Genomic DNA, 72,089 nt, shown 5'->3' on the forward strand with positions numbered 1-72,089 from the left:
AGAAAGATTTGCATGCACTGTCTCCATTGTATGCAGATCTACCTCATGCATATTCATTGTAGCGAACCTGAAAACCTGGCCTGTTGGTGGCACTAGAGGATTGGAGTTCGCCATCTCTGGTTTAAAACATCTTAAAGTCAGTTATTAGTATAAGCCTCAAGTCAATCATAACTGTGCTCAATGTTTAAGAGTTTAGATGTTTAAAATTAACTAAATCCATGCAGGAAAAGGTCAATGGGTCCCAAAAAGCTTTCTCCCTGTGTTTACCTCCTACCAGCACAATTTAAGCTCTGAAATGGGTCTCTCTTAGATGAAAGTATATTCCCAATGCTCAAGTTCACACCTCATGCTAATTTGTGACATCTCACAGAAAAGTTTGAACTGCACTAAATTTCCAGCATTTGAGTTCAAACACTGTGCCAAATTTTTAAATTCACTGGATAAAGCAAACTTTTTTTCCTTCACACATTCTGCATAAACTAGATTTTATTCCATTAATGCTGCAGACCATTCTTCTTCAGATAAACTTGCAGAAGTGCACTTTTGTAAGCATAATTCGCTACTCTGGGCCACGACAATGTTACTGCTTTAACACAAATCTTGTATACTCTTTTAGAGGTCCCTTTTATAAACATATTAGTAAAGCCCACTTCTCACAAAAGCAAACTTTGTATGAGTCCCACCAGGTTACCATCAGCAACATTTTCAAGTATTTCTACGAATCTTAAATTTTTCCTTCCAGATCTGTTCTCAACATCCTTAATCTTATTTTTGCTTTCAACAGCAGCTTTTTCAAGTGCATTAACCTTCTCTTTTAATCCCCTGGGATAAACGCTGTGGATCCATAAAGGCTAGAAGATGGGAATGAAGAGAAGAGCCATGGAGGTGGCTTGCTGGAATGGAGACTACTACCTGGTGATTACTACCCTTACTCAAAAGCCTTCACACGGTTAATGCAACTCCAACAGTGCTCTCTGCATTCAGACAACCACCAACAAGGACTGAACTACACAGTCTGGGTAAATAAATAAGTGTGGGGGTAAGCTTGCTTATTACGGCGGTTACTACCCTAAACCAATTAAGCCTGATACTTCACTTTGAATGCATATACAGCATTGCCCTCTGCTTCAACGGCAGGGAGAAATGTGGAAAAGAGGATTTACATTCAGACAACTTCCAACAAGGCATGGATCTGTGCAGTCTGGGTAAACATGCATCGGGGTAACTTGCTTGATGCTGCGGTTACTACCCGAAACCATAAAGCCTTATGTCTACCTTTGATGCAACTCCAACATTACTGTCTGCATCAATGGCAGGAGGTGGCAGGAAATTTGAATCAAACAGTTACCAACAAGGGCCCTGAACTTGGTGGTTATTGAAACAGATAAGTATGGAAAAATAAGTGTGGGAGCTTGCTGGGCAGACTGGATGGACCGATTGGTCTTTTTCTGTTGTCATTTCTATGTTTCAAGAGAGGAAGTTCAGACTTCAATCCCATCAATAAGCTTATCCCTTTCAATAATCAAATTATTAACTGAGGGGTTGTGATAAGTTATCTTTTTTAATCTGCTCACCACTGCAGCTACAAAGGAGCATGGGAGGCCTGCAATTAATGCTTTGTTATAGACCCCATCCTTCAGATCATTGCTGTTGGCCATTTCAGATTTAGAAGATTTCACCTGGTCTTTTTTTCAATGATATTGTCACTACGTCCTCATCTTTATTTAAAAATATACTTGTCCATATATTAAGGGAGATCTCACATAATTGTTGCAGTGCTCAAATGCTGAATTGGGAGGAAAAAAAAAAAGAGCTGTTTCAAGTGAGTGGCACCTGGAGCTTATCGGCAACACATCCTTTCAAGCTTACATCTCATCACATGACCCCGATACCCCTATTCTTTTGCACAACCTTGAATACCTTCCCTTATCCACGCCTTTGCTAAAAAGGCTTCAGTGGTTTGATGTTATCTAAAGAGATCTAGGTATATGACAGGCTTATTATGTCAATCTGTTTGTGGCCACCAGTTGGCACGTAGAATAGTGGAAGGCACACTGTGCATAAATAATAGACTGCCTGCAAAGCATTGCTGTACAGGCACGCACCCCCAAGCAGGCAAAGGCACAGGCTGATATTGACCAAAGAACCAAAGTAATGCTGGGTAACATTCACTAATATACTTTGTCTGCAGAGCCCTCTCTCTCTCACACTCCCACAATCAAGGACAGGCAGGAATAAGCACACAAATAGAAGCTCGCACATGCATCCATACAGAGGCTCCCCCAAACACACACACAGGCTGTTACATAGACCAGACTAGCCAAGCAGCGCTGGACATTTTTCGCTAGTTAACATATAAGGCAGCTTGCACAAATACCATCAGTACCAACTAATTTGCAGTAGCTGAAGTTGTGATATCTCAAGAAAGCACTTTTATAAGGACTAGTACATTGAAGCATATGAGAGGGTAAAATTGCGGCAGGCACTAGTTTGGAAGCAGGATGGATAGTTATATTCAAATCTTTAGGACTCAAAAGACAATTGACCCAAATCCAGTCCTCGAGCTCCCCCAGACAGGTCTAGATTTCAGGGCAATGTTCCTTCTAATTTTTGAAAGGCTACATGCGCAAAACATTTCTGGTTTGCAACTTTTTATGAGCTGAGTAATGTGTGCGCACAATGAGCCAATTTAATGCAAATATCAGGGTTTTCTGTGCGCACAGCCTATATGCACAGTTTAGAAGGAACAGTGTTTACGGGTAACGAAAGCATGAAAATTAACTAGTTTGAAATCAAATGTATGCACATTTCTCCTGGATATTCAATGACTAGGTTTAAAAGCTCAACAAAAAACAATATCGTTTGGAGGAACTCAAGATTTTTGAATCACCGTTCTAAGATCTAAAATACAAAAGCAATGCTGTTCCACATCAGAGACTACAGCATAGCACAGACTCTCGAGATTGTTTTAATTGTAATGTGATAATACAACAGCAATCCTACTGCTATACAGAAAATAAAGACATCTATTTTAATGGAAAATTTTCATGGCTATTTTATAGCCAAAATAAAAATATGGATTTAAGGAGGAATGTGAATTACAAATATCACAATACTAGAAATAGTATGCTGATGAAATACATTGTAAGCTCTTTTTCCATTTTGGAAACTAAATACAGTCCACTGCTTTCTCTAGGGGATGCTGCATCAAAGAATTATACACCATATAATGAAACTGAGTGAATCCTGGAGCTTTACTGCAGGCAGCACCTGTGAGAAGAGAGAGCGGAAAGAATGAGTAAAAAACTGTCAAACATATACAAGATTAATATGTCTTTTGGTTCATTCAATTACCTCAAGACTATTTCTAATTCTGCTACAATAATGCAGACATTTTATCAACAACGTGGAGGACTTCTCAGCCTCCCCATCTTAACCTAAAATTAACTGCTGTCTGAAAAATCTGTGCAGCCTAACATGATTGTTTGGTTTTAATTATAACACCAAAGTTGGTGATTTAAGTTTAAAAAAAAAAAAAAAAGCATCTTCAAACAGACTAATGATTTCCTGTAATTCAAAAATAAAGAATTGTGAAACGTAAAAGATCGATGGATTGACATAATCAGTCTAATAAGCTCTATTGATCAGTAAATAGCGCCTTTGACTTGTTTTAATTTCACTAATGCTACAGGCCTTGGCAATGACTGATCCCAGACTGCTTTGAACTACACTGAAGACAAGCAGGAGTCTCTTCATAAACATTTTGAAGAAATCCAATGGGGTTTTTCTCATTTAAACTAAACCTTCTTTAATATTTATTTAAAGCAATAGGCCCCAGGGAAGCAAAAGCTTGGTGGAACAGAAAAGCAAGCAGTAAGGTTAAAAGTATCACTGGTGACAATTTAAAAATGTTGTTACATATACCTAACTGAAGGGAAGCAGGCAAATTAGCTTCTTTGGGGGTTTGGGGGGGGGTCAATATAATTTCTGATTTAATGGTGGAGACGTGAAAAAGATGCCATCTCCATGTGTTCCTAGATTTGACCTGTGGTGATTTGTGTCAGATTTGTAGTGGTATCTCAGCCAATCAAGACACTGATATTTACTTAGTCCATTTATAATAAGGAACGATCCACAATAAGTATTGGTGCTTTAAAACTGTGACTGGTGTGCCAGCACTGTGGGAAGTAAAATGAAGTTCATTTCCTGACATCCCACTATCTTATTCCATATTTATGTCCAATTCCTGATTTTAATGGAAAGTTTAATTGTATTTCAAATGCTAGTTCAGGCGTGTTTGACTGGTTTATGACCTCATTTAACAGGGGTGGAAAAAAATAGAAAAGCAAGGGCAACATTTGATTTCTCCTTGAAACTTTTTATTATCTTTTTTTTGTGGGGGGGGGGGAGGAGAAGGGTTCCTCCTTTGTATGTCCTGGATGGGGGGGCAGGTAAGGTTATGGGTTTTGTTTTGTTTTGGGGAGGGGGCATCTTCTCTCTTTCTGTGGAGGCAGGGAGCAGCCTGGTGCTGTAACAGCTCCCTTCAGTGTCAGGCCAGCCATGAAAATTCCCCTCGAGCCTGGGCACACAACAGCTCCAGCTCCCTTATTTATTTGAGCATTTTATATACCGAAACTTGCGTAAATAACTTCAAGCCGGGTTACAGAGTTCTTTAAAAGACAATACATAAATAAGCAAAGCATTCTTCAAACTTAAAACATAATATATGATGCCCAGAAAAGTTATAATCTCAGACCAGATGGACAAGCTTGTTTTGGACATGAGTCCACTATAGTGGCAACAGCTGAATGTAGGCTAGCCACAGGCATCAATTTTAAAGCGCTCGGGGGTTTTGGTGGCTTGGATTTTTCCTCTCTTGCTTAGATATGTTTGACATCAAAATAGCTCTAAAAATATGCTGTTTTTTTAAACTGAATGTTATCATACATTTAAGACTCATAATGTCTATTGTTATGAGTATGCGAATAGGAAAAACCAAGAGTGTTGGAGTAGAAGTTCTTTAATGAAAAATCCAGGGCCTTTTACAGCAGGGATTATAAGGTTTTGCAGAAATTTTATTTTAAGTAAAGCACAATCAGTGAAGCTCTTTTAGAAGAAACTACATACATTTTTTAGTTGATAAAAATATTGAAGGATTAAGGATGTATGACCCCCTCATGCCATGCAATGAACAGCATACTCCAAACAAGGGTGAGCAAAATGGGGAAATGTGTATTTTCATATTCATCACTCTGATCTATCCTGTAAAATTCTTGAATTGGATAAAGATATGCAAACAGCCTCTAGTATCTTCCCATGTCATAATAAGGATATTAGGCTAGTTTGGAAGGTATTTGGCTCTGTCCCATGGAGATTTATTCCCAAGTACAACTGTCATGCCTTTCTAAATTTTGCAACCTGGAGGCCTTTATGTTATACATAAGGGTCTCTATGGATAGGGTATAGTACCTATAGTATTTGAATGTAATCCCCTTGGAAGTGCTAAAAGGTGGAATATAAATAAATGTCAAATGTCTGTTACAATCAATTAATCCATAAAGTTATACAGGCCAAGAAGATTCATTTGTAAAAAACTGAATTTCATATTTTCAATTTGGCTACATATTATTCAGTTGTTAAACTGGTAGATCCCATGGAAATATGCCTTGAGCTGAGAAAATATTAGTTGGTTACAATGTTGAAGGTATTGTTTCCTGGGAATAAAATGTATACATCTTGGGACAATAGTCTGTTCTGAGTGATATGTTTTCAAATAAATATATTTCAAGTTATAATGCAGATGAATAGAGAAAAAAAATTACCATAGCTGCCAGTTGTGTTGGCACAGATGACAGCACCAAAGAACTCCGGCTCATACTTCTGGATTCGAGAAATTACTTTCTGGCAAGCTGTAGTTGGATCAGCTCCTGCTCTCATATATTCCACTGCTTGGTAGCTGATTAAGAAATGATCAAAAACCATCATCCTACCCCTCTGGTTATAATAAAAGCTGCCAGCTGGATACACTCCTAGCTCAGTGACTAAAGCCTTCTGAGATTCAATTAATGAACAAAGCAACACTTACAAAGCATACTCGTGCCAAATCACAAATACAAGAAGAAATAGACTGAGCCCATTAGTATTTGTTTTACATACAAAGAAATCTGGACTGGCACCGGGGGTTACTGAATGAAACTACAGAGAATCAAGGGTACCTAACGTCTCAGATGCCTGAAGCCAAAGTCTAGGACAATACTGCCCACTATAGGTTAGTTTTGGAAACTAAGGGACAATTATTTTCTATTTTAGTTCTGAAATTTATACAAAGATAAATCTTTCCTATCAACTTTCTACAGTCAGAATATTAAATGTAAATATTGTGCTGTTCAATTTCTCCCCTTCCATCCCTAGTTTATTTTCCTTGTTTTTTGTAACTTTCCCTCTTGCTTTTTCTGATTCACTGTATTTAAAGTTCAAGGTTCTTATTGAAAATATTGTTTTTTACGTTACGTTATGCTTTACACTCCTTGTTATTTGTAAACCGGGTTGATGTGATGCCTATCATGAAACTCGGTATAACAAAAACAATAAATAAATAAATAAATAAATACTCTACTTGTTGTTCAGTTTTTGCTTGAAAATACATATTACTTTCTGTATTAGCTCCCTGGCCCTCCAAAACTGAAATTCATGCTTTATTTACTAATTAATTTTCAATTTCTTATAGTAACTTTGAACCATGCTTAAGTTTCAGGCATAGATAGGACCAAAAACCAAAAAAGTGATATAAGTCTGCAGTCAGTTTGTTAGCCTGCAACTTCAAAAATAGGGAGAAAACATAGCATTAAATGTACAAGGAACAACTTATGCAAAAAGTACTATGGCAGCTTTGCTCAGAAGTGCTCATCTTAGGAGATGAGAAGTAGTCAATGTTTATGGATACTTCAATCCTGTAATAACAAGTTTAGAGGTGCAGTACAGTTATATACTATGGTGAACAGACCTATACCATGCACACAGTAACTAAATGGCATGCAAGAATAATTCTACTGGCACTTGGGTGATGTAGAGAGTAACTGAAAATAATAATGTAATGTTACCTACATTAATGTTCAGCAATTCAAAAAGCCTTTGTTTTGACCCCCCCTTCTTTGAACCAAGCTTTCGGCTGTGTGCAAAATTTAGGCACTGCTGGTCAATTGTATGTTTCAATGAATCTGCAAGCAAAGCGAAACGGACACAACCTCTACATGATGCAAAGTTAAACACAACATTCTTTTTTTCACTTGCTAGACCGGTCCATTATGCTTGGGATTTCTCTGTTCCTCAGCTGTTGGAAAAAGAGGGCATATCCTTTTCATGACCTCACTTCTGGTAATAGATGGGGACTGGCAATGATAGCAAGGTAGATCAAAGAGACCATCGCTTCAGCTTACACGCTGAACAGAAAGGCAAGTGCCAGAGACACCGCATGCCCATTCTACTCTGGTACCGGCATCTACCTGGGCAAAAGCATCACCTGCAGGACAGCCACTTTGTCATCCCTGCATTCATTTTCCAAGCACTACAGGCCGGACGTACAACTAGAGAAAGTGGCCTTTGGAACAGGTGTCCTTAAAGCAACCCCATATTCCTCTTGCCCAGCCTAAGGGGGAGCTTTTGTATTTCCCAAGAGTAATGAACTGGTTTAGCAAGCAAAAAAGAAGATAACATTTTTCTTTTGAGGCCTTCTAGACTAGTCCAAGCCCTGTGCAGGAATACAGGTGCTACCAGCAGAGGCACACAAGGTGATAATTCTCTGTCCTTCTCCCTTTCCACCCCCCCCAAGGGAGAGTGATCTTGAAGGACCAAAACAAAATGGAGGAAGATGTATAGAATAGAGAAGTGGACAATAAGAAGGCAAAAGAAGTAGGGGTCCTTGTCTGGTTGCTTTGGCAGGAGGCTACTGGCAAGGGCCTATGACCACTCCCCTTTTATAACCGGAAGTGAGATCATGAAGAGGGTGCCTTTTATCTACACAGATGAGAAACAGGGAAATCCCCAGGATAATGGACTGGTCTAGCAGGACCCATGGAAAGAAAATTATCAGGTAAAAAACAAACGTTACCTATTTCAGCAATGTTTAATACAAAATTAATATTTGCTGATTTGAACAAATTGAAAATACAAAACTGAATATGGAATGTGCAACTGTTTGACCATTCTAGTTGATTATTACTTTAAAAAAATTGAAGACTTATTAGCCTTCAATTAGTTAAATGATGAGAATTCCATGGTTTAACAAATATTCTCTCTTTGATTGTTATGTCTGCTTTCAATAAGCACGTATTCCTCTAAGCAGCTGAAATAATTCACTCTTAGAAAGCAGAGGAAGGCTACAAAAATCTCTCTAAAGGCTTCCAGCTATCAAATTCAACTGTCAAACATTGTTAAAAAATGCAAGTTCCATGGGAACTGTTGAGTTCATGGCAAGATCAAGAAAATCTGATAGAACTGCCCAAAAACTGCGGTTGCCCGCTTACAATCTCTAGTAAATTGAGGAGTTTGGGGGTGGATATAGATTCCAGTTTTATCATGGAAGTTTATGGGTTACAAGTATCAAGGCGAACATATTTACAATTAAAAACAGTTTGCCAATTGAAATCACTTTTTAACTTTATGACACTCCAAACAGTAGTATCATCTATGTTTATGAGTTCAGTGGATTACTGTAATGTACTATTATTAGGAACTTCAAAGTCCAAGATCAAGAAACTGAAAGTTTTACAAAATAGTGCTGCTCGAGAGTAGATATGAGAGCGCTAGACCTTTGCTGGTATTACTATATTGGCTGCCAGTAGCCGAAAGCATACAGTTTAAGCTATCAACAATGATATTTAAGTGTATGTGACGTAATCGGCCAAAATACCTAAATGGCACATTAAAATGGTATGTTCCAAGGTGGCTGCTTAGGTCATCTCAGGGTCATCAACTGGAATTGTCAATTGCATTAGAAATCAACATATTGCCAGAAGGGTTTTCTCAGTGATGGCATTGGATTTTTGGAATAAGTTACCTATTTCCATAAGGGCTGAATTAAATTTCCAGAAATTTTGTAAGCTTATAAAAGCTTTTTTGTTTCCAGATAGTGAAGGGTCTAACCAGTCATTACAGACGGGATGCTCTAGTAATAAAGGATAATGGTGGCAGAATCAGATTAAAGTGTATGCAGGTGGCATTTACATGACATGTATACATTATTAAATACATCCTATGTGATGTTTGTCATATGTTTTAACTGTATATGTTAATTCTTGTAAATCACCTTGATAGCTCTGGCTGATTTGAGTGGTATATAAAATTTTAAATAAATAAAAAGTTTAGTTGCTATTGGAGTACTTGTTCATAGGTCCACATTACAGCATTGCTTATAGATCAGTAGTCTGCATGGGAATTGTTGGAAGACAACCCTTCCTATGACCTCATCAAAAAGTCATTGTCTAAAGTTCACAAAACAAAACCTTGATAAGCCTGAATCTTTTTGAAACAAAGTGTTCTGGTGTAACAAAAATTAAATTGAATTGTTTAACCGCAACCACAAAAGATACATCTGGATAACAAAGGATGAAGTATTTGAAGAAAAGAACATCTTGCCAACTGTTAAGCACTGGCATTGCTCTCTTATACTTTAGGATTGTGTGGCAGCCAGTGGTGCAAAAATATTGTGCAGGTATATATTTTATGGAAAAGCAGTATATTGCATCTACAAACAAACAATCAAGAATGGATTAAACTAAATATCAACATAATCCATAAGAAAATGCCATACTGGGTCAGACCAAGGGTCCATCAAGCCCAGCATCCTGTTTCCAACAGTGGCCAATCCAGGCCATAAGAACCTGGCAAGTACCCAAAAGCTAATGTCCCCAGTCAGTGAATACATTGATTGGATATTTCAGAAAGACAATTCAAAATATACTTCAAAATCAAAAAGAAGAAATTCTACTTGTCTTCAATGGTGGTTGGTCCAACTGGACTCTAAAGTGGCTATAAAGACTGGATTGGCATGGTTACTAAATCTGCATTTTATACATTAAAATTGTTAAGACGATTAAAGTATTATATTTCCCCATTAGATTTTAGGTCTGTAATTCAAGCATTGGTTATGAACAAACTTGATTATTGTAGTAGGTTATTATTTAGATTTTCCTGAGCCCTTATTAAGAATACTTTAACTGGTCCAGAATGCAGCCGCACATATAAATTACTGGGGCAAAAGTTAAGGATCATATATCCCTTAAGTTAAAGGAACTGAGCTGGTTACAAATAAAGTTTTGAATAGTTTAAAATTCTTGCTATAGGGCACAGGTGGTTTAACAACTTGTTGAATAAATATGTTTCAAGGAGATCCTTCAAAGCAATGTAATCTTACTGGTCCATGCATACAGGCATCAAGCGACAAGAGTCAGATCCTTTTCATATGCTGGCCCAATACTTTGGAATGTTCTCCCTAATTATTTGAAGGCAGAGTTTGATTATTGCAAGTTTACAAAACAGCTGAAGGCTTTAATGTTGGGGGGCATGGCAATGACGTCACTGAGTGAACTCTCCGAAGTCCGTCTCCCTAGGATTCAGCAGTAAAATTGCAAATTTTATCATCACCGTGGTGTTTTTGCCAACAAATAACTATTTGCTTCTATGAAGGTTTTAATGGACAATTTTGTGGTGAAAAAAATCGGAGATGGCTGGCAGATTGAAGCGATTGGGCATGGATAAGTGCACCAACGTGGAGGAAAAGATGGCGCTGGAAATAGGGCCTGTAGCTGAGGGCCTCCCCGAAATTCTATTGCGAGAGCTCACAAAAGTGGTTTCGGTGGCAGTATCTGAGCAATTGATGAAAATACAGTTTTCGGTCGATGAACTCCAGGATCAGGAAGAGGCCTATAATTCCAGACTTTCAGGAGTTAAACACCCGTATAACGGCGTATGACAAGCGTTTGGACACGGTAGATAGAGCTATTCTTACCTTGCAAGAAAAAAATAAAATCGCTAGAAGAAAAGCTTGATGAATTGGAAAACAGAAGCAGCCATAATAATTTGCGGATCTTAGGGATCCCTGAAACAGTATCAGGTGATGCCCTATTAAAATTTTGTGAAAGCTGGCTTCCAGAAGCATTGAAGGCTTTAATGTTTGGACAATCTTTCATCTAAATGTTTTTTATCATGCTATTGTTTTAAGGAATTGTTAATTTCTGTGTTTTATGTTTGTTTATGTTTATATGTTTTAATGTAATATTTTATGAATGTTATGATTGTAATTCATATTGAACAAATCTATTTGGAAGCGGCAGAATACAAAAATGCATAAATAAAAGGAAGGTTTTGGAATGGCCTTCATAGTCCCTAGATTTGGATATCATTGAAAATCTGTGGGGAAATCGCAAACATGCAGTACATGCGAGGAGAACTAAGAATATTTCTGAGCTAGAAGAGATCTGCAAAGAATGGGAAAAAATTCCAAAAGTAAGAATAAAAGAACTTATCTTGCTACAGGAAACATCTGGATGCTGTTATTTCTGCAAAAGGTGGTGTTACAACATGCTGACTTAAAAGGGTGCACAAACCTTTGCAAGTGCCATATTCAACATTATTTTGTTTTGAATCTGTAAAAAAAAAACAAAACAACAAAAAACTGCAAAGAAATAGTAATTATGTATTTAAATTTTCAGAAAGATGTGCTTTGTATCATGTGGATGCCATGGCAGCTTCTACTTATACAATTTGATCAGGGTGCCTAAACTTTTCATACAAAGGTATTTTCACTTCCACGCACATCTGTAGACAAAACCTCAGCTTGGAACTAAGAGTCAGGCACATCTATTTATTTATTTATTTAAATTCTTTTAATATACCGATGCTCAAGACCAGGTCTTATCCTACAATGAACTAGGGGGAAAAAACCAGTTAACAATCTAGAACTGAATATGGACTCCTCAAACACTGCATGATTTTAAGTAATCCCAAAGTGCTTCATCTGTAACTGAACAATAATCTGATTGCTAAAAGGTAAGAATTCTGGTTGGGCAATAAACCCCTTTATATTCATAAAGGATTGAAATCCTTTTCCCGTCAATAGCAGGGCTGAATTAGCCATGCTGTCATGGGAACTGTCAATCAGGCCCAGGAGGCGGAGCTTCCAAAGCAATGTCAGAGCTTTGCTCTGAGGCTGCATGTGGTTTCACGCGCTTGGATCAACTCTCCTCAGTTTGTTTTATCCACGCGCGGAATCTCACGCGGAGCACCAGACCTCCTCAGTTTGTCAAAAAAAAATAATAATAAAAAGACGATGAAGGACAGGAAGGACCCTCGTCCCTCAGGCTTTAAACCTTGTGCCTGTGGTAAGGTAATGTCCCAAACGGATGGACACAAGTGCTATCAGTGTCTGGGCCCAGACCACCCGATAGCCACCTACTCCCACTGTGGGAAAATGTCTCCACGGGTGCATCTGCAGTGAGCCGACAAGATTGAGGCCCTCAAACTAGGCCGGAGTGGCTCATACACCCCTCCCTCCAAAGCATGATCATCGCCGGGACCGGCCTCAAAGGCACCTCCCCAGCAGCATCAAGCAGCTTCTGTTTAGCCTTCTACCTCCAGGCCTGGAGGCCATCCCAGACGTCCAGAGGCAGGGACTCTACTCGGGACTGAGTACGGAATCAGAAGGAGTTGTCCGCATCGATGAAGCGGCCATCAATTGAGCCCGGGGCTCAAAGGCCTTTGACGCAGAGTGCTACGGTGCAGGCCGTGTCTACCCCCTCGATCGATGCGCCACAGACTACGCCGTCTGCACAATCGCGTCCACCAGCGCATGCATCGGCGCTGGAAGAGCCAAAATCTCGCCGTGAGTTGACGCATCGATCGATGCCAACTGCATCGACGCACAAACAGGCCTACTGAGTCGGCCTCAAAAAAGACCACGACGCAATCAGCGCAGGTAACGACGCACACCATCATCTCTGCAACACCACAGCCATAAGTACCTTCTGTGATCTCTAAGACGAGGAAGGCGGCTATGGATCAACATTCTATTGCCCCTCAACCTTGGAAGCGACATCACACATCCATTGGAGAAGGATTTCGGCCCTTAGATTTCTCGCCGGACTCCAGTGAAGACCTAGTTCCGGTGCCGACTCCGCATTCTCCCTCCTCGTCCTCATCTCTCAAGGTCTACTCGGACATGTCGATCTCAAAAAAACGATCTAGAAGAAACGGTTTACAAGAACCGCTTTCAAAGAAAAGGAAGGCATTGGACTCCCCGCACACCCTGGATACTAATATGCTATCAGACACAGGAGGCGTTTTCCACTTTATCTACTGCTCTGGCGGGGTTTTTTTTTAAATCATGCAAGCCACCTACAAGTTGCCGGTCAGTTCTCCAAGTACAGCACCGTCATCTCCGCAACGATTGGGGCAGGTCTCACCAACGCCTTCACCACCGCCTCCGGTTAACGTTCCCATCCCCACTACAGTACCAACACCTCAGGACTTTCCTTCCCATCCCACGTCACCTACGGGTCATACTACAACTCCCAACTCATCGACGGGATATCCCTCTGAGCCAGAAGAGCAACCTGCTGAACCGTACTCTCCGCCTGAGGACCTTACTTATCCAAAATTCTTGGAAAAATGGGAAAGGTACTCAATCTCGATATACAAAAGATACCAGATCCTAGAGCTGACACCCTAGGATTGCTCAAAATCTTCGACCTTCCCACAGAACCAACAGCATTATCAGCACATAAGGTTCTAGATTCGGTTCTCGAACGTTCTTGGAAGTCACCCTTCACGCTACCAGCAGTCTCTCGGAAAATGGACCTTAAGTTTAAGATGCAAAAGTACTACACGCCTACTCAACTGCCCCACGCCTCCATGGTGGTGGAATCTGCCATGGCGCGGGCCAAAAAATAAAAAATTCACTTGTCCACTCCCCCGGGGTGAGACTTGAAATCTTTGGACAACTTTGCTAAGGGAACCTGTCAAGCCTCAATGTTAGCTGCCCGGATAGGCCATCATTAATTCTATATCATTCAGTATATATATGAATGTGTACAGTGCCTTAAACAGGATTCAGAATCACACACCCCTGCAGTTCCGATCTTGATGCAAGACGTCGAAGAAGCCATATGGCATTTACTGCGTACCGTGTACGAGGGTTTTGAGGCCTCCTCCAGGGTTTTGGCGGCGGCTATTGCGGCGCGCAGAGTCGCATGTCTTTGCGCTAGCTCCATCAGACCAGATGTCCATGACAAACTGGCCAATTTACCCCGCAAAGAAGACAATCTCTTCGGGTCACAATTTCAGGAGACAATCGCGCAACTCAAAGAACAGTCGGTAACGGTACAATCTCTCACCTCTTCACATTCCTACCCCGCGTCAAGGGACTACTATACCCCGAACAGAAGTCAATCCTTCCAGCGACGCCCGTACCATTCGTATACCCTCTGATGCCACCATATCAGCCTCCTTCACGGCAACAAACACAGGCATCCCAAAACCGCAAAGGCTGTCAACGACCTCAGTGTCCAGCAACACAACAACCCGCTACCGCACCTTTTTAGACTTCGCTCCGCCACCATCACACCAAGTACTGGCAGGAGACAACTCAACTTCAGCAGTAGGAGAGAATAACATCAGATCAGTGAGTTCTGGACATTGTCTGTTCCAGATATCGAATCCCTTTCCTGAGCTCACTGCCCCTTCCCCACCTTACATCCAGGGGGCCCAGATCCAACCTCGTGCAGTTTCAAAACGAAGTGTCTGCCTTACTTCATCAACAGACGATTCAATGCCTCCTTCCATCCAACCACGGCATGGGGTTCTACTCCCCATACATCCTCATTCCAAAGAAGTCCGGGGATCTGCGTCCTATCTTGGATCTACGAGACCTCAACAAATTCATTGACAAGGAAAAATTCAAGATGATATCCCTCAAGTCCATACTGCCCCTGATTCCACCCACAGCTTGGATGTGTTCTATAGATTTCAAGGATGCGTACACTCATATTCCAATGCATCCTTCCTCCTGGCAATATCTATCCTTTCTAGTTCACGGCCAGCACTTTCAATACAAAGTATTTCCCTTCGGTCTCTCGACAGCACCCAGATTATTCACCAAGTGCATGGTAGTGGTGGTGGCGTTCCTCCGTCAGCGGGGAATTATAGTTTTTCCTTACCTGGACGATTGGCTCCTGATAGCGTCCAACCCACAGACGCTCCTACAAAACCTACACGATACAATTGGTTACCTAAGTCAGTTGGGCCTCAACATCAACTTCCAAAAATCCAATCTGCAACCTACCCAAAGAATTCAGTTCATAGGAGCATCTTAGACACAACACAGCACCGAGTTTTCCTGGCACCCGACAGGAGAATCATGATGCGTCACCTCTTCAGACGCCTCCACCGCACACGGACTCCTTCGGCTCTTCAAATTCTCACAGTGCTGGGACACATGGCAGCGGCCATTCATGCAGTAGCCGCTACCAGACTGCACATGCGCCACATCCAATGGGATCTCAAATGCCAATGGCGACAACATTCCCAACCCCTGAGGACGACAGTATCCCTAACACCTGCCATGTCCAGGGAACTCGACTGGTAGCTGCGCGCACGGACGATTAAAAGCGCTCCATTCTTGCTGTTACCTCACAATACAGTACTCACCACAGATGCCTCCCGCAAAGGCTGGGGGGGGGGGGAGGGCACATCTCAACCACCTGCAGACACAAGGCCTGTGGACACACCAGGAACAATCGTATCACATCAACCTCCTAGAACTTCGAGGGATACGCTACGCTTTACGGACCTTTGTCTCCCACCTTTGGGGGCATCGGGTAATGGTCTACACGGACAACCAGGTAGCCATGATTTACATCAACAAACAAGGCGGCTCGGGCTCATGGGTCCTCTGCAGGGAAGCCCTCACCGTTCTGCTATGAACCAGCCGACACTCAATTCAGTTGCAAGCTACCTACCTACCTGGTGGGCAAACATTAAATGTTGGTATCGTTTCCATCGATGATATCTTTTTCATATGGATAGGATCAGATAAACAACTACAGAATTTTCTTCAGTGGATCAACACGGTAGATAAACATTTGGAATTTACAGCTCAAACATCATGTAAGCATGTCACATTTTTGGATGTAGCAGTAACTCTAATAAAATGGACAATTTTACACCACCGTACACCGTAAGCCAACAGACAGAACAACCTAATGAAATTTCCCAGCCATCATGCACGTAGCTTTAAAATGGGCTTACCAGTAAGCCAGTTTTTTTTTGTTTTTTTTTTTATATAGAGTAAGATGAATATGCTCTACAGAAAAAGAGTTTGAGATCCAGGCGGATATATTGAAAAATAGATTTCAAGTAAGAGGATATTCCCAGAAAGCTATACAGCAGGCATACAAGAGAGCCAAATACACAGGCCGATACAGTAAGGAGCAGTAGGAAGAGCTGCGTTAGTGCCGGGCGCACCCGCTGTTGCCGCACGCACAGTCCAGCTCACCTACCGCTCGATACTGTATGTAAATAGCTTGCAAATGCAAGCTGCGTCCAAGAAGCGTCCTTGAAGCGTTAGGCTCGCACAACCCATTTTACTGTATAGAGCGCTAAACAGTATCCTGGGTGCGCTGGCCTAACGCTTCACGGACACGCTGGTATCTGTCATTTCAAATGACATTTGAAATGACAGGTACCAGGAAGTGGAGCGGCCCAATTGCATGCACAGGGGCCGCTTTCGCCCGTGCAGGCATCCATCTTCGCGGGCAGCTGGAGGCAGGGGAGCCGCGGTCCGTCTCCGGAGGGGGGCTGCAAGAAAAATAAGTCGCTTCGTTGCTTTACACTGCCAGTCCTGAGCATAGGATTGAGGGGAGAGAGGACTGGCAATCCCCTCTCTCTCTCTCTCGCAACTTTTTTTTTTTCGCTTTTTCCCGCTTTCGTTGCTTCGGGAGGAGGGGAGAGGACTGGGGCTGCCCCGGAGACCAGCACCCATGGACGCGGCCAGGGCAGGTGAGCGGGGGCTGGGGGAAAGTTTGCCGCCTACCCTTACCCCTGCCTCTAACGCAGGGGTAAGGGTAGGCGGTAAGTTAGCAGGTTAAATGCGCGGCAAAACGGTAGGGTAAAAAAGCGATAGTCGGGGCGCGCGTTACTGTATGGGAGGGAATAACTAATTCGATCGTTTACATCTAATATACATGCCGCGGACGGAAGGGGTTAACCGGTGATTTAAAGAGGCGGTAAGAGTAGGTTAAAGGGGATAGTGTATCGCGGGTTGGACTAACGCGGCCGAAAAGTGAGTAGAAAGTGGGTTAGGAGCAGGGTAACCGCGGGCACACTTTACTGTATTGACCTGACAGTGACCGGCAACAGTTACTCCAATATAAACCCAAAAAGGAAGAATCTAGATTGGTGTGCGTATTCCAGCAATCTACCGCGGTAGGAGTTATAATTTCTGCCATAAAAAAACATTGGCATGTTTTAACACTCCATGATGTATTTAAAGAATTTCCCTTATTTGCCACCACACGGGGTAAAGACATCAGAGACAAATTAGTGCATGCTCAACTAGAACACAGTGTTCCCCCAGGGGAAATCACAGGTCATCAGGTTTGCAGACATTGTAGTTGGTGTAAACAAGCTATTAAGGAGAAGGAATGGGTGGATCCCATCACCAACTATAGAGTTTGGAGAAAATCGAACACTGACTAACTCCAGTAATGTCATTTATGCAGTAATATGTCCCTGCCCAAAGACCTACATAGGACGCACCACTCGTCCAGGTTGAGTAAGGTTGGGGGAACATAAATCCCAGTTTAACACTGTCAAAATGATGGCACCAATGGTCCAACACTTGAAAGATACAGGACATGCAATTGCAGACATGTGGTGGACCATATTGGAACAAGTCAGTGTCTCCTCGCGTGATGGAGACTTAAGCATCAAATTGAATTATCGTGAAGCCTTTTGGATTTATACTTTGAACACTTCTCATCCAATAAGCATGAATGAAGAACTCAACTTGACTACAGTGATATAATTCCAGCGAACAGTTCAGCACAGAGCACAGTGTATTTATTCACTCTTGGAACAGTTTCATTGAAGGCATTCAAGATGAAGGGAAGCCAGAGTCGTGTCAATAGGTCCGACAATCTGTAGCGGTGAATTGACGAGTGAAGCCATAGGGGGCGTGTTTAACCGATCTGTCATGGAAGTTCTTTTAGAATGGAGACACTATGAGGCGGACATACCGATAAGCAAGGGTGATACACTGAAGACATGTTCAACAAATCTACGTCAGCGTATTGATGATTGGCTCACTCATGTTTTAGTGCCCAGGATTGGTGAATTTAACAAACCATGGTCACATATATAACAGGATTGGTTACATACTGGGTCAGATGACATTCATGGCGTAGGTTTGAATACGGGAGAGTCGGAGAGATTAAAATTGGGATACGTTTCTGAAAAATGACCAGTGTAGTTACAACCCATCTGTTGCAGTTTTGTTTTACAGAGATTAATTCCTCTGAAGAAAGACAGTCTGAAACATGTACATGTCGGGTTTTCCACAAAATATCTGGGATCAATAGAAGGATTTAAGGTATCCATACTTTGTACAATGTCTGATTTGAAAAAAGAAGGTAACATTTAAAAATTTTGAACAGCGTTAGAAACGATTAAAAAAGGTAACATCCTCAAAACTTCACACAAAAAATTTTACATCAAGAATGTTGCCTAATGATGTCACATACCATTATCGGGACTTTAAAATAAAAATTCATAACAATATACATAAAGTTTAAGAAAAAGATAATTAAAAATTAAAAATTCACAGTGATTGAACAGTATTGTTCCACATTTGATTAGTTAATGTTTATAGATCACTGTTAGGTGGTGTAGATATTCTTAAGTCTTTAGTTAGCCAGCTAAATTCTTGTGAAAACTGACCTCTATAAATCTGTGTCTATATCAATTAAAATCTGCAAAGGGGAATTGTTCAGCACTAAGAGAACAAAACTACAGGTCAAACATTATTAGGCTATACAGCAAACTTCTGTTATAAAGGCAACACACATTGGGCAAGGTTCAAAATTTAAATAAGAAAAGTGAGATACTGAAGATTTTCTTAATCCCATCTGATAGATCCCATAGGTATTTACATAACTAGCTGCATCCAAGTTTCAAAAGAACATCCAAAGTGTCATACCTGGGTAGAAAACGCATCATGATATCACCATTTCCTGTAGCCGCAGCACCCCCACCAAAGCTATCGACATAAGCTCCTGCTCCAGCTATTGGTGAGTCTCCTACACGACTAAACAAATGATTAATGTTGTAAAAAATTAAAAGTTAACATAGTAAATTATTTTGAGCCAAATTCATAGTAATACAGTGTAAACAGAATCAAACCCTAGATTCATTCAACAGTTAAAAGAAGTTGATAATTAGCTGTGTTCGGCAGAATCAGATTCCCTAAATCCATGTATGTATTTTCATGAAACAAATCTAGAGACAGCGATAAAGTTACTGCTGACATACTCTCTAGAAACAATGAATATCAAAATACAACTCTGAAGCTAGATTTCTGAAAAAAAAGTCTTCGTTCAGTAAATATACCAAGTATTTTCCCAGTACTTTAAAAAAATGTGCAATGGCTGTTCTTATTCCCCATATTATTCAGACAAGCTACATAAATCAATCTATGACAACATTACAAAGCAAGGATGCAAATATAAAATCATTTATAAATATGATTTTTAGAATTAACTCGGGAGTTTGGTTTTATTTGAAAGTGTAAATAGAGAAATCAAAGCACCTACCCATGTATTTTGTGTGTGGCACCATTGGTGGATGTTCCAGCAGCAATGTTTCCAGTTTTATCAATTACAATCATGCCTACAAATTTGAAACCAAAATTCAAATTGATTTAAAAGACAAGTATAAATTAAACACAAAACATTTCAGCAAGAAACAATTGCAAATAGTCCCCATTTACCAATTGTATCATGATTGTGAACATTTAGCATTTTCGGTAGGATATTCTGTTTTCCTTCTTTTAATCCTTTTGCCGGTCTGTATGGTCCACAGAAACTGGATGCATCTGGTATCACATTCTGCAATCAATATGCAATAGCCTTTAATACAGTGTTGCACATAAAGTGAAATAAAATCCACAATCAAGCAACAGCACATGGAACTTGAGAGGAAAACTGCCATAAATCACGAACAGTGGTATTTAATAATTATAAAGGCATCACTGGAAAGTGTGCATGAAAAATTAAAAGCTTACCAGAAGGCATTCTGAACCATGAGGAAGTGGATTTACTTAGCTGTAACGGGGATTCTTAGATGGTGGTTTTCCATTGTAGCTATTGGCCCTAAATTTTTTCTGACAAACTTAGCTGACCCTTCAGATCATTATAAGGCTGCCAACTAGGAGGTAGCTCAGATGTGTACATTTAGGACAAGCCGCTATACTAAGTGGGCATTTGCTGTGGTGGAGCTTTGGGTTTGAAATGTGTTACTTATTAAAGTGTGGGGCGAGTTAAATTACTTGAGGTTCATAAAGATAATAAAGGCACTTATTTTCATTGCAAACTTGAGGCAAAAGCTCTATTGGGGGGGGGATTAAGTTATATCTGGAATTTTTTTAGGAAGGGAAGTAGCCGGGAAGGTAATAAAGAGAGGATCATGAGAGAGTCTGGGTGGCTGCAGCAAGGATTTGTTTGTGTTTTTTGTTGGATTTTTATGTAATATAGTTCTCAGTTTGTATATTGTTTTAATGTATTTAGCTATATATGTGATATTGTACACTGCTTATGTGATATATAAATTTTTTAATTAAATAAATGGAATCCAGGATGAACTTTGACATCAAAGCTTCTAGAAGCTTTGAGCATGCAGCCTTGCCCATTCCCCGCATCCCGTTCAGGATCCCTCAAGTCCATGATAAAGCTAAGAGTTGGAGAAACCAACTGCAAGGGAACGTGGGAAGGTTCTATGAGAACAGACATCCTGCTGTGTTCAACTGTGAAGAAGTGCCATAGGTGCAACACATATAGTCTACTCTAAGCCATAAAATTCAACAATCTCAGCATGACTTGTTCTTATTTTCTCCACGCCGGCTATTAACGTTAAGCCTTTCTTGCAGAAAGGCTTTTGCCAAAGACATATTTAGAAAAATTCCTGTAACTCTAATTGAGGAGACAGGCCCAGGTTTGAATTGGGGTAATTGATAACAAAACTCATTAATTCTGCAGTAACATAGAAACATAGAAATGACGGCAGAAGAAGACCAAATGGCCCATCCAGTCTGCCCAGCAAGCTTCACACATTTTTTCTCTCATACTTATCTGTTTCTCTTAGCTCTTGGTTCTATTTCCCTTCCACCCCCACCTTTAATGTAGAGAGCAGTGATGGAGCTGCATCCAAGTGAAATATCTAGCTTGATTCGTTAGGGGTAGTAATAGCCGGCATGGAGAAAATAAGAACAAGTCATGCTGAGATTGTTGAATTTTATGGCTTAGAGTAGACTATATGTGTTGCACCTATGGCACTTCTTCACAGTTGAACACAGCAGGATGTCTGTTCTCATAGAACCTTCCCACGTTCCCTTGCAGTTGGTTTCTCCAACTCTTAGTACTCTGACATGTGCTCTTTTTCCTTCAACAAGTGCAGTCCTCAATGTCTATGCTTCTGAAACCAATGCCCACTGGCCTGCCTACCTCTTTTGAAAGCTTCTCTGTCCAGGAATGACGACTTGGGAAAATGGTCTCAAAGGGAGCAGTCAGACATTGTGGTCTGCCACCAGCCAAAGCACCCATCTATTATGAGGCATGATAAACCACACCTGGCTGTACAGGGGGGCATAATATAAGTCACAGCTGAGGCATGAAATGAAAAAGCAGCAGCAAATAAATGACTTGAAGGTTAAACAAAAAAACAGCCAGAGCTACCCTGGAGTACCAGAACTGGTGCACCACATGGCCGACAGAAAAAAAACAAAAAAAAAAACCAAAAAACCCAAATAAACCAACCCCCCCCAAAAAAAAAAACAAACAAACAAACAAACAAAAAAACTACCTAAGAACAAGATGAGGAAAAAAAAAAAACCTCACAGGCCCTGCAAGAACAACTCTTGTGGTTCCAGAAACTTTCACCACAGTAGCTAAGAGTAAGAGATAATCACAAAATTATTCATAGTAGTTAAATTACAAGCGAAATTGTGATAAATTGCAGGAGGACCTTGCGAGACTGGAAGATTGGGCATCCAAAAGGCAGATTAAATTTAATGTGGACAAGTGCAAGGTGGTTGCATATAGGGAAAAATAACCCTTGCTGTAGTTACACGATGTTAGGTTCCATATTAGGAGCTACCACCCAGGAAAAAGATCTAGGCATCATAGTGGAGAATACTTTAAAATCGTCGGCTCAGTGTGCTGCAGCAGTCAAAAAAGCAAATAGAATGTTAGGAATTATTAGGAAGGGAATGGTTAATAAAACAGAAAATGTCATAATGCCTCTGCATCACACCATGGTGAGACCGCACCTTGAGTACTGTGTACAATTCTGGTCACCGCATCTCAAAAAAGATATAGTTGCCCTGGAGAAGGTACAGAGAAGGACAACCAAAATGATAAAGGGGCTGGAACAGCTCCCCTATGAGGAAAGGCTAAAGAAGTTAGGACTGTTCAGCTTGGAGAAGAAGAGACGGCTGAGGGGGGATATGAAAGAGGTCTTTAAAATCATGACAGGTCTAGAACGGGTAGATTTGAATCGGTTATTTACTCTTTCGGATAATAGAAGGACTAGGGGGAACTCCATGAAGCTAGCAAGTAGCACATTTAAAACTAAACATTTTTCACTCAATGCACAATTAAGCTCTGGAATTTGTTGCCAGAGGATGTGGTTTGTGCAGTTAGTGTAACTGGATTTAAAAAAGGTTTGGATAAGTTCTTGGAGGAGAAGCCTATTAACTGCTACTAATCAAATTGACATAGGGATTAGCTTCTGTTATTAATGGCATCAGTAGCATGGGATCTACTTAGTGTCTGGGTACTTGCCAAGAACTTGTAGCCTGGATTGGCCACTGTTGGAAACAGGATACTGGGCTTGATGGACCCTTGGTCTGACCCAGTATGGCAATTTCTTATGTTATGTTCTTAACCTACAAGCTTTGCGGAAAAGATAAGGCTTGGGGCCCTAAGTGGGTTGCAGAAGAGTGATCAGGGTTGCATATGCCCATTGTGGCATGTTCAAAGCTTCTAAAAGCTTTGATGTCAAAGTTCTCTCCAGGTTCCATCTGATGTCACCTATGTATGAGGACAGTCATCATACTTGTCCTCTGAGAAAGCATGTTTGCTTACCTGTAAACAGGGTTCTCCATAGATAGTAGGATGAGTTAGTCATGAGTCATCCAAAGGCACTGATATGAAACCAGCTCAGAAAGCTCAGTAAAACCTTCACTGAGCATGCAGGGAATGTCCCACACCTCGTGAGACCCTTATTCTTTTTCAGAGCTTAAAACTTTAGCGAGACTGTTCACTCTCCTGAGAGGTAGACAGGATACAAGAATGACTAATTCATCCTGCTACCAACTAAGAACTCTGTTTACAGGTAAACAAACTTGCTTTCTCTGTCGACAAGCAGTTATGAAATTAGCCATTACACAAGAGAAATCCCAAGCTGAGGTATATACAGTAGAATCACTTATATAAAAGACAACTCTGTCCTTCCAGATGTAGCGTGGTCTACTGCGTAAACAGGCTACATAGAACTGTTTGCCCAAAGTTACTGTCTCATCAGGACATGCTGTCCAGAAAATAATGGAAAGTGAAGTTATGAACATACAATCAACTAACAGTTTTGTAATTTTTTTCAATAGAAAATGGCCCTTAGATGAGCCACTGAAGTTTGCATGCATCTTGCTTGATAAGCCTCAGAGAGTCTTTAATCTGTAAACCAGCCAGCACATAACAGTGCACTATACAGTCCACTAGCAAATTTAGTCCTGGGGGAATTCTGCACTACTGCAGAATTTACTTCCCACACAGAATTTAGTTTTTGTGCAGAATTTCAGAGAAAGGCCCCACGGGCCAAGAGCAAGGAGAGTCCGTCCCATTTGCGGCAAAGATCAGATCCAGGGCAGCAGATGGCCGCGTGCGGAATCCAACCTGCTCATGCCGAAGATCAGATCAGAGGATCAGCTGGCCACAAATGGCGTGACGAAGATCAGCAGGCCCAGCAGCAGAGAAGGTCCAGCATAAGAGGCAAGAAAGCTCATGAGCCTGTGTGAGAGGCAGTGTGCTTGTGAAGGTGCCTGTGTGTGAGCATGAGAGAGAGTCTGGATCCTGTATGAGTGAGTGAGAGATTATGTGTGTATGAGAGGGGGAGCCTATATGAGGGTATGTGTGTGAAACAGAGAGAGGATGCCTGTGTGAGGGGGTGTAAGTGCAGGAGAGAGGAGCCTGGGTGATGGAATGTTTGTGTGTGCGAGAGAGAGAAGGAGCTTTGTGAAGGGGTGTGTGTAAGTGAGAGAGAGAACATGTGTGAAGAGAGGGAGCCTGTATAAGGGTTTGTGAGAGAGTTATAGAGGAATCCTATGTGAGAGGGTGTGGATATGTGTTTGTGTGTGCATGTATGTGTGTGTGTCAGATAGAGGGAGCTTGTGAGGGCCTGAATGAGAAAGGGGACAAATTGTGGGAATGGAGGACTACAGGGGTGGAAATAGAATGGAAGGACTTGAGCATGGAGGAGCAGGGAAGAAATAGTGGAGAACTGATTTTGGGGTCTAAAAGGGCAGAGTGAGAGAGATCTGGCCAGGGGAGTAGGGGGAATTCTGCTCACAATATTTAAAACTCTGCATTTTTGAGTAATAACTTTTCTGTAATGCATTTTAAATTAATTATTTAAAGACTGATATGTATTGTGTTATTTTAACTAATCTAAAATATGCAGAATTTCACTGAATTTTAAATTCTTGTGCGCATAATTTTAAATGTTTTTGCACAGACTTCCAGGAGTACCAACTGGACAGAATTAGTTTGGTAACAATTCTTCCCAATTTACTGGGAACAAAGGAGAAGCTTAATGGTGAAGTTGAGTCCTCTTTAGGCAAAATGCCAGGGCTCTCATAGTCCAAGGAGTGAAGAGCCTGTTTTCCTTTGTGCATATAAGGTCTTGGAAAGAACATGTGTGGCACAATATATTGATTAATGTGGAATGCAGACATCACTTGGGGATGAGTTTGCAGAGCCATCCTATTATGAAAAATACTCTAGGTATGGTGAGAACATGCAACCAAAATCTGTAATTCAGTTACTCTTTGTGCCAAAAAGTGACAGCCATGAATAACAAACTTTTTCCAGGCATGAAACAGCAAATTTAGCGGCTAAAGAGGTTTGAAAAAAAGTTTCATAAGTTGAGCTAATTACATTGAGATCCCAAGGCACCAGAGAGTTACTAACTGGAGGTTTGGAATGCCACGGCCCTTTCATAAACTTGGACACCAAAGATCTTAGCCCCTTTCATCTGCTGCTGATATACCACTATGGCACGGAGATGAATTTAACTGAAGAAGTGCTAAGATCTGAGAATGAGAGGCAGAACAGATATTGAAGCAAGACCCTTGGGCCATTGGAGAAGGGATTTAGCTGGCTGGTCCTGCACCATGAGGATAACCTCTTCTATTTGAAAATTTAGGACCTTCTGGTCAAAGCTTTTCAAGTGAAAATTAGAACATTCTCCACCTCTTTGGGGAGGAACAAAGACAACTACTGTATGCTCAAAATGCATGCCATGAGGGCCAGTGACAGCAGGTTTGGATGGCAAAGTCTGACTTCTAAGTGATGAGAGTTGGAGATGTTCCCAATGGAACTAGAGATTGAACTAACAGATGGACTAGATACTTCAGAACTGTCCTCCAAGCCATAATTTTCTCTAAGATAGTCTATCTTGCTAGGTCTCCCTTCCTCCTCCATTAAACCTCTTCAGATGCTCCAAAACGTGACAACCAGAATCCTGACAAACACTAGAAGAAGAGACCACATCTCTCCCATCCTTAAAGATTTGTACTGGCTGCCAATACATTTCAGAATTCTTCACAAGTCCATCACCATCATCCATAAATCCATCCATAACCAAGCCCCCCTTAATCTTCAAATCCTGCTCAGACTGCATACCTCTTCCAGACCCATCAGAGAAGCCTACAAAGGATCACTGCATGTCCCCCAAACCAAATCTACTCATCATCGAGCATTCAGAGACCGGGCCTTCTCTACAGCAGGACCATCTATTTGGAATTCCATCCCCCCGGATCTCAGACAGGAACCATGCTTACTAACTTTTAGAAAAAGGCTTAAGACTTGGTTGTTTAAACAAGCTTTTCCCGAATCTAACTGAAGCACCGCAACAACTATTGAGAGTCTTTCAGCACAATGTAAATAATTGATCATCCTACTGTTAAATTACTCTAGCTTGGTTTTCCTCTTCCCCCAGTTTCAGCTCCCTTGTTTTATTGTAACTTTCTTGCTCCTCTTCACTTGTTAATTGTTCAAGGTTTCCTACAGCCCCCGTTAACTGTAAACCAGCATGATGTGATTGTATCATGAATGCCGGTATAGAAAAGCTCTAAATAAATAAAATAAATAAATAAATATGGATATGACACGTGCCATGGCCAGACTGCAGCTACAAGGATTATTCTCTCCTTGTCCCAAGGACAAGTGGAGCATCTTTCTACTTTGTGCATACCCGCCAAGACTTCTGGATAGTCTTGGTGGGTATGCACAAAGTAGAAAGATGCTCCACTCTAGCTCAAAAGTGTCGGGAGCTGATCTGTAGCTACTCAGATGCAAGGAGCAGAACTTCAAACTTTTGTCTTCTGAGACAAACAGGGTAATCACCGGCTCCCCCCAAAGACTGAACAAGTCATCACATCTTACTGATCCAGGGAACACCCATGTCAGGCCAGGACCAGCTTGTTTACCCACCACAGCAGACAGTGATTGCAAGGTGGATTGATGTTCTTTAATCAGAGCCACCATTTCTTTTTATTTTATTTAAAAGTCTTATATACCACTTCCTACAGTAAGTATTGCTTGGAGCGGCTTACAGCAAGTCATTTAAATTAAAAGAAAGAATCAAATACAATTTTATATCACAACTGTTAAAACAAAACATTTCTCTTGAACTCTGCTACCAAATAACTTGTTCCCTGTTTAGAACACATCCACAAGGTGATTGAAATATCTTCCCAGAGGCCACTCACTCGCAATCACGAGCTGCTATAGAGGCAGCCATATTTTCCAGCCACAGTATCAAAAGCTTCTTAAGTGGAACAGATAAAGTGCTTCTCATATTCCTCCATGTCCTCCACAACTCAGCAAAAGTCTACCTGCTCTGGGTCTTTCAAAGGCTTTAGCTTTTTCACATATGCACATACTGCAGCATGTACAGCTGGTGAGTTACAATCCAGGTACTCAGCATGGACCCCTGGAAGATCTTTTTGACCCAAATACATCAACACCATTGGATGCTTCCCAGGAGATGTGCCAAAGTGGTCATGAGTGAGCTTAGAGCATTTCAGTGCTGACTCCACCACTACCAAATGATGTGAACCTGGGAATTATCTATCTTAAGGATCTACCTTAAGGATCTTGTGAACCAGGATAGAACAGAATCTACTGGCAATTGAAGAAACTGAAGACCATAAATATCCATCCTTGGGTTCTTCTTCTTCCTGACACTGATCCGTAGCCTCTTTGCCAGCTTATCCAAGAAATTTGGAGTAGCAGAAATCCTCCAGAAGACGTATGCTTCGGTAAGTCTGGAAGGCAGTCTGAAAGAATTCACTTAGAATCTTCCTTCTCTTCCAACCACAGGGAAACACTAAGCCACAGCTCCAAAGATGAGAGTGACTGAGGAGGAGATTTCTGCTGTTTTGATAGGGAAATGTCTGGTAAAAATTCAGAATGAACACAATCCACTCCATCTTCTGAATAATGAGGGGCCTTCCTTGGATAAGGAAAATCAACCATCTTATCGTGAGGGCTTACTCCCAACTCCAAAAGCTCTTCAGAAGAGAAGGACACCAGGTGTAGGACTTTGAACCACCCTATTATGTGGAAATATTTCCTCCATTTTGGATAGAAGAGATTTCAAATTCCCTCTCTGGTCTTCAGGGCTTAAGATGGCAAAGAAATTCTTCACCAATCGCTGACAGCTGAGTCTCCATAGGCTGAGGGACCATTTATGCTCGAGGAGGAGGAGAAAAATCCTGTTCAGAAACCCACATTGGTTATCACCATAAAGGGCCATCTACATAGCCTATTTTGTAGATGTTGTCTCTGCTGCGATAGCTGCTGGCTCAGAGGTCTTATACCAAACATATAAGCACGGATCAAAGAAGTAAGAATCACTACATTAATGCTGCTGTAAGCTTAAAAGCATCTTCATTAATTTAATAATATAAAGCCATAAGGAGGCTTTAATAATTTCAGTTTTTGCATATCTACTACAGATAAAAAAATAATACAAAATCAGAATATTAAAGAAAAATCATGTGCTGCGTCACTAAATAACACGTTGTAAAAGAAAGCCTCCAGTCAATTATAAAATTACAGATTTGATGCAATTAGTTCTCTACAATTTTCACTAGCTATGACCTTATGGGAGTTTAAACAGAGCAAAACGAATTTCACAACATCATTGGACTCATGGCTACAGTAATCCCTAATTTCCGCTTGGATTCCTTTTCCAGTCTACTTACAACAGGATAAATTTCCCATTTCTCTTATATCATTACTGACATGTTATATTAACTACAGTACAGTCCTCCATTTCAACAAATGAACTTGACATGCATTCCAGTGTATTTAAAATATACTTGTTAACCACTGGTTACACAGAGACTGGAGTGGAAGTCCATTGACAGCATCAGCTGCACTTCCTGCCATGCTCTAAACTCAGCAGCAGAACTCCTGTGTTTATGCACCAAAGGGCTCTACTCTGACTGATGGAACCTTGGCATGCTGCACTGAGTGAGTTGACTGAGCAACAGAATTTGTGCTCCATCCCCAAGGACACGAATGCCAGGTACAGAAAAAACAGATGACTTTGTGCCATGGGACTCTTCTGTGCCATGAATGAAGATGGGACCATCTCCCACCTCAGCATCGAGGAGGGGTCTACTCCAGTGGAGCCATGCACCACCATCATCTATCTTCCCTTTGGCTCAGAAGGAAACAGTTCTAAAGGGGGTCTCATGTTGCTCGGGTACTCTTCTTGGCACTTTGCTCGGTGCCACGGGTTTCCACATCTCTTTCAACTCCTGAGCTAAAGTAGATCCAGAACTGGATCCACTGTGAACACTGTGCATGTGAGGAAGAGTTGTTCCATTCTTATGGGATTGAAATGGGGAATCCTGCTTGACTCCCTGCACTGAGTCCCCAACAATACCTCACTCCTAGAGGAAGAGTGGCTCATCAGCCCAGTTTTGCAACAAAGCTCAGGGAATATTACCATTTCTTGGGGCTTCCATCTTCCAGGCACAGTGCCGCTACGCCCTGGAGGACATCTGACCACAACTGTAACAGTTGGAGAAGCCCAGGCAGTGGTAGTAAACAGCATGAGTATCTGTGATGGACATTCAATGTCCACACATACAAGCCATGGAGCTGCTGACCACCAGCTTCTTGGCCTTGGATTTTTCCAACATCATCTTTTTTTTATTTGTAGAACTTAAAAGTTCTATTTGAAAGGATGCCGAGGCAGCAGCAAAAGAAATGAATAAACGACAGAGGGCACAAAGCCTCTAAACATTGAAAAAAATGAGAGAGAGAGAGAGAGAGAGACAGAGACACACACACACACACACCTGTGTGGTAGCTTGGAATAAAGAAAGACTGGGGGGGGCTAACACGACAGGTTGCGTATGCAGGAAACTTCTGCTCATGCTCAGTAAAGTCCTTACTAAGCTCCAAATGCTGGGTCAGTGTCAGTTGCAAAAAACAAGAATGAGGGCATTTTCTATCACTGTGCCAAAGATATGGAATGACTTACCAATGGGAATTAGGGTAGAATTGAGTTATTTAAGATTTAGGAAACTGCTGAAAGTAAAACTATTTCGTAGTGCTTTTGAAAGGGATGAACTAGATATGTAATTTATTTTATTTATTTATTTGTGTTTTTTCTTGACCGACCAGAGATATCATGCCGGTTTACATGTAACAGGGGTATAAAACAAAGCAGGAAGAGAACAGTTACAAAAAACAGGTTAACAGAGACCTGGGAAGTGCAGAGTCAGTTGCACGTGGGAGCGATAGCTTAAGGCTAGAAATCGGAAAAGCAAAATTATGTACATAAATATTCCCAACATTATAAAGAGACAGGAGGGCAAATGTCTCATATCTTGTACAAAGTGTGGACAGGTTAACAGGGCTAGAAAATTACTCGGAGAGCCACACCGGATGTGTAGACAAGGTTGTATATACGGGCAAACTTATCATGGTTACTCTGGGGGAGTAGGGAAGGTCGAAAGCGGGGTTTAGATTGTGGGGATATCGCGTAGAGGATTTAAGGGTAGGCTTGTTTAAAGAGCCATGTTTTGAGTTTTGATTTAAACTTATGTGCACACTGCTCTAGTCTGAGTTCGGGTGGCAAGGTGTTCCAGGCATAAGGGCCGGCAATTGAAAAGGCCCGCTCTTTTGTAGATTTGAGGTGAATATGTTTCGGGGGGAGGGTGTGGAGGATACCTTTGAGAGAGGATCTCGTATGTCTGGTTGGGGTAAGGAGGCGGATAGTATCTTTCATCCAGAGCATGTTTTCGTTGTGGAGCGATTTGTGCATTAAAGTGAGAGTCTTGTAAGTTATGCATTGTTGAATGGGGAGCCAGTGCAGGTCTTTGAGTACAGGGGTGATATGGTCATATTTGCGGGAATTTGAGAGAATTTTCACCGCTGTGTTTTGTAAGAGTTGTAGGGGTTTAATTGTGGCTTTCGGTAGACCAAGAAGGAGGGAATTACAGTAGTCTATTTTGGACATGACCGTGGCTTGCAGGACAGTATGGAGGTCGCCGAGGTGGAGGAGGGGTCTGAGTTTTTTTTAACATGTTGAGTTTAAAGAAACACTTTCATGGTGGCGCCAATGAATTTTTGTAGGTTGAGGTGCCTGCTTAAGGCAAAAGTTATGCTAGTTTTAATTTTTAATGTTTTAATTGTGTTTGTATTGTTTAATTTGTGTATGTTCTATTGTAATCTGCATTAGAATATTTAGATTATATGGAATATAAATGATTTTTAAATAAATAAATAAAATAAGATGATGCCACCCACATGTAATGGCTAATTCATACCTGCTTATCAAGAAACACTTTTTTCAACAAAAATACAGCACGTAATAATGTTTTTAAAAAGTGGCAATCCCAGCAGTCATCCCAGGCAAAATAATTTGTCTTGTAAAATCTTAAGGTCATTTATTGTATAATGGAAAATGTTTGTCTTATACCAAACATATAAGCACAGAACATACGAAATTGCCATGCTGGGTCAGACCAAGGGTCCATCAAGCCCAGCATCCTGTTTCCAACAGAAGCCAAACCAGGCCACAAGAACCTGGCAAGAGGTACTACATTAATGCTGCTGTAAGCTTAAAAGCATCTTCATTAATTTAATAACATAAAGCCATAAGGAGGCTTTAGTAATTTCAGTTTTTGCATATCTACTACAGATAAAAATATTACAAAATCAGAATATTAAAGAAGAATCATGTGCTGCGTCAATTATAAAATTACAGATTTGATGCAGTTAGTCCTCTACAATTTTCACTAACTATGACCTTATGGGAGTTTAAACGGATGAAAATGAATTTCACAAGAGCATTGGACTCATGGCTACGGTAATCCCTCATTTCCGCTTGGATTCCTTTTCCAGTCTGCTTACAACAGGATAAATTTCCCATTTCTCATATCATTACTGGCATACGGTTATATTAACTACAGTACAGTCCTCCATTAACTTTTCAGCAAATGAACTTGACATGCATTCCAGTGTATTTAAAATATACTTGTTAATCACTGGTTAGCCAGAGACTGGAGGGGAAGTCAGCAAATTAAGGAGTAAAGGTGGCAAATTCAGCTATGGGGGGGGGGGGGGGGGTGAATGGCTGGAAGTAATTTCCTGGCTTACCGGCATTGGGTTGACTAGGGAGGGGAATGGGGTCTGGAGAGTAGAGGGTGGTTTATTAGCAGAATGGGGGACTGACTGGTCAGCTGATGGGATGAGGGAGGAGACAGGAAGGGAATGCCTAAATGGGGGCCAAGACCAGATGGGAGATGAGGGTTGACAGAGAGAGAGACCACAAGAGAGACTGGTGGGGGCTCGGGTGAAAGAAAGCAAGCAGTGGAGATGAGGAGGAGATGGTTTAGAAAATTGGACTTTATTTTTTTGGGGGTGCCCTCCTTCTCCCCTACCCCGCCCCCCACAGCTCTCTATTATGAATTCTGGCTTTCTGGCTCTTGAAAGTGAAAGGTTGGCCAGCCCTGAGCAATTTGATCAACTACAGCTTTGATTCCTTCAGGCTTTCAAAACTACAAATTGACTGACTCTATTCTTTACCCTTTGCTTCATAAAATAATTCTGGTAGAATTTCAGACATGAACTGCACTTTCCTATAGTACATTAATTTTTTTTTTAAAAAGCTGATATAGACCATAAACATACCTTCCAGAAATTTGGCTGACAGTTGTGATTTAGCCATGTTAAATGTATTGAAAGCGACTTGGTGGTGGTTAAATCTTCACTTCGAAATCCCATATTCTGTGCAAATATGGATGCTACAGAGAAAGACAAATCCCCAAAATCTTAAAAGCAGTAGAAGTACAAAATGTAATTCACAGTTGACAAACTTAAGGTTCCGACATTTTGCTCCGATTTCTAACTCATTCCTGTGATATTAGAGTTCAAAGTGTTTGAAAACTTTTAATTAGAAGTTCAACTACTATGAATCTAAATATATCCAAGAGCTGCACATTTTACTTCACTTCTCCAGGTCAGCACAGAAGGTCATGTATATCACATAATAACAGATGGTTATGATCGTCAGGACCACTGAAAATGGGAAAAAATATCAAAGTCCTCAAAAATATAAACAAGGAAAAATGAATCCAAAACAATTGATTACATGTTCATAAAACGTCACTTGGATTTACTAAAACACATAGCATTCATGCAATTTCTGAAATCACTATACAATTTCAGTAGTTCAGAAATACAAATATAGTCCATGGCCTCTATCCAAGGTGGCTTAGTGCGGTTCTATTTCTGTTTTCTCTTGAGGATGAGGATACCCTGGAAAAGGAACCCTAGGCAGGTATTTTCTAGACATAGTCACTGAGGCTTACTAGGTAACCATACCCATGAGAAAGATGGAGACGGTTGGGGGGGGGGGGGGGGGGGGGGGCAGAGATTTCCAAGGATCTATTCCTAGCAAATATCATGTGATTATGCCTCAGTAAACGGTCCTGTGATGGAGACCATAATTCTATATGCTCTAATCAAGGTAATTACCTTGAGGAAGATTGCTGAAATCTATGGTATCAAGTCACTAAAGTCTTCTAAAATGACTTCAGTGTACATGCAAAATAGCAGGCCTAGTTACCATTTAGCATGGATGAAAACCTATGCTAAAGTGAATATATATACATGCAATGTTAAAAAATTAACATGCAGAAGGATGCAAAACACTCAAATAGGGTATTGACCATGCATTCTCATTACCCTATTCACTGATTTATGAATTTACCAAGGTCATTCAATCCCAGTAAATTTAGCTCTTGCTGGAAGCTGGTGTTAAATATTAGTGTGCTGATGATGGTGCTCAAATTTTGCTACAAGACAGCCTGGGTCATGTGATCAGGGACCTGGGGGAGTCTTCTCGTAATTTTCTTGAATGCATGTCATTTTTCATCAGGGTTTAAAAACAAAATGTTTAGGATTTACTTTCCAAAATGACCAAAGCCTCCTGCAGTTTTAAAAAACCTATCAGTCAACAAACTATAACTAGCTTCAGAAGGCACTTGTTTTTCAGGCCATGCTGGGAATCCTCTGTTTACTTGCTTTTGGTGGGATGTACCGCTCCTTTAAGAGCTGGACTAGACTGCAAGAGTCAGACAGCTGAATTATTAATTGGGCCATAGCAGCCATGCTTGTCATGTGTTCAGTAGGAGGAGGCAGCAGCGAGTATGAGCCAGCACTTCGGGCTGGGGACAAATGCAGAGGGATTGAGCTGTGTCAGCTGCTAGGGGGCCGCCCCCAGAGTGGAGCGGCAAGATCTGAGGAGTCCAACATCACAGTGCTCCGTTGCAGCAGTAATGGAGGGGCACTACTGAAGTTACCATGAAGATTGCAGAGACCCTTAATTGATCTCATGTAAATTAAACAACAGGGACATACACGGTTTGCTAGGAAGATCAGACCACACTGTTTGGGCAGGGAAGTGATGCCAACTCCTTCTAGTCAGCAGCCCAACATCAATGTTGTCGTTACATCCTTCTGGCCATAGCTGCAGGGGAAGATGCTGTGCTCTTCCCTTTGTAACCTGCCCACCGACCTGCAAAGCCAACTTCTGAGCAAATTCTGCCTTAGGCAATTGCACAGAATTTCCCTAGGAGTACCATTAACACATGCCATGTGACTGCCGATTTGTTTAGAATTGCACTGGAAGCCTCCTTTCCCTACATACAGGCCGATACAGTAAAGTCCGCGGGAGAGCGGGCGAAAGCGATACAGTATTCAAATGAGGCCTGGCGGTAGAAACGGGCAAAAGGAGCGGTGGCTGTCAGCAGGTTTGACAGCCGACGCTCAATTTTGCCGGCGTCGGTTCTCGAGCCCGCTGACAGCCACGGGCTCAGAAACCGGACGCCGGCAAAATTGAGCATCCAGTTTTCGACCTGACAGCCGCCGGCCGACTTCAAATTTTTTTTTTCTTTTTTTTAAACTTTTTTTTACTCTTCAGGACCTCCCACTTAATATCGCCATGATATTAAGTCGGAGGGTGCACAGAAAAGCAGTTTTTATTGCTTTTAGGTTCGGCGGGTTGGATGCGCGTTTTCCGCCCCTTACTGAATAAGGGGTAAGGGAAAACGCGCGTCCAATGACAGGTTAACAGTGCGCTCTGTTGGCGCGCACTTTACTGTATCAGCCTGTAAGAAACTTGGCTAGCAGTTAATCATTACACTTAAATCTTTCATTTTGCTTGTTTTCCAGCACCATGAGCCTTCAATCACAATTAACCAGGGATTTCTCCCCCCCCCCCCCCAATTTCATATTCCCTTCTACTTGCATGCAAATTTGTCTTATGCATATTCATTGTTGATATCCTGAAAACCAACTGGCTGAGAGTCCTCTAGGATAGGTTTGGGAACCACTGCTTTACAGTTCTGCCGGGAGTCCATATGAAACACTTTTTCTTCATCACCAAGGGATAACCAGTGGTCTGAGGAGGGCTCAAAGCAACATTAATGCCAACATCCCGAAGCTGCCATAGCAGTGCTTTTACCCCCCACCTTTCCCCCGTCACAGCTCAGAAGCAGCGTTTCACCGAAGCTTTTGCTGCTGCTATCCTACCTCCTGCTACATCCAGGGGAAGAACCACGGCGGCAGAGGAGGAATGGGACAGGGGAATACTAATGGCACAGTCCATGGTTTCCTGAGGCAGATTTTTTTAAGATTCTGCAACAACTGTGACAAAATGTGTATACCTTTGCATCTATTTTCAATTTAAATAATTAACTTTTTTTAATTTGTAAAAATAAAAGTTTTCTGACACTTCTGTGTCCAGGCAATTTGATTCTTTGAGAGGAAAAGGGATCATAGAGGAGGGAAATGAAGTAATTTTAGGCAGGAGGGGCAGAGGGAGAAGAGGATGAAGGATTTAAGGAGGATAAGGAAAGGAAATGAGGGAAAAGGAATCAGGAATGGGGAGGAGGGAAAAGGGGAATACTGGGGACAAAGGTGGAAGTGGAGGGAGAAGACTGGGAAGAAGGTGAAGGAGGACAAGAGATGCTTGGCATGGGATGAATGACAAAAGGCAGCCACAGGCCCCCACCCCCATCCAATCATCTCATTAAAATCCTACACATTCCAATTTCCTCACTCCACTTGCAGCTTTGGCGATCCTATCATTTATGCTTTACACCAATCATCCCACTGTCTCTCCCATTTTCTCCCTCCTTTCACAATGATCCCTTCACTTTCCCCTGCTCACTTTCTTCCCCCCATCCCTTCACTCTCATTTGTTCACCACCTCCCTCCTAATCCCCTCAACTCATCCTAGTTCACTACCTCTACCTGGACCATTCTCCCACCCCCCCAGTTTGATCACTAACCCGGGATAACTCCTCTCCCCCCCATCCCGATCCCCTCACTCACCCTGTTTCGCTCTCTTCCCCCCCTTAGGTTCTCTCGCCCTGGTTCACTTTCCCCCTTCCCCCATCCTTCATGTCAGGCGATACGAGGATGAGAGCAGTCTTGCCACACCTCGGGCAGTGTCCTCTTCCTCTGCTGCTGGGACCCCGGAGTCACACTTTTAATCACGTGGCTCAAAGCACGACATTCAGGCCCTGGCTGCAGAGGTCACGGCCCGAGATGCTACAAGGTTGCTGCCCTCCTCTTATTTCCTGAAATAAGAGGGTAAGTGATGGGATTCGGGAGGGGGATGCTTGAAGGAAAGAAATTTGTCACTCCCACCAATTCTTCTCTTCCACTGGAGGGAGGGGGGGGGGCTTAAAGCCACCCACTGCCACTTTTCATACTACACCCAATCTTCTGCAACAACTTGGCCAAGACTGGCCAATTCTGTGGCATCACAAGAAAACAAAAGGCCCTGACTATCGGAGGAGGGGGGAGGAGGAGAAAGTGTGTAAAGAGGTTATAGGACGAAATCTCTGGTCTCGATTACATGCCTCAGGTAGCAGAGCCCTCCCCAGAATATGGCTGCTATGGAGTACAACAATATAAAGACACACTAAGACTAAAAAGAATGGAAAAAGCAGCAGCAATTGAGCTGAGAAACAGAAATGGCCATGTTCTGAATGAGCACTCTAGTACTGCTCATTTTTGCAATTTTAAGACTGATGGTTACTGTGATTTGCATGCTACTCACAATGATGACAAAACAGCACAGATACAAAAGTGATATTACAATAATTATTCACATTAAAGGAAAAAAATTTGCTTACTGTAAATGGTGTTTCTGTAGATAGCAGGATGAATTAGACATAACATTTGGGTAATGTCATCCAGTGGTACTGAAATGGACCCCTCTCTTATAGGTACTAGAGCTTTTGCTCTACTGATCATGTGTGGGAATTCCCACTCAGGCATTGCCTTGTGAGCCCCCTCAGTTAATTTTAAAGCTACGTCTGATGAGGAAGTTGACTTTCCAGGGAGGCAGGTGGGAATTTAGTATGGCTAATTCATCCTATCTATGGAAAACACCATTTACAGTAAGCAAACTTGCTTTTTCCACTGATAAGCAGGTTGAATCAGCCATAACGCATGGAGAGTCCCAAACTGAGGGCTGCAATGCAGTGTTTAATGAATAAGCAACCCAGATCCCACACAGAGGGTAGACTACTGGGTGAACGAGCTACACAAAACTGCTTGTCCAAATTTACTGTCACTGACAGACTGTCCAGAAAGTAATGAGACAAAGGTGTTTATTGATGACCAAACTGCAGCTTTGCAAATGTCTAAGAGATGGGGCTCACTAATGAGCCTTCAATGCAGCCATGGCTCTAACTTGATAAGTTTTGATAGTGTGTGTAGTTTGAAGGCCTGCTAGTCTATAACAGTGCACAATGCAGCCTGCTAGCCAGATGGACAATGTACGTTTGGCCATGGCTATGCCCAATCTATTGAGATTATTACACACAAATATTTGAGAAGTCCGGCGATGAGGTTCAGTTCTTCTCGTAGTAAGCAAGGCTTGTTTACAGTCCAAGTTATGCAGGGCTTTCTCACTTTCACCTATGTGAGGTTTCAGAAAAAGCTTAAGTAGCACAATGACTTGATTAATATGGAACACTTGATACTATCTTTGGCAGAAATTTCAGGTATGTGTGGAGGACCACTCTTTAGTAAAAAAAAAAAAAAAAGCTTCCACATAAGATGGATAATGAACTAAAGCCTGAAGTTTGCTCACTCTTCTGGATGATGTTACTGAGACCAAGGGTGCTCTAGCACATTCATGATGGAAGGGGAATTATATCTCCTTTTGCTCCACCAGTGAAGAACTTGCCCTGACCAGCACACAGTTACGTAGGAAGATTTGCAGCACAGTGCATCGATGCTTCCCATAGTTTAATGGACAAAGGCATCGATCGATATGTAGCCTTGTGCTTGGATGATGCCAATGAAGCTGATGCATCCTTGTGCTGATGCGCAAGAGCTTTGTGCTTCTTCGGTATCCAATGCTCCATGGGTTGCATGAAGTAGCACCTCCTTTTCTTCAGCACATGGTGGCTACATGCTTACTCAACACCAAAGATTCGTCCTTATCTACTGACAGGGAAGATATTTTAGAGCAGCGCTTCTCAACCAGTGTGTCGCGACACACCACCGTGTCGCCAAGCACCGGCAGGTGTGTCGCGTACTCCCGGTCTCTCCTGCTGCTCTTCCTTCCCTGCTGCCGTTGACACCGGGCTAACAGCCCGTTCAAGCCCAATGGGAACGGCAGTGTTGTTAGAGGAAGCTGTGGCACCCGCGGCTGGCCTTCTCTTCTTCCCGCGCCTGCCCCGGAACAGGAAGTGATACGCAGTGCAGTGCACGGGAAGAAGAAAGAGCCGTGCCGCGTGGAAAAGTAGCAGCGGCGACGGCAGCAGTATCGGCCCCCGAGCAGTACCATGGCCTGGAGCAATCGAAGCAGCCGGTAATCGGCAAAGGAGTCAGCAGTATAAGCCTCCCACGGCTGATGGGATTCTTCTTTCTTGGCCTGCAGGAGGCTGCTGCAGCTGCCATGTGTGCTCGGGAGGGGGGGGGGGGGGGGGGAGTGAGCGAGAGAGAGAAGACAGCCAGCCTGTAAGTGAGAGAGCGCATGTGTGTGATTGAGAGAAACTAGTCAGGGAGGTGACGAGAGAGAGAGAATGAAAGTGAGAAATCTGGGTATGTGAGAAAGCATGGAAGTAAGAAGCCTGGTGTTGTGGTGGTATGTGTGAAAGAAAGCATGGGACTGAGAAGCCTGTATATGTGAGAGAAAGCATAGGAGTGGGAAGCCTGTGTGTGTGCATGCATGAGAGAGAGACTGGTTGGTAAGGTGATGGTGTGTGTGAGAGAGAGAGCGAGACTGGGGTGTGTGTGTGTGTGTGTGTGTGTGTGAGAGAAAGAAAGTGATTAAGGGAATGAGAAGCCTGTGCATGTGGAGAGAGCGAGCATGGGAACGAGAGAGAGACTGATGTGTGTGTAAAGAGAGAAAGTGATTATGGGAATGAGAAGCCTGTGCATCTGGAGAGAGTGAGCATGGGAGTGAGAAACCTGGGTGAGTGTGAGATACATATACGGGGTTCTCACTCCCATACTGTAAGATAGATCATGGGAGTGGGAAGCCTGTGTGTGTATGGCATGAGAGAAACTGTTCAGGAAGGTGACTGGTGAGTGTGTCAAAGACTAGTTGGGAGATGATTGGTGTGTGAGAGACAGAAACTGGGCATGGAGGCATGACTGGTATGGTATGTGTGAGAGAGACATGGGCACTAAGGAAGAGGACCATGAGTATAGAGCATAGCTTCTACTGCTGCTGCTTCTGGTGTGTGCTACGGCCTGCATGGAAGGGGGTAAGTAAAGGTGGCTTTTTAAGTTTATCTTTCTTGATTGACTGCCATTTTAATTATTTAATATTATGTGATGTGTCTGCTTTTTTGAAATATTTTATTGGTGTTTGGAGAATTTAATAGTTTTTATGAGTTTTTAATTGTTGGATGTTATTCTGTTCATAGCTGTTTTGAAACATTTATTCTGCTTATTAGTATAGTTTTACAATTATTTCTGAGTGGGGATCTGTAGCTGCTTGCTAGTTCTGTTTTCCTAATAGAAGGTGTATTGGTATTTAGGGCCTGATTTAATATTTGTAGTGTTGCCTTTTCAGAGATAGGGTTGTTACTGGTTGAGTGTATTCCATAATACAGGTATAACTGTGTGTGGATTAGTTTATGTACATAACTGCAGATCCTGGAAGTATGTTAGGTCAGTTCTGTGTGGGTTAATGAGGTGAGATATTTTACTAGCATGTAAGTGTTTGTCTTATTTGTTGTGTTTTCTCAAGAGGACATGCATTGGTGGTAAACTGCTGTCTTTTCATAAGTAGGGCTATTGAGACTGGTAGTAGAAGGAGTTTGAGTTGCTATTACTGAGATGACACCAGAACATTTTTTTGTAGGGTGAGTTGTAAGGAGAAAATCATAATTCTGCTTTACATCCATTATTGTGGGTCAGGGGGGGGGGGGTTCACATGGATGCAAACTGTACTTTTACATCTAGCCCCATGGCGATCATGGGTTCAGTGTGTCATGCAGGTGAGAACCATCTGTCAGGTGTGTCCCGACAGAAAAAAGGTTGAGAACCACTGTTTTAGAGGATAGTATTTAGCTCTATTCCTGGTGAGAGAGATGAGGCTGCACTTCGAGAAGAAGACTTTATGTTACTTTTACAAGACTGACAATTCCTCTATTTTCCGGGCCCTGGATCATTCTGTTAACATGGACATCCGTCCCAATTGTAACAATCCACTTGGTCATGGTCTGGACCCAGGCAGTGGTAGCAGAGTCCATACCCATCTGCAATGGACATTTTCCTGCCACAAACAACAGGCTTTAAACCCATGTATTGTGGCTTTCTTCATGGAAGACAATCCAATGAAAAAAAAAAAAAATTAGTAGTACTGTAAAGTGCTGTTTTGTGTGTGTGGGGGGGGGGGGCTGCTGAGGCAGCAAGGCAATTATAAAGGTAAAGTTTTGACATTTAAGAAAAAAAAATAGAGAAGAGGTACACGCCCATACAAGTGCTCAAACGAAAAAAAAGACGAGGGTGCTCACAAGGCAACAACTGAGTGGGAATTCCTGTACATGCTCAGTAGAGCAAACACTCTACTAACTATGAAAAAGAGAGGTCTGTTTGATGCCACTGGATGGCAATACCCACACGCTATAACTAATTTAGCCTGCTTATCGATGGAAAATATAAATTTCAAGATGTGGATAAACAAATAGTAACTTTTCAAAATGTACCTGATTCTCCCACTAAAAGTGTGTGCTTGGTATGTTCCATCACAGCTCGAGCCACACCAATAGCATTTTTAATGCGCCTTAGGTTTGCTACTGCCCCAACTTCCATTGTGTTACTGAAATAAACAAAATACTGTACCATGACCAACTTACATGAAACAACCAAGGTAACCAAGCCCCTGATTTCCTGCAGCAGATATTTCAACATTCTGTGGCAAGAATAGGCAAATTCAATAGCAACTATGTGGAAAATTAGTATAGTTTTGCATAAAGATTCACCTCTCTCACCGTGCAAGTTATTTTATTTATTGAAAACCTTTCCCATTGTTTTAAAACATCGTATAGAAAAATAAAATTTACCAAGTATAGCAATCATTCATCAAGACAAACTTTACAAAATTTTAATTCTGAAATGTCACTTTTGTTTTGAATTGAAATATAATGCAAACCTCCTTTTTAGATTTTCTGGAGAAAGTTTGTGTCATCCTTCTAAATATATGAGCCTATTTTATTTTTATTTATTTATTTAGTGATTTTTATATACCGCGGCACGTTAATAACATCACCTCGGTTCACAATAAACAGTAATTAGCAACAAGCTTTACAGACAATATGAAATAATGTGATCATAAATCATAACATATATATAAATAAATTAAGCACAAATTAACAAAAAGTAACACTTAAACTATGGATTAGCATATTCTAAAGTTAATGGCAATTTTAAATATTAGTAATTGGGGGGTAAGCGACCGATAAAGTATTAGCAGCGGTATACAATCATTGGTCGGTGATAACTAGGCGAGTGAAAAAAAAAAGGATCATGGAAACATGGTTAAGTAATAGGCATTTCAGAAACGGTAGATCATTTGGAGAAAGCTTGTTCGAACAGCCAGGTTTTAAGATTCTGCTTAAATTTCTTATGGCAGGGTTCCAGACGCAGGTTTGTGGGCATTTTGATCCAGATGTTGGTTCCGGCAATAGTGAATGAGCGGTCTCTAGTAGCAACGTGTTTGATGTGTTTTAAAGAAGGGGTGGCCAGTTTGGCTTGGTGCATTTTTCTTATTGGTCTCTTTGATGTGCAGAAGATAAACTGATCGGAGAACCATTGCATATCTTGGTTATAGATCGACTTATGAATGAGAGTAAGGGCTTTGAATAAGATCCTAGATGCTACCGGAAGCCAGTGAAGGAACATCAGAGCAGGAGTAATGTGTTCATGGTGGTGCATGTTAGTGAGTAATCGTGCTGCAGCATTTTGTAGCATCTGTAGTGGTTGTATGTTGTTTTTGGGGAGACCAAGTAGAATGGCGTTGCAGTAATCCAGTTTTGACAATATTGTAGCTTGCAAAACTGTCCGGAAGTCATGTGGATGTAGAAGCGGTTTGATTCTTTTTAGAGTATGTAGCTTGTAAAATCCATTTTTGATTGTAGCCGTGATGAATTTCTTTAAAGAAAACTGATTGTCGATGATAACGCCAAGGCTGCGGACTTGCTGTAACTTGAGAAAGTCCGAAGGTGGGTGTTGGGAAGGATTGGAGGAGATGTTATTGTGAGGTGTGATGAGGAGCTCTGTCTTGTTAGTGTTTATTGCCAGGAAGTTTTCAGTGAGTAGTTTTTGTATTTCCACCAGAGCAGAGTCCCAGATTTTTTGAGCATTAGATAGTGAATCGTTGATGGGGATGAGGATCTGTACATCATCTGCGTATATAAAATGTGGGAGATTTAGTTTTACCAGAAGTTGACAGAGTGGAGATAGGTATATGTTAAAAAGTGTGGATGAAAGAGCAGATCCTTGTGGAACACCTTGTGCTAGTTTTCTGGGTTTTGATACATGGCAGTCTATTTTAACACTGTATGTCCTTTCCTTTAGAAAAGATTGGATCCAGGATCGAGCAGTGCCTGCAACGCAAATCTGTGAAAGGCGGGAAAGGAGGGTATCGTGATTTACAGTGTCAAATGCCGCGGAGATATCAAGTAGAGCCAGTAAGTAGGAATGACCAGTATCGAGGGTTTTTAGAATAGCATCAGAAAGTGACACTAGAAGTGTTTCTGTACTATGGTTCTTCCAGAAGTCATATTGTGATGGGAAGAGTAATCGATTTTCATCTAGAAAGTCTGTGAGTTGTTTGTTGATGACTTTCTCCATAATTTTAGACAAGAACGGGAGATTCGAGACTGGACGATAGTTGGCAGGTTCTGAGGGATCCAGGTCAGCTTTTTTGAGCATTGGCTTTATAATTGCATGCTTGAATTGCATTGGAAATATACAAGACGATATAGATTTGTTTATAATGTTAGTAATGGGAGATGCAATTCTTGTAGGAATAGAGAGTAGTGTTTTAGTTGGCATTATATCAATCGGGTGCATGGCTGGTTTGATTTTTTTGAGAGTCGCTTCAATTTCTGAAGTTGTTGTTTCGAAGTTAGAGAGGGTAGCTGAGGTGATCATGGTCTTAGTGGTCAGTAATGATATTGGTGGAGAGGGCATAGTGAATCGTGTCATGATATTACGAGCTGGTTGGGCACCGCTCGCGGCCCGCCAAATCTCCACTCCTATGTATGTTGAAAACGCCCTCAGAATCAGTTTGTCATGTTGTTAATTTAACCAAATATATTGGACATGTGTATGTATTGGACATATGGAAAGAACACAAAAAGGAGTTGAATTAACATGTTTGAAACTTGTGCATAAGTAGTACCAGCCATCACAACTTCTATAAAATTGAAAATTAATGCCATCTCTGCCAGCTGTGGGACACCAGTAGTTGTAGACTTCTACATCTAAAACACATCCATGTCTCTGTAGCTTGGTAATTGATTGGCCACATATGTAGGGCCGGTGCAAGGGGATTTGGCGCCCTAGGCGAGCCTTCTCCCTTGCGCCCCCCCCCGGGTCGCGCCACCACCCCCAGGTCTCGGCCCCAGACTCCTACCTCATTCTTGATCATGCCCACCGACCATGTGGTTTTCTGGGTCACGAGCTGGTTGGGCACCGCTCGCGGCCCGCCAAATCTCCACTCCTCTTTGCCACCGCTTGCAGCCCTATATGGCTAGTACCCAGTGGTGTAGCAAGGGTCTCCCGTGCCCGGGGGCTAATGCATTTGTGTGCCTCTCCAGCATCCCCCCCTTAATCCTTCTTGTACTAATGCTTAGGGTCACAGAAAATCAGTGGTGTCTCTAGACAGAAGAATTGTTGGTTGGGGGGGGAGCCAAAATGACATTTTCTTCATCACACCCACTTCTATAGCATGGATCCTGCTTTAAAATTGGTTATTAAAAAAAAAAGTGTTAATAAAAAAGTCCAAAGGGTCTTCTGTGTAATTTTAAAAAGCTGGCCAATTTCACACTATAAAATTATTTGATAGCCTCATTCAACTAATTCTATATGGCTATGAGAGTGAAGTCTGGAATATATAGGAAGAGACAGAATGTCAATACAAATCCTGCACCTCCAGTTCTGTAACTCTGTGCAACCACTGAAATTCCCCCAAACAATGGAGCTTGGATGTTTCCCTTACAGCTCATCATACTAAAAGATATTTTCAAATTTTGGTGTCACCTCACAGTAACAGCAGCACAAACACCTTCCACTGCCAGGCACATTGTGAACTAACACAAAACCCCACAAAAAAAGACACTCAAAATCTATACTGCAATCCCATAACAACATAACAGTAATAACACCAAGGACTCAAACAACAATAACCCTACCTGTGAAAAAGCAAGGGTAAATATTACACTGGGTCCTAGAATACCAATACACCACCTACTGAGGAAACAAAACAAACCCGATTGCTATAGATCCCTATACAGTCACTATATGCTAGCAGAATCTCTCATCATGCTCACACACAGAGCAGAGACAGACCCTCACCAAATACAGAATAAAGCCACATAAAAGTATAAATAGAAATGTGCAGACAAAAACTGAACTGTAAAACGCATCACGCCAGACTCTATACAGTGTAACAATGGAAAAACAAAACATTTCACCATTCCTCGTGAAACAAATCAATAAAATCAAGATATATAAATCATTAATCATAATTATAAAACCATACAAATAAAAATTTCAAAACAGCTGATGAATAGAATATCCAATAATTAAAGATTCATGCAAATTTGAAAGCTTTACCAAACACCAATAAAATATTTCAAACAGCAGACACATTACATACTACCCAATAATTAAAATGGTAGTCAATCAAGAAAAATGAACTTAAAAGCCACCTTTACTTACCTTCTCCAGCAGTTCTCCTACTCCTTTCCCTTGCAGGCTACACCAGAAGCAACAGTAGCTGCTGAAGCTGTCCTCACAGTCCTCTTCCTTAGGGACCACAAACAGTCTTCTTCACACACACACACCCTCAGGACCAGTTTCTGTCTCTCACACATCAATCATCTCCCCAACCAGTCTCTCTCTCTCACACATACACAAAAGCACACACATACCAGTCATCTCCCTGATCAGTCTCTCTCACACATCACCTCTCTGGCCGGTCTCTCTCAATCACACAATGCTCTCGCTCTCTCTTACTTACACACAAGCTCTCAATCACAAACATGTTCTATCTCACTTACAAACAGGCTCACACACATGCCCTCTCTCACAGCCACAAGCCAGCCAAAAACATGCTCCGTCTCTCGCACACACATTGACACACACAAGCACCCTCCCTGACTCACATATACACCACACACACAGAAGCACCTTCCTGTCTCACAAACACGAACCACCGTCCCTGTCTCACATACACATTACACTCACACAAAAGCACCTTGCTTTCAGACTTGCAGCATTTTTCACTTTTACTAAAAGTGAAAGTGATGCTCCCAACCGTTAAATAAGAAAACCACATTCCTATCAGAAGGCAAAATGACACCCTTCTTTCAGGTTCTGTCCTCCCAAGGGACAGCCACCCACACTGTACAGCTTCTCTTGTTTTACGCTTTCAGGCAATAAAGCAAGTGTCTTTCTTCAAACTATCAGTCGTATCATTATTCATATGGGAGATATGGAACCGAAAGACATCATTAGTCAGCTTCCCTTTTAAATGGTAAGATTCTAGTCTTAGTCATTTAAAAAGATACATTTTCTAAAGGCTTTAAAAAAAAAAAATCAAAACCCCACCTGGCATCAGTATCTTAAATTTGTGATTTTGCTGAGATGAACATTTTAAATACTGAAGTAAAAAAAAAAAATTAAAGTATTTGTCTCTACCCACTTTATTAAATTTTATTTTCCAGAAGAGGGATGCTTAAAGTTCAGTAATTTCATCTTTCAACCAACTTTTCAAAAGTTGAGCTACCAGCACAAAAGGTGAGGTATATGTATTATCACATTTCATTTTTTTAAACTGGCAGATTCCTCTCTCACATACATACCGCAAACACACACACAGAAGCACCATTCCTTTTCTCACATATACATCACATACACACACACACACAAAAGAAGATTGGTGCAGCAGGTCTAGCTGATCACGTGGCCGAAGAAAGGAAGTTCGGTGCAGCCGGAGACCAGGCGCCGAGACTTAAGGAGTGCCGCGGCAGGCAGGCAGCCAGCCCCCGACTTGCCCTGCCTCCCCCTCATTGCCACCCTCCCAACGCCCCCCTGGTAGCCCCTGTCACATGATAGGGGCTGAAGGCCACCAGCGCCATTTTGGTTAGTGGCAGCCGAGGCCCTGGGAGCGGCAGATTGCTTCCAGGCCCTCCACTGGACCACCAGGGGGTGTCGGGAGGGTGGCACTGGGGGGCGGGGGAAAAAGACAGGGCGAGTCGGGGGCTGGCAGAATTTTGAAAGGGCACTTTTTGCCCTTTCAAAATTCTGCTGCCTGCCGCAGCGCCCCCTAAGTCTCGGCGCCCTAGGCACAGGCCTAGCTCACCTAGTTGTTCCTCCGGCCCTGCACATATGTAGATGCAAGACATCCCTTTAGAAGAGTTTCATCATGCCATCCAGAAATTATAGCAAAATCTTTGGTCTGATTTAAGAGATATTTGAGGGGAAAACACATTGGAATAACTATAAAGAATTTAGATACGAGCTTGGTAGACTAAGGAAGAGAACATTATAATTGTCTAAGGCCAATAATAGTGACCGGGTGATTGTTCAGAAATCTGACTAATTGAGAAGAGGCTTTAATGAATACAACTGGTGTAACCTGTAATAGGAAGATTGTACAATTCGATCATCGGAATCATTTAATCTTTCCACCATTGCAGAAAGATTAAACTATTTATTTGCTTCGGTGTTTACTGAAGAGGATGTTGGGGAGATACCCAAAACATTTAGATAGACATGGTTTAATGGAATACAGCCAGCATGGATTTACCCAAGAGAAGTCTTGCCTCACAAATCTCCTAGATTTTTTTTTTTTGAAGGGATGAATAAACACGTGGGCAAATATGAACAGATAGATGTGGAATATTTGGATTTTCAGAAGGCGTTCAACAAAGTACCGGATGAGAGGCTTCTAAGAAAACTAAAAAGTTAAGGGATAGGAGGTAATGTCCTTTTGTGGATTGCAATCTGGTTAAGAGACAGGAAACAGAGTAGGATTAAATGGTCTGTTTTCACAGTGGAATGGCTCAGGGATCTGTACTTGGACCAGTGCTTTTTAATATATTTATAAATGATCTGGAAAGGGGTACAATGAGTGAAATGATCAAATTTGTAGATGACCCAAAATTATGTAGAGTAGTTAAATCTCAGATTGTGATAAATTGCAGGAGGACCTTGCAAGGCTGGAATATTGGGCTTCCAAATGGCAGATGAAATTTAATGTGGACAAGTGCAAAGTGATGCATATAGGGACAAATAACCTTGCTGTAGTTACACAATGTTAGGTTCTAGCTTATGAGTTACCACCCAGGAAAGAGATCTAGGCATCATAGTGGATAATACATTGAAATAGTCAACTCAGTGTGCTGTGGCGATCAAAAAGCAAACAATGTTGGAAATTATTAAGACTAGAATGGCAAATAAAACGATAGATATCATAATGCCTCTGTATCGCTCCATGGTGAGACCGCATCTTGAATACTTGGTGCAATTCTGGTTTCTGCATTTAAAAAAAAAAGATATAGTTGCATTGGAGAAAGGGCAAAGAAGTGTGACCAAAATGATAAGTGGCATAGAACAGCTGCACTATTCTTTTTCACTCGGCGCATAGTTACGCTCTGGAATTCAGTGCCAGAGGATGTCGTTAAAGCAGTTAATGTAACTGGGTTTAAAAAAAGGTTTGAATAAGTTCCTAGAGTAAAAATCCCTAAACTGCTATTAATTAATAAGCAATAGTAGCTTGAGCTTTATTTAACACTTGGGTACTTGCCAGGTACTTGTGACTTGGATTGGCCACTGCTGGAAACAGGATACTGGGCTTGGTCTGACCCAGTATGGCAATTCTTATGTTCTTATGAATAATAAGGAGTCAATTTTTAGCCCTAAGTTATGGACCTGGTTCTTGATAGATATAGAGATCCCTTTGAAAGGGACATGGAGAGGAATAGTATCCATTTCTGAGCAGGACAAGATTATGATTTGAGTTTTCTTTACGGGAGAAATTACTTACCTGATAATTTCATTTTCCTTAGTGTAGACCAGCGGTTCTCAACCGGTGTGTCGCGACACACTAGTGTGTCGCCAAGCACCAGGTAGTGTGTCGCGTGCTCCGGGTCTCTCCCGCTGCTCTTTCTTCCTTGCTGCCGTTGCCGCCGGGCTATCAGCACGTTCAAGCCCAGCGGGAACGGCAGCGGCGCTAAAAGAAGCTGTGGCACTTCTGGCTGGGCCTTTTCTTCTTCCCGCGCCCCCCCCCCCCCCCCGTGACCCGGAACAGGAAGTGATACGCGGTGCGCGGGAAGGAGAAAGAGCCGGCCTGTGCCGCGTGATAAAGTAGCAGCGGCAGCAGCAGCGTCATCGGCCCCCGGGCAATCGAAGCAGCCGGTAATCAAGAAAGGAGAGCAGCAGCTTGAGCCTCCCGCGGTCGATGGGATTCTACTTTCTTGGCTTGCGGGGGCTGGAGGAGGAGGCTGCTGCAGTTTCCATTTGTGCTCCGGGGGGGGGAAAGGAAGTGAGTGAGAGAAAGAAGCAGCCAGCCTATGTATGATTGAGAGCACGTTTGTGAGTGAGAGAAACTGGTCAGAGAGTTGATGTGGTGTATATGTGAGAGACAATGAAAGTGACTGCTCAGGGAGATGACTGATGTGTGAGAGTGTGAGACATTAGTCAAGGAAGTGACTGATGTGTGTGTGTGTGTGTGAGAGAGAGAAAAAGCATGGAAGTGAGAAATCTGGGTATGTGAAAAAAAGCATGGGAGGGAGAAGCCTGATTATGTGAGAGAAAGAGCATGGGAGTGGGAAGCCTGTGTGTGTGTGTGCATGCATGAGAGAGAGAGACTGGTTGGTAAGGTGACGGTGTGTATGAGAGAAAGAGACTGGTGTGTGTGTGTGTGAGAGAAAGAATGTGATTCAGGGAATGAGAAGCCTGTGCAGTGGAGAGCGAGCATGGAAATGAGAGAGAGACTTGTGTGTGTGTGTGTGTGTGTGTATGTATGTATGTGTGTGTAACAGAGAGAAAGTGATTATGGGAATGAGAAGCCTGTGCATGTGAAGAGAGTGAACATGGGAGTGAGAAACCTGGGTGTGTGTGAGACACAGCATGTGAGGGAGAAGCCTGTATATGTAAGACAGAACATGGAAGTGGGAAGCCTGTGTGTGTATGCATGAGAGAGATCAGGTGATTGGTGTGTGTGTGTGTGTGTGTGTGTGAGAAAGAAAGTGATTATGGGAATGAGAAACCTGTGCATGTGAAGAGTGAGCATGGGAGTGAGAAACCTGGGTGTGTGTGAGACACAGCATGGGAGTGAGAAGCCTGTATATCTGAAAGAACATGGGAGTGGGAAGCCTGTGTGTGTGTATGCATGAGAGAGATCAGGTGACTGGTGTGTGTGTATGTGTGAGAGAGAGAGAGAAAGAAAGTGATTATAGAAATGAGAAGCCTGTGCATGTGGAGAGAACAAGCATGGGAGACTGGTGAGTGTGTGTGAGACAGAGAAAGTGATTATGAGAGTGAGAAGCCCGTATATGTAAGTAGAACACGGGAGTGGGAAGCCTGTGTGTGTGTGTATGGCATGAGAGAAACTGTTCAGGAAGGTGACTGGTGTGTGTGTCAAAGACTGGGAGATGATTAGTGAGTGAGAGACAGAAACTGGTCATGGGGGCATGACTGGTATGGTGTGTGTGTGAGAGACATGGGCACTAAGGAAGAGGACCATGAGTATAGAGCTTAGCCTCTACTGCTGCTTCTGCTGTGTGCTACGGCCTGCATGGAAGAGGAGCAGGAGAGCTGCTGGAGGGGGTAAGTAAAGGTGGCTTTTTAAGTTTATTTTTCTTGATTGACTGCCATTTTAATTATTTAATATTATGTGATGTGTCTGCTTTTTTTGAAATATTTTATTGGTGTTTGGAGAATTTTTTAATAGTTTTTAATAGTTTTTAATTGTTGGATGTTATTCTGTTCATAGCTATTTAGAAACATTTATTCTGCTTATTAGTATAGTTTTACAATTATTTCTGTGTGGGGATCTATAGCTGCTTGCTAGTTCTGTTTTCCTAATAAGAGGTGTATTGGTTTTTAGGGCCTGATTTAATATTTATATTGTTGCCTTTTCATAGATAGGGTTGCTCCTATTTGAGTGTATTCCATAATACAAGTGTAAATGTGTGTGGATTAGTTTATGTGCATTACTACAGATCCTGGGAGTATGTTAGGTCGGTTCTGTGTCTGTTACCGAGATGAAATATTTTACTAGCATGTAAGAGTTTTATCAGTCTTATTTGGTGTGTTTTCTCAAGAGGACATGCATTGGTGGTAAACTGCTGTCTTTTCATAAGTAGGGCTATTGAGCCTGGAAGTAGTAGGAGTTTGAGTTGCTGTTACTGAGATGACACCAGAACCAGAATATCTTTTTTGTAGGGTGAGTTGTATGGGGAATGTCATAATTCTGCTTTACATCCATTATTGTGGGTCAGGGGGGTTCCCGTGGATGCAAACTGAACTTTTACATCTAGCCCCGTGACGATCATGGGTCAGTGTGTCACGCATATGAGAACCATCTGTCAGGTGTGTCCCGACAGAAAAAAGGTTGAGAACCACTGGTGTAGACAGATGGACTCAGGACCAGTGGGATATACCACATGGCAATTATTGATTGACCAAGGTGACCATTATTAATTGCCATAGCTACTCCCCAACAGGGTGGGAGGCTGCCCACGGCACAATCAACACCTCACATGCAAAGACTGCATCTTCCCAGGCCTTCACATCCAGACTATAAAACCTGGAAAGAGAGTGTGTAAGGAGGACCACGTCACAGCTCGGCAGATATTGACAACAGACTAACCTCCGTCTGTGATACTGCCTGAGCCCTAGTGAATTAAGCCCTAACCTGATCAGGCAACAGCTTTCCAGCACCCACATACATGACCATGACCACCTCCTTAATCCAACGAGCTATGTTAGCCCGCGAAGACGGAGCACCCCGTTTACTCCTTCCATGGAGAACAAACATCCCATCCCACCCCCGGATTAGGCGATGCCTGCCTCACCGGCCAATCAAAGGCTTCCTCCCTTCTTCCTACTCCCACTGGTAGATAGAAGGGAGGAGATTTCCGACTGGCCTGCGCGGGGGCAGGTAGAATGAAGGAGGCTTCCCATAGGGCAATGGGGGTAGGAAGAAAGGAGGCTTTCAACTGGCCCGCGGGGGCTGGAAAAAGGGAGAAGGGAAGTGTAAAGGGCAGTGGGACACCGGGAGACGCGACACACCTGCCGGTGTTTGGCGACATCAGTTGAGAAGAGCTGCCTTAGGGGACTGAATGACAATGATTCAGCTGAATATTTTCAAGCCCATACAACCATGCTTGTTAATTCTGTACTTAACTTAAAACATGACCATAATATTTCAGCTAGCAAAGAAGTGTACTGCTGACATGGAAATATGCACAAACTAGAGTTCCCTTTTCTTACCCATTCATTATCATGGCATCCAAAGTTGTTTCCCCAAGTTCATCAGGACTTCCTCCAAATCCCACACTGCCATCACACTGGGCAATCTCACATTGTGCACAGCCCTTCTCAACAGCATCCAGCGCAGAACCTCCAGACTGCAGAACACTCCATGCTGTATTCAACACACAATGAAGAAGACATAATTCCTATCACTTACATGCCGTGAAATTAAAAGTGTGCCATCAACAGGGCACATTTTAAATGCCAACCACTAATCTTAAAAACAAAATTATGCACATTTCAGAGGTAAGATCAAGGATCTACATGAGCTAATATACAAACCGAATTTCATTTCCACTGACTGTTTCCTACAACCTGAAAGATTAATGGAGAAATTACTTACCTGATAATTTTGTTTTCCTTAGTGTAGACAGATGGACTCAGGACCAGTGGATTATGCTCCCCTGCCTGCAGATGGAGACGGAGCAAGCTGATGTAACAGAATATACACTCCTGCAGTGATCCCAGCCTGCTAGTATTCTCTTCAAAAGCAACATATTATATTACATATTTTCATAACATATTATATGATAATTACCTAGTTAATCTCTATCGCTCTTACTCCTACTTCACTTATTCCTAGCTACACTAGCTCCCAAGTTCAATACCCCTGTTTATTGTAACTTTGATTTTTCGACCTTTCTTATTTATGTTTACTCTGGTTTTATTTTACTTTTGGTTTTCCCCTGTTCCATGTAAACCGGCCTGATATGAATCCCATTCATGAAGGCCGGTATAGAAATGTTTTAAATAAATAAATAAATAAACTGTGGACAGACAAGCAAAAAATGTGATTAAAAACAGTCAACCATAACTGAACTCAACCAACAAGAAACACTGAACTCATGTAAGAATCTAGGTACCCCAATTTAGGGACTGGATGAACACTTACCAGTAATCCCCTGGGATCCAGAACCCCACGGGAGGACTACTGACACATTCATGAGGCAGCAGAGGGCGGGAAGCTGAGTCCTTCTGCCTATACTAAGAAAAACAAAATTATCAGGTAAGTAATTTCTCCATTTTCTAGCATGTAGACAAATGGACTCAGGACCAGTGGAATATACCAAAGCTACTCCTGAACAGGGTGAGAGGCTGACTGAGGTCCAGTCAACAACGCCCATGCAAAGGCTGCGCCATCCCGGGCCAGCACATCCAGATGATAAAACCTGGAAAACATATGCAAGGAGGACCATGTTGCAGCTCGGCAAATCTCAAATGGAGACAACAATCTAACCTCCGCCTATAACACTGCCTGGGCCCTAGTGGAATGAGCCTTAACCTGAATAGGCAACGGCTTTTCAGCATCCACATACGCGGTTCCTTAATCCTGCGAGCTATGGTAGCCCGCGAAGCGCCGTGCTTACTCCCACCATGGAGGACAAACAGGCGATCCATCTTCTGGAAAGGCTCAGAAACCTCCAGATAACGCACGGCAAGTTTTTTTGACATCCAAGGAGCGCAGGAGGCAATACTCCTCTGCATCCCTGACCTTATCCGGGGACAGCAAGGAGATGGACCTATTCAAATGAAAGACCAACATCATTTTGGGCAAGAAAGAGGGAGCAGTACACAGCTGCAACGCCACTGGAGTCACCCATAGGAATGGCTCCCAGCTAGACAAGGCCTGCAGCTCAGAAATTCAATGCGCAGAACATATAGCCACCAGGCACATTGTCTTCAAGTTCAATAACTGCAAGGAAAGGCTACGCAGCGGTTGGAACGTAGGGCCTGCCAAGAAATCAAGCACCGAGTAAAGACTCCAAAAAGGGGACCGGTAACCACAAAGGAGGTCTAAGATGCTTCACTCCCTTCTAAGAACAAACCACATTAGGATAAGATGACAAGGACCCCTGAAACAAGAAAGAGCCGCAATTTGCACCTTCAAGGAATTAAGGGCCAATCCTTTATTCAACTCATCCTGCAAAAAATACAGAATGAGTGGAATTCTCAACTGAACGAGGAAGAACACCACGCTCCTCACACCAGGCCTCAAATACTCTCCAAACCCACACATAGGCTAAGGAAGTGGAGAACTTCCAAGCGTGAAGTAAGGTGGAAATCACTGCAGAAGAATACCCACGCTTCAACAGGCGGGCCCTCTCAAGGGCCAAACTGTAAGACAGAACCAAGTCGGATCCTTGTGAAGAACGGACTCTGCTGTAACAGATCCCAGCGCGACGGAAGCCGAAGAGGGGTCTCCACCAGGTGTCTTAGCAAATCCACATACCACAGATGCCTGGGCCAATAAGGTGCCACCAGGAGATCTAGCTCCCTGTGGCCTTCAATTTTGCAAATCATCCTGCCCAGCAATGGCCACGGAGGAAAGACATAAAGCAATTTGTCTTCCAGCCATGCTCTTGTACAAAAGCATCTATGCCCAGAGAACCACGGATCTCTCCTGCGACTGTAGAATCGAGAAACGTGTGCATTGCAAGAAGCCGTCAGCAGGTCTAGAAACAGAAGGCCACAAGGATCCAAAATCAGATGAAATACCTCGGCAGTCAACACCCATTCTCCTGGGTCCAGACTCCCTCTGCTGAGAAAGTCCGCTCTCACGTTGTTTTCCTACAATATGAGAGGTTGAGATCATCTGTAGATGACATTCCACGCATTCCAAAAGTTGATCTATTTCCTGAAATGCTTGCTGGCTCGTTTCCTCGCTGGCGATTGATGTAGGTCACCGTCACGTTGTCAGACATCACTCAGACTGCTTGATCCTGCAGCCTGTGTCTGAACTGCAAGCATGCCAACAGGACCACCTGGACTTCCAGGTGATCGATGTTCCAGTGGGACTCCTTGGCATTCCAACTCCCTTGGGCCCTCAGCTCGACATGGAGCTCCTCAACCCTGGAGACTCGTATCTGTCATGTGCCAACTAAGTCGAGGAGGACAAAAACTCCTTTTCTCAAATGAGTCTCCTGCAACCATCACTGTAAGAGAGATCAGAGTGGAGCCGAACCAAATAGCCCTGAGACTGTGGGTTCCAACGAGACAGCAAGCGCTGAAGAGGACACATATGTGCACTCGCCCATGGCACCACTGCCAGGGTAGCTGCCATCAAGCCAAGTACTTGTAAGTAGGACCACATCGTCGGGCGTAGAGTGTTCATCAACTGACACACCTGAAACTAATTTCTGAATTTGAACTTCTAGCAAGAAAACCTTGTCCTGTCCCATGTCAAACTGGGTTTAAAAAAAGAATTGGATAAGTTATTGGAAGAGAAGTCCATTACTTGCTATTAATTAAGTTGACTTAGAAAATAGCCACTGCTATTACTAGCAACAGTAACATGGGATAGACTTAGTTTTTGGGTACTTGCCAGGTTCTTATGGCTTGGACTGGCAACTGTTGGAGACAGGATGTTGGGCTTCATGGACCCTTGGTCTGACCCAGTATGGCATGTTCTTTTGTTATGTACCCCCAAGATACTGCCAACGACTCATGCAGGATGTTTATCCTGTTGGACTCTATGCCATCAAGGACATATAAAGTGCCACACCGCCTCCCAGATGCTCCTCTCTGTCATTGCGATATAATTTGTACCCCGGTATAGCACTGTCCCATTGGTTATCCTCCTTCCACCATGTCTCTGAGATGCCAATTAAGTCTATGTCATCATTCACTGCTATACATTCTAATTCTCCCATCTTACTTCTTAGACTTCTGGCATTAGCATACAAACATTTCAAAGTGTGTTTTTTGTTTGTATTTTCATTCTGCTTTTTAATTGATAGGGATAAATTGGAATTTTTTAGGTCAGGTGAGTTTTTAGTTACAGGCACTTGGACTACTTTTCTTATTATTGAAACACCCTAATTCAAATGCATCATTAGTATCTTTTGAAGATACCTCTCTCCAAACCATGCGCTGCTGAGCGATTGTCAGCTTTCCCCTTTGTTCTAGTTTAAAAGCTGCTCTCTCCTTTTTAAAGGTTAGCGCCAGCAGTCTGGTTTCACCCTGGTTAAGGTGGAGCCCATCCCTTCAGAAAAGACTCCCCCTTCCCCAAAAGGTTCTCCAGTTCCTTACAAAGCTGAATCCCTCTTCCTTGCACTATCGTCTCATCCTAGAAGTGAGACTCCGGAGCTCTGCCTGCCTCTGGGGACCTGCGCGTGGAACAGAGAGCATTTCCCCGAGAATGCTACCCTGGAGATTCTGGATTTCAGCTTTCTACCCAAGAGCCTAAATTTGACTTCCAGAACCTCCCTCCCACATTTTCCCCCGACTCCTCCCCAGCACAGTCTAAAATCCTATCTAGGTGACACATGAGGTCCGCCACCTTCGCACCAGGTAGGCATGTTACCAGGCGATTCTCATGCCCACCAGCCACCCGGCTGTCTACATTCCTAATAATTTAATCACCAACTATGACGGCCGACTTAACCCTTTCTTCCTGGGCAGTAGCCCTGGGAGACACATCCTTGGTGCACCACCTGGAGAGCAGGTCCTTGCTACAGGATCCTTTCCTGCTGCACCAGGTTGATGCTCTCCTATCATGAGACCTTATTCCTCTAAGGCAGCACCAGGGCTGCCAGTCTGAAGTTGGGACTTGGGTACTATGTCTCTGAAAGTCTCATCTATACACCTCTCTGTCTGCCTCAGCTCCTCCAGGTCTGCCACTCTAGCCTCCAGACTCGTTCTCTGAGAGACAGGAGCTCTTTGCATTGGATGCATATGTACAACTTCTCACCAGCAGGTAAAAAAAATCATACATGTGACACTCGATGCAAAAGACTGGGAGGCCCCCCCTCTTGCTGCCTTCATCTCAAATTTGTTTAGTCCCTATTTAAGTTTTAGGTTGCTATGGGAATAGGAATGTGTCTAATTAGCATCCTTTAAATGTATTCATTATATGTCTGATAGTGGCCTATAGGGGAATGATCAAACTCTCAATAAAGTGTGGGGAATTCGTGAAGTGGAGTTAAAAAAGGCTGATTTTTTTTAGTGTGAAAGTGGCACCTACCTATAATTAAAGGATGAGCTAGGGGTGGGTGGGGGATGGGCTGGGAAGTACAAACACTAACTTGTTTATTAGTTGCCTTACTATTTAAAAATAAAAAAACACACTAACTTCTGTTTATTAGCTGTCTTACTAAATATTAAAAGCACAAATACACAGACACACTAAATAATATACCCCAATAGTTTACTTATCCCCAATACTTTAAAAAAAAAAAAATGTCCCAAGCAAAACTTACTGATTACTTTCAGTCACCAGCAAGGTGATCCTCTCCTCTCAGTGCTCCTACTGGATTGTCACCAAAGAGATTCTCTCTGGTACAGGGCAGATCTGCAAGCTGATCCTGAACATCTGGATGGAGGTCGGAGGCATGGAGTCAAACCATACAGCGGGCATCGATGCCTGTCACCGCCACTCTCACCGCCATCTCAAAGACATCATAGGCGGACCAGACCTCATGCTTGTCACACTCCAACCCCTGCTGGATCTCCTTCAGAAAGTCTTCCTGCAGTTGCAGGCCTACCCTCGTCCGAGGAATCAGCGATGGGAATGGACTCTGTCAAGGGCAGCATCGGTGCTTCCTGGGTCAAAGGGTGCACGGGGCACTGGCATCAGCTGCATCAGTAGCGCACCGAGAAGCAAGTCCAAGTACTCCAGTGTCCAACACTGGAATCGGTGGGGACTGCCTCGAGCCTCCAACTTCGATGCAGGGCAGTGCCTGTGCCTTCCCAAGCCTGGTCTCATGTGAGGACAGAGACTCTTGACGGTGTTTCTCCATTTCTCAGAGTGCTCAGCCGGGGCTTGCGCTGGCGCCAAGCAAGATGGAGAAGCCCTGGAACAAGAAGAAATGGAAGCAGGCCGGTCCCCAGCACTCAATTCGACTTGGGGACCTGGCAGAGAAGAACACACAGGACAGGCAGCCACCAGGCGTTGATGCCGAGGGACCAAACTTTCTGGGGCCAAACAGCTTCTCCATTTTGTCAAGGGGCAAGCAGCGACCCTTTGGGGTTATTTGAGCACAAAAGTGACACCCTATGACATCGTGTAATGCCCCAGGCACAAGATACAGACCTCGGCAAAAACCCGACGACACCATTTCAAAAAGTAAATCGATGAGCGGTCAATGGTTGGCGGTCACCAGGAACCAGTACAGTTGGAGATTGAGCGTGAAGAATGCAAAAACTCATCGTGATGTTCACTACCTAGGGTCGGGATGATATCGAGGGACCCAGCGCGAGAATAGAACCGAAGAACACTCAAACGAAGATTTCCTACAAAAACAGCTCAAGTTTCACATCTGCGAGACGACAGCTCCACAGAAAAGAGGAGACTGAAGAGGGACCCTGTATGGACGCATGGCCAGTGGCATGCTCAGTATGCCAAAGTTTCTAGAAAGGTTTTCCGTGCCCGGCTCCATCTAATGATGTCACCCACTTGTGAGGACTACCATCCTGCATGTCCTAGGAAAATGTAAAATACTTTAATCTCCCTGGCTGGGAAAGGATGCAACAAATAAATCATGATGTTCCAACAATCTCATCTTTTGTTCTAACCTGAAGAAGAAAATAACTTCAAGAAATGAATTAAGTTAGTCTAATTAAAAAGTATCACATTATACTTTTCCATTTGACTTATTTCTACACAATGAGATCAAAACGACAACTATTCAGCCCTGTAACATACCTTGAGCTTTAAACATTCTGGGATGCTCTCATGCCAACTAACCTATTTGAATTAGTTCTTGCTTAACAACTCAAAATACAAGGAATCTAATGATCATAAACACAATACTTCAGGCATATAGCGACAGCATAGTAAAAGAAGCCAATAAAGCAACTTGATGCTAGAAATTAGAAGTTTGAGTACTATGGGACAATGCTGCAGACAGAAATAAAACCACAACGTTCTTCAATGCTGTTTTCATATATGTTAGGGTTTAAAAAGCAAAGCCATACACAGCAGAGCCACAGCCCAAAAGATGGAGCAATGAAACATCCTTAGATAGTGGTAGAAGACAAGGGAAATGGTTTTAGAGCATGAGTTGCAACGTAAATAAAACAAACAAACCAAAAAAATTAAAGCTGTGCTATCAGGTTTATCACAACAAATTCCAGAACGGTGGAATAGAAATTGGTCAAATAAATAAAAGCCCCCCTCAACTTGTAGTTGGACCGTACACTCCGGAGAAGGGGAGGTATTAAATTCCTTTTATTTTCCAGTCTATCCTCAAGGCAGACCTGTTACAAAAGGGTGCATGACATGAGCCCCCACGTATTACAACAAGCATGAAAGGAAAAGGCATTGTGAACCTTAATTCCGGTTCGTTTGGGAATTAGCAGGAGTTACAGGAAAAGGGAGCAAGCCTCTTTGCTCCGCACACACCATAAGCAGCAGGCGCTACCTTTTGCCGTTGCCGTCCCGAACACCGAGCCCCAGGTGTTGATGACTAAGGGTCCGGCAGAAGGGAGGCTCAAAGCGCCCGGCAAGAGCAAAACCAACGCCGGCAAGAGGCAAGGGTTACGCGCCCCATGATTTCGCAGCTCGAGCATCCCCATAGAACTCCCGTGACGCGAGCGTATGACGATCACGTGGCAAAGGCGTCGAGTGGCGCATGCCTACTGCTGTGCGGGCTGCTATTGTTTTGGAGCTCTTGTTTCTGGCGGGAAAGAGTTTAAAGGGGAATTTTCCTGGCTACGGGTTGCTTGCAATCTCCCAGACCTGTTGCCGGAAATGAAAATACATTGGTAGCGAAACTGATCGTTGTTCAAAACTTGCAGCGGGTCAGGCGCTTCCGGTTTCGCCGTGAGTCTGAGAAATCCCGCTTCAGGGCTGTACTATTTATTTGTAAAATATTGTAAGAATGCTGTATGTAGGAATTAAAGTATCCGCATTGTAAGCATTATTATTAGGTATTAACAAATGAAAATGAGTGCTACATTAAATTGTATTGTAATAAATTAAGATACATTGTGCTGATATATAGAGGTTGGTCAAACCTGTAATAGTGTGAGACTAGCTATAGTTTAGGGTTGAGGATTTGGTATTAGGTAAATGAGGGATTGTGAATTTCATATGTCAAGCATATGTAAGAGTCCTAAGGATTGTTTAAGGACAAAGAATATATAAATCGCATTTTATAATATTTTCAATAAATATGAATTTTAATTTAGCAAGTAAAAATTTGTGGTATAAAAAATATAGAGATAACTGAGGTGCTTTTTTCCTCCCCCTTTTTTGGTTTTATATATATATATATATATTCATGGCAGAAGCTCCCCTTTGTGCTGCCCACTGCTTTTTGGCTCTCAATCTCTTTGTTGTTCTTAAGCACAATTATATTCATAACGTGATTAGATCCTAATCTAAATCCTTGTAAGAAAGAAAGATAACTTAATTGAACAAAAAAATAATTATTTATTGAAGAGAAATATTCAACAATAAGTATTGTGTGAAAAAGTATGGGGTAGATTTTAAAATGTGTGTGTGCTTCCCGGTATGCATACATGGATGAACCATTTTATAACATATACGTGCATGCGAGCCGGATTTATAATCCGCATGTGTATGTGCGGGCAGTGCGCTCAAGGGGGAGAATTAAAGCAACCTCTGTGCGGTGACGTATTCAGGCCTTCCCCGGTTCCCTCCCAATCCGCTCTTTGAAAATTCTCCCAGTCCGCACAAGTCCCGGCCACGCACGTAAACCCCGGGGTTTATGCGCGAAAGGTTTTTAAAATCTACCCTTATGTGACCCTTTCATTCAGTAAACGAGTAACACTTCCTTCCGCACCAATAACTTTCAACTAAGTGTTTCCTGTAATTTTTCCTCGGTCACGCACATCACCCTTGAGGAATTTTAGCCTATTCTTCCATGCAGAACTGTTTCAACTTTGATATATGAGGGCTTTCTTGCATGAACTACTTGCCAGATCTTGCCAAAGCAGTGCAATAGGGCTTAGATTGGGAATTTGACTTAGTCAATTCAAACCCGAAATCTCTTCTTCAGGCATTCCATAGTAGATTTACTTGAATGTTTAGGGTCATTGCTTGTTGCATGATTCACATTAAGTTCAGCTTCAGCTCATAGATGAATGACCTGGCATTCTAGAGTTTTCTGATATAAACTAGAGTTCATGCTTCCATCAGTGATTTCAAACCATCTCCAAAGCAGCTCCATATCATGATGCTTTTATCACCAGGCTTGACAGTTAGGATGATGTTCATACTTTAGAATGCAGCATTTGGTTTTCGCCAAGCAAAATATTTCCTAGCATGTAGTCAGATGGACTCAGGACCAGTGGGTTTATGCTCCCCTGTGAGCAGATGGAGATGGAGCAAGCTGACGTCATAGTATATATAAGCCTGCAGTGACCCCAGCTTGCCAGTATTCTCCATCGCCAGCAGATGGTGGACATGCATCTACCTATGGGATTGCTTTGAGCTTTCTGAAAAGAGAAATTTGAAATTCAGGAAAAGAAATCCACGCTCTCCTAAGGTGATACCTAAAGATCCCTCCCCCTGGATGCCATAGAGTCTAACAGGATAAAGATCCTGCATGAGACTAAATGCACAATCAAATCTTTATGGGTAGAAATCCCTTGTGTGGTGGGGAAGAGTATAGTAATAGGAATATACTACCGTCCTCCTGGCCAAGATGGTGAGACGGACAGTGAAATGCTAAGAGAAAATAGGGAAGCTAACCAAATTGATAGTGCAGTAATAATGGGAGATTTCAATTACCACGCAACAACACTGGTGCAAGATCAAAATTTAATCACCACAATTTCTATGGTGGTTATTAACAATTCCAATAATGAGAAGACTCAATATTTATAGTGGCAACTCCATGCGTTCAACAAAACAGAATTCGAACAGGTCCCCCGACACGGTCCCGTGTTTCGCTGGGCTGCTTCGGGAGGGACCAGGGGTATATTTTAATCTAAGACATAAAACAAATATCAATGAGTATACACAATGGTGAAGAAAGGCTACACAGTACCGACCTTTACAAATGTACATACCTTTATGAAAATACCCGGAGCACGCAGGCTCACACAGGTGTAGAGCATTTAAACACAGAAAAGGCGCGAACGTGACAGCTCTCGCGAGAGCTGTCAACTTACAGCTGGTCTCAGCGGATCCACACAGTGAATACCCATCTAATAAAACAGGTTCCACTCAATTGAGTTGAGTAAGTTGACAGCTCTCGCGAGAGCTGTCACGTTCGCGCCTTTTCTGTGTTTAAATGCTCTACACCTGTGTGAGCCTGCGCGCTCCGGGTATTTTCATAAAGGTATGTACATTTGTAAAGGTCGGTACTGTGTAGCCTTTCTTCACCATTGTGTATACTCATTGATATTTGTTTTATGTCTTAGATTAAAATATACCCCTGGTCCCTCCCGAAGCAGCCCAGCGAAACACGGGACCGTGTCGGGGGATCTGTTCGAATTCTGTTTTGTTGAACGCATGGAGTTGCCACTATAAATATTGAGTCTTCTCATTATTGGAATTGTTAATAACCACCATAGAAATTGTGGTGATTAAATTTTGATCTTGCACCAGTGTTGTTGCGTGATACTTGCTTATGTGCAAGGGTTCGCTCCTTCTTCATTTGGACTAGATTTCAATTACCCCAATATTAACTGGCTAAATGTATCATCGGGACATGGTAGAGAACTAAAGTTCCTGTATGGAATAAATGACAATTTTATGGCACAATTGATTCAGGAACTGACAAGAGAAGGTGCAATTTTAGATCTAATTCTCAGTGGAGCACAGGATTTGGAGAGAGAGGTAACAGTGGTGGGGCCGCTTGGCAATAGTGATCATAATATGATCAAATTTGAATTAATGTCAGGAAGGGGGCACTAAACTTTCAAAAGGGAAACATTGAGAAAATGAGAAAAATAGAAAAAACTGAAAGGAGCAGTTATAAAGGTAAAAGGTGTGCAAGAGGTGTGGACATTGTTAAAAAATACCATCCTAGAAGCACACTCCATATGTATTCCACACATTAAGAAAGGTGGAAGGAAGGCAACATGATTACCGGCATTGTTAAAAGGTGAGATGAAAAAGGCTATTTTAACCAAAAGATCTTCATTAAAAAATTGGAACAGAAGTAAACAGGATAAAGCATAAGCACTGATAAGTTAAATGTAAGACACTGATAAGACAGGCTAAGAGAGAATTTGAAAAGAAGTTCGCCATAATGGCAAAAACAGTAAAAAATATATCAGAAGCAGAAAGCCTGTGAGGGGTCAGTTGGACTGATTGAGGGGTTAAAGGGGCACTTAGAGAAGATAAGTCTATCGCTGAAAGATTAAATAATTTCTTTGCTTTGGTGTTTACTGAAGAGGATGTTGGGGAGATACCCATTCCGGAGAAGGTTTTCATGCGTAATGTTTCAGATGAACTGAACCAAATCACGATGAACCTAGAAGATGTGGTAGGTCTGATTGACAAACTGAAGAGTAGTAAATCACCTGGACCAGATGTATACACTCCAGGCTTCTGCATGAACTTAAAAATTAAATTTCAGATCTATTAATTTGTAACCTATCATTAAAATCAGCCATTGTACATGAAGACTGGAAGGTGGCTAATGTAACCCCAATATTTAAAAAAGGCTCAAGGGCCAATCCGGGAAACTACAGACCAGTTAGCTTGACTTCAGTGCTAGGAAAAATAGTGGAAAGTGTACTCAAGATCAAAATCACAGAACATATAGAAATACATGGTTTAATGGAACAAAGTCAGCATGGCTTTTTCAAGGCGAGTCTTGCCTCTCAAATCTGCGTACCCATATGCTGTTCCAGTATTTCCTGAAGTTCACCCTTACCCCTACGCTCTCAGCTCCAGAGACCCTTCTCAGCCAGCACCCAGCACCAGAGACTTTTCTCAGCCAGCACCCAGTTCCAGAGGGCCTTTTCAGCCGAGACCCAGTTCCAGGAATTCTATCATCTTGTACCCGGCTCCAGAGACTCTACCCAGCCTCACCAGATCATCTGCTATTGCTCCCATCCTCCTGTCACGTGTCACTCCTGCAGCTGGTGGTCACCACACCAGGCTACAGCCAAAAACTGTAACAGCATGCCGAAGCCCTGAGGCATGGGTGTTATTGTTTGTAAGGTTTTGGGTGGATCCTTGGACACTGTGGCAGCTGACCACGCCCACGGGAGGAAGTCCCGTGAGGGGCCACAGGTCAGGCAGGCTCAGCTTTGGGACACACAAGAGTTATATCTTTTATTAGACAGAGTTGAGAAGCCACCATAGGTGGCAGTAGTGAGTAGAGATGAAGCCCGGCTGGGCTAGGGTTCCTCAGGATTCTGGAACAGCGATTCCCTCTATGGCTGTGCTGTAGTGGAGAAAACTGAGATAGTGAGTACAGTGGAGCATACACAGAATTTTGGTATAGAGCCTCGTTGGTAAAGTTACTCACACAGCGGTTTCTCCCGGAAGGTGACACAGACGCTGGAATAGAGGTAGGCCCTCGAGGAGCGAGTACCTTGTTCCAGGGAACAGCTCTGAGGAAATAAAGTTGGTAACTCACTGATGATGTAGGCAGTGGTTTCTTCCAAGCAGAAGCGATAAGTTCAGGCAGCGAGTCGGGGAACATGGATCCTCGAGGTGCGAATACCGATTCCTGATAGAGACCTGCAAGAAATGAGAGAGGCCCCCCGAGGAGCGGGTACCCCATTAGGATAAAGTCCAAAAGTTGGAGAGGCAGAGTAGCTAGGTATGGAGAGCGAATCCCATCCGTAAGGAGATCCCTTGCTAACTCAATTAGCTAGCAAAAAGTATAGGCTTTTGTATCCGGGATGCGTGACATCATCACAGGGGGACGCCCCTGAGGTTCGCACCAAAGAGAGAATAAGAAGCAGGGCCGCGCGGCGTGTGTGCCCTATGGTACCTGGACAACATGGCAGGATGCAGCACCCAAGCTGGACTGGGGACGCCGGAGAGGACAGCAGGCAGATGCCGCGGCAGCCAGACATCCATCAACCGTGGGAGGAGTCGCAAAAAAGGTAAGGTGGGCAGAGTGGAGACATCGGGCAGCGACAGTCGTAACAATGGGTTAGGCGGGGTTAAATAGGGCGTTCTGGCATGGAGCAGATAGGCAAGGAAGACCAGGCCAGCCAGGGGAGCGTGCTCATGACAGGCCTCTGGTGGTGAGGGGCTGCACACCAGCCATAGTTGTAACAGTCTACTTGGTTAATAACACCTTATGGAATTCCCCAGGAACTTGTCCAAACCTTTATACTAGGCTATTCTAACTGCCTTTACCACATTCTCCAACAATGAATTCTAGAGCTTAAAAGCCTGAGTAGCTCAAATGGTAAAGTGTAAGATCCTTAATCTCTGATTTAAGGGGTTCAAACCCCATGTAGGGAGAGAAAGATTTATTTTTTGAATCAAACAGTTACCAACAAGAGCCCTGAACTTGCTGGTAGATGAAACAGATAAGTAAGGGAAAATAAGGAAGGGAGCTTGCTGGGCAGACTGGATGGGCCGATTGGTCTTTTTCTGCCATCATTTCTAAGTTTCTATTGACTTAATTTTCTCCAATTTGTTTTGAATATACTACTTACTATCTTCATGGAGTATCCCCTATTCTTTGTATTTTTTGAAAGAATAAATAACCCATTTACACTCATTCTATTCCACTCATGATTTTGTAGACCTCTATCATATCCCCCCTCCCCCCCAGCCATCTTTTATTCAAACTTAACAGCCCTACCCTCTTTAGCCTTTTCTCATAGAGGAGCCATTCCATCGCTTTTATTATTTTGGTTGCTCTTCTCTGCACCTTTTCCAATTCAACTATCTTTTCTCAGATGTGGTGGCTAGAAATGCACACAGTACAGGTAGATGTGACTCGGTATTTAATCTTTCAGATAATAGAAAGACTAGGGGGCATTCCATGAAGTTAGCATGTGGCACATTTAAAACTAATCGGAGAAAGTTCTTCTTCACTCAACGCACAATTAAACTCTGGAATTTGTTGCCAGAGGATGTGGTTAGTACAGCTAGTTATAGCTGTGTTTAAAAAAGGATTGGATAAGTTCTTGGAGGAGAAGTCCATTACCTGCTATTAATTAAGTTGACTTAGAAAATAGCCACTGCTATTACTAGCAACAGTAACATGGAATAGACTTAGTTTTTGGGTAATTGCCAGGTTCTTATGGCCTGGATTGGCCACTGTTGGAAACAGGATGCTGGGCTTGATGGACCCTTGGTCTGACCCAGTATGGCATGTTCTTATGTTCTTACTCCATGTGTGGCCTCAACATGCAGCAATTCAGAGGTATTACGACATTGTTTTATTCTCCATTCCTTTTCTAATCATTCCTAACATTGTTTGCTTTTTTTTGACTGCTGCTGCACCTAAAGCATATAGGACTGAATTAAAATCTAAACAGTTCTGCTCTAAAAGAAAAGTGGGACAGGGGAGATATGACAGAGACATTTAACTACTTTCCAGGTTTCATTGCAGAGGAGGTGGGCCTCTTTCAACAAAAAGAAGGCTCCAGAACCAGGGGTCATAGGATGAGGGTGAAAGGGGGTAGACTCAGGAATACAGGAGTAATCTAAGTAAATATTTCTTTACACAGAAGTTAGTAGATGCATGGCAAAGCCTCCCTGTAATGGAGATGGAGACAAGAATAGTATCCAATTTCAAAAAAGCATGGGATAAACACAGAGGATCTCTAAGGGATGAATAATTGGTGTGGATGGGAAGACTAGATAGGCAGTATGGTCTTTTTCTGCCGTCATGTATCTCGGTTTCTATGTTAGCGTGCTGATTATAGTTCACCTTAGTATATTGCCCCACTCTACATGTAAATCCACTCCTCCCTGTAGAAGGAATTTTGTACTATGTTATGCTCATACTACACCTTACCACTAAGTTTTGGAAATTGCATATAGGTGGATTAGTTCTCTGCATATTTTTTTTATTGCTTTTGTCATCTCAGCTACAGTACCATTTAAATTAATTTCAGGAGTATTTGATATTGCAATTTCACCTTTCCATGAACAGAACTTGACATTTGATGGCGTTCTATTTTGATTGGGACACAAAGTGTCCTATTTTAACCTTTAAACTTCATAACTATGCTACAGGACAAAATTAGGCCTGCTACTAATATCACTCAAATACAGAGTGGGGGTAGTTGGCATTTCCTTGCTGTCATTCCCTGCCACTTCATTTTCTATTGTTATGGTTAAGCGATGTTTGGGTGGATTCTTGGATATTGTGGCAGATGACCACGTCCACGGGGAGGAGCCCCGTGAGGCGCCACAGTATTGGGCTAGACGCAGGACGCACTGTTAGTACTTTTATTGTACAGCTTGACGTATACCACCAGAGGTGGCAGTAGTGAGGTAGTCTGGATGTAGCAGTCTCAGGACCCTCAGCAGAGGGGACCCTTCTCACCCCGTTGGTATAGGGGAATTCCGGTGTGGGTTTCCCAGAAGGCAGTACTGTGGATGAGATAGACTGAGAGTTAGATTACTCACTAGATGGTTGCTCTAGGTATGCGATTCCACCAGGTTGAAGAAGATGGTACAGGCACAGAGGCAGGGAGAGCAGGCCCTTGAGAAGCGAGTACCTGATCCCTGTAAGGCACCTGAAATAAAGCAGAGGGCCCCTGAGGAGCGGGTACCCAGGTTAGCAATTACCCCGAAGGGCAGAGAGAGAGAGCTTCCAGCGGCAGCATGGAAGCGGCAGAGTAGCTTAGACCAGCCGAGACCAATCCGTTGCTAACTCAACGAGCTAGCAAATTAGTACAGGCTATATATCCGGATGGCGTGATGTCAATAGAGGGGAATGCCCCCGAGGTTCGTGCCAATGCTGGAATAAAGATGTGGGTGGCATGCGTGCGCGCACCCTAGTAGGCCCTTGGGAGGAGCATGGCGGGAGGCAGCACCATAGCCATTCCAGGGATGCCAGAGAGGTCGGCTTGTAGATGCGGCGATAGCCATTTTCCCAAGGTAAGCGGGAGGAGCCATGAACAAGGTGAGGCAAACAGGGCGAAGCCGTCTAGCACCGATGGACGCAACATCTATTGTTGGCATTTGATGACAATGAATCCCTATTAAATATCTGTAGTGGTCCTTTCTACAAGATGGGATTTATGCTAGAAATTGTAGTTATTTAATGTACTGTCTAATAATATCTGCAATTTCAGGATTCAAAGCTTTTGTCATGTAGCATAGAATTGTCATTTCCTGTGGATTACTTTAAATTGGTGGCAGGTAATGGCAGGTATCCTCTGTGAAAGTGCTCACATTCTTTGTTGGTCTTATAATGAAAGGGGCTGTTAATCGTCCTTTTTGTTTCTTTAAATTCCATGATCTATATGTTAATTAATTTCAACATTTTTCATGCTGGGTGTGGTTAAGCACAAGAAGATAAACTGATAACTATGAGGAATTGAACAAAATGGTAGGATAACAAGAAGCAGCAGCTAGTAGAGAAAATAGACCAAACAGATCTACACTGAAGCAAAAGCAAACTATCATTATCTTCCTAAAATACAGTGTGACCTGCCTCTGAGGTATTTAATTTATCAGGCACTGAGGGAGGAGGCCAACCCTAGAAGAAAAAAAATGTTAATAGTGTAGCTTCACAATCACCTGGAGGGGGGGATACCATCCCAACACCTCCCCCCAATCCCATACTAGGGAGGGCCCCATCTTATTTATTTATTTATTTAATCTTAATGAATTTTTTCTGCAGTAAGGCAATCCGCAGCCTTCACAGCAAAACAATACAACACAGTTCAAAGATTTGTAATCAATTTTATTTATGAAACATAAGGAGGAAGATGGAAAGAACCAGAGATTGCAATAAAACACTAGAAAATGCACATAAAGTAGGCACAATGAGTAACCAGTTCAACAATCAGGTACCTTAGAAATGGCCAGATACCTCTCAAACAGTATACTCTCACCAGAAAGAAAAACAACATTAATGCAAATAAACTATTTTTATTCCCTGTTCAACACACAGTTTTTTTTTTTCCCAAAGTACAAGAAAAGGAGGAAAATAAAATGCAGCCCCTTACAGTTCTCTTCTCAAACAAATATCTAAGTATCCTTAGTATATGCAAGTCCTGGAAGTAGCAATAGTTTCCCAAGTTTTAGTGTGCATAAATTGTGTTTAAAAAAAAACCAAAAAAACAACAGTTGGAGCACTCTGTGGAATCCTGCAAAGATTTACTCAATAATAAACAAATCTTCCAGTCCCGAAGCTAATCGCCTCCCTTTGGGATTCAAAAACATGTGCCAGAATTCACTGACCAAGTATTCTTTGATTGAAAACAAGATCTTTTCTATTAAACCTGAAATACATTGGCCTTTGGAAACTTATCAAGACTCACAGTTTCGTATGCCTCCGAGGTAGCTCTGGGCAGCTGGATTTCTCTGCAGAACAAATATAACCATGCAGGCTTGACTTCAGGCACTGATCAAGCAGAACATTCCAGTTCTCCCAATTCCTCTTCTGTTTCCTCCTGGTATCAGACAAAAACAATTTTTTCTTTTCTCTAGCAAACCTGAACAGGTCTGTCTCTTCCTCTAGTTTCCAAAACTCCCTGGCATTCTTCTCAGCACCTCCATAGCTCCTGAAACTTCTTGGAGGGCTCTGCAGTCACAGAAAACAGTCAGGAAGCACAAATCTCCTTGGTGTTGGAACATTAGACAAAACTCACACGGGTCCATAAGAGTTAGCAGATATCTTGCACAAAAGGAAACCAGCCTGCAGCATGTCTTTATCATTCAGTCTCCTGCAGCTAATCTTGTGGGTGCTGGGTTTTCGTTATCCTTTTGCATATAGCCAATGCACGCAGAAACCACAATACCTGCAAACTGTAATTCCCTGTTCTTATTGCCACAGTTGCTGAAAATGCAGATAGATGCCAGACTTGTCCCAATCCACCAACGAAACACATCAGCAGGTGGTCATGTAAACATAAGTAGAGAATTAAATCCCTTATGAAAGTTAAGTATTTTAGCAGTTACATCCCATACAATAGGTCTTCTTGGAGGAAAACAATGAGCATTTCTAACCTATTGTGATAGAAAATACAGTAGTGCATATATATTTCTCCCCCTTCCCCCTTCCAGATATTTGGAAAACAAACACCTTCGAACATGTTTCATTTCATATGTCAGAACATCTCTTAAAAAGTGAAGTTCTAGAGTTTTATTAAATAAAACAACTTACTGTAACAATTACTATGTAGATTCCATGATATATTTTGTGGAAACTGTACAAGGAATCATGGCTGTGACTGATCTAGTTCATCTAGAAAATAATTTCCTTACTCATTCTTTGTTATTTTCCACATGAGTACTTTTTGTTGGTTGAAAGATACCATGGAAGTTGTTAGTTATGTATGAATGAAAGGATAAAGAGCAAATGACAAGTATACTACAAAGCATGTATCTAAAATGATGCAGATGTCTATGGGCAATCTGTGGGAAATCCATCTGTGGATCAACAATTCCATAGTAGAAAGCAATGAAATATCTTTTTGCACACAGACTTTGCCTACTGAAATGCTCACCCTTTAAAGGATGACCAGTTATGAGGTCATCAGTTTTGTTGCAGAACTTTAGCCACAAATGTTATTTGTGAAACTATGTTACTATGTGTTCTTAAACAAAAAACAGCTGTGAAAGTGGAAAGAGACCTATCATGTAACAGGTAGAGCTTTCAATTGTATGCTATTTATTTTGTAAACTTTTTGAGGCCAATATTCAACAGCAGGGATATGGCACTGCGAGCAGTCTTGGGCTAGCTAGAGAACAGACTCAGGCTGGACTCTGGCTATTCTCTCGTAAGCTTCTTTATTAATAACAAGAAAACAAAACAGAAACAGCCCTGCTTACCTTCGCAGTTCACAAAATAAAAACAACAATATAAATCACAGTTCAGCAGTATTAGCCTTTGTAGGCTTATTTTCTTCTCTGGGGCCCCATGTTCTCTCTGAGTTTAGCTTATTATCCCCTTCTAAGGAGAAAGCCCTCAGAGTAGAGCTCCCTTTCAGTCTGTGACTTAAAGGTGGACCAGGATAAATTCCTGAACCTTGACTTTTAAGGAAGGTCAAACGTATACTCCTTTACATATCCTCCCCCTCAGTTTGTCCTTTTCAGGTCGATCATCTACCATTACCCAGTTAACTCCCAGGAAAATAAATCATCCTTCCTATATCCTTTTGCTGTCCTAAAGTGGGACTGACCATTTCTCTTCACTATGGAGGTATTGGGCCCTCTAGGCCAAAGGGTACTTTTTCCTCTCCCATCTGTACATGCCTCCAGCATGAAATTAGATCCCTTCAGTGGGGATTGCTTCAGTTTTCTAAGGTTACACTCCCCCACCCTTTTGGGGGAATCAGCTAAGGGTTCTTGGAACACTCCTGGTTCCCTCTAAACATCTTACTGCTTAAAGTTAAAATAGTAAAGTCTCTGGCAGTCTTTAAACAATGAGACCTATTGGATTTTCTTCTCTGGTGCTGCCTCCATGGTCTGAATATCTTTCACTTTGTGCTATACTTTCACAATGTCTCATGGAGAGGCTTCCAGAAAAGATGTTTCTATGCTGTCTGGTTTGGCTCAGCTGGCCGTGAACCGAACCAATAAAGTCTCAAACTGGGGATAAGTAGACGCGGTGGCCAAAGGAATGATTTCTGGCCACAGGGCCGAGCAAGCATTGGACTACTTTAGTCAGGACAGGGTGCACTCCTCCT

General features: G+C 42.5%; 1 protein-coding gene across 1 annotated transcript; it reads right to left on the minus strand.

Annotated features, from left to right (window-relative positions):
- Positions 1-2,952: 2,952 nt before the first annotated feature.
- On the minus strand, positions 2,953-59,975 carry AGA (aspartylglucosaminidase). The gene is made up of 9 exons (XM_029580558.1): positions 59,741-59,975; positions 52,338-52,491; positions 41,315-41,427; positions 32,757-32,869; positions 20,036-20,153; positions 19,860-19,935; positions 19,247-19,354; positions 5,823-5,956; positions 2,953-3,270 (listed from the first exon to the last, which is right to left on the minus strand). The coding sequence occupies exons 1-9, from the start codon at positions 59,892-59,894 to the stop codon at positions 3,170-3,172; spliced, it is 1,071 nt and encodes a 356-aa protein (XP_029436418.1). The 5' UTR covers positions 59,895-59,975; the 3' UTR covers positions 2,953-3,169.
- Positions 59,976-72,089: the final 12,114 nt, after the last annotated feature.

The sequence above is a fragment of the Rhinatrema bivittatum genome, chromosome 1, assembly GCF_901001135.1.
Source record: "Rhinatrema bivittatum chromosome 1, aRhiBiv1.1, whole genome shotgun sequence".
Classification (NCBI taxonomy): Eukaryota; Metazoa; Chordata; class Amphibia; order Gymnophiona; family Rhinatrematidae; genus Rhinatrema; species Rhinatrema bivittatum.

What these genes read in the sequence shown, in the direction of transcription:
- AGA (XM_029580558.1), bottom strand. Translation starts at nt 59,894, where the DNA reads ATGGGGATGCTCGAGCTGCGAAATCATGGGGCGCGTAACCCTTGCCTC. An exon ending in ACTTTTAGTGGGAGAATCAG is followed by an intron (nt 32,870 to 41,314) that starts GTACATTTTGAA and finishes CTTTCTCTGTAG; the next exon opens with CATCCATATTTGCACAGAAT. An exon ending in CAACACAACTGGCAGCTATG is followed by an intron (nt 3,271 to 5,822) that starts GTAATTTTTTTT and finishes CTCTTCTCACAG; the next exon opens with GTGCTGCCTGCAGTAAAGCT.